Source organism: Triticum urartu, chromosome 7A, assembly GCF_056163025.1.
Source record: "Triticum urartu cultivar PI428250 chromosome 7A, HENAU_Tu73, whole genome shotgun sequence".
Taxonomy (NCBI): Eukaryota; Viridiplantae; Streptophyta; class Magnoliopsida; order Poales; family Poaceae; genus Triticum; species Triticum urartu.
This window is the reverse complement of record NC_141879.1, coordinates 16,178,946-16,239,893: the sequence shown is the minus strand read 5'-3', so window position 1 is coordinate 16,239,893 and position 60,948 is coordinate 16,178,946. Positions and strand designations below refer to the sequence as shown.

The 60,948-nt window shown below is 44.2% G+C and overlaps 3 protein-coding genes and 2 pseudogenes across 5 annotated transcripts; 4 read left to right on the top strand and 1 right to left on the bottom strand.

Annotated features, from left to right (window-relative positions):
- Positions 1 to 6,604: 6,604 nt before the first annotated feature.
- On the top strand, positions 6,605 to 9,207 carry LOC147956986 (uncharacterized; annotated as a pseudogene).
- Positions 9,208 to 9,533: 326 nt separating this feature from the next.
- On the bottom strand, positions 9,534 to 16,324 carry LOC125521382 (scarecrow-like protein 21; annotated as a pseudogene). Its single transcript, XR_015612341.1, has 6 exons — positions 16,117 to 16,324; positions 15,660 to 15,847; positions 15,308 to 15,566; positions 14,466 to 14,589; positions 13,819 to 14,119; positions 9,534 to 10,922 (listed from the first exon to the last, which is right to left on the bottom strand). The product of XR_015612341.1 is annotated as a scarecrow-like protein 21 (transcript).
- On the top strand, positions 11,573 to 13,948 carry LOC147956985 (uncharacterized). Its single transcript, XM_087537971.1, has one exon. It carries the CDS (start codon positions 11,636 to 11,638, stop codon positions 12,188 to 12,190), a length of 555 nt encoding a protein of 184 aa, XP_087394097.1. The 5' UTR covers positions 11,573 to 11,635; the 3' UTR covers positions 12,191 to 13,948.
- A 33,883-nt stretch (positions 16,325 to 50,207) lies between the features above and the next one.
- On the top strand, positions 50,208 to 55,115 carry LOC125528971 (G-type lectin S-receptor-like serine/threonine-protein kinase At4g03230). Of its 2 annotated transcripts, XM_087537966.1 has the most exons (9): positions 50,208 to 50,346; positions 50,797 to 50,996; positions 51,106 to 51,361; positions 52,041 to 52,263; positions 52,372 to 52,495; positions 52,889 to 53,098; positions 53,181 to 54,100; positions 54,339 to 54,415; positions 54,575 to 54,713. In XM_087537966.1, exons 2-8 carry the CDS (start codon positions 50,829 to 50,831, stop codon positions 54,400 to 54,402), a joined length of 1,965 nt encoding a protein of 654 aa, XP_087394092.1. In that variant the 5' UTR covers positions 50,208 to 50,346; positions 50,797 to 50,828; the 3' UTR covers positions 54,403 to 54,415; positions 54,575 to 54,713. The 2 variants fall into 2 exon arrangements, with proteins under 2 accessions (XP_087394092.1, XP_087394091.1); XM_087537965.1 differs by lacking the exon at positions 54,339 to 54,415 and having other exon boundaries at positions 54,575 to 55,115.
- Positions 55,004 to 56,476, top strand: LOC147956984 (disease resistance protein RGA5-like). The gene has a single exon (XM_087531531.1). It carries the CDS (start codon positions 55,004 to 55,006, stop codon positions 56,474 to 56,476), a length of 1,473 nt encoding a protein of 490 aa, XP_087387657.1.
- Positions 56,477 to 60,948: the final 4,472 nt, after the last annotated feature.

Here is a 60,948-nt window from a genome sequence, read left to right as displayed (position 1 = left end):
AAAAAAGGAAAGATATCTGCTACCCAGCCTTCCCCTGCATGGCCTACCTATATATGTTAACCTCATGTGCCATCCCTCACCCCTCTCCTTACTCTCCCTTCCCCCATCACAGATATCAAAGGATCAAAATACCCATACTTGGACGACAAATTCCCGAGGAGTACCTTCAGTAAGCATGGGGCATCAAGAAGGCAAGTTCCTCTAGGTATGCAACTTTCTGGATCTTTCTCTTCTGTAAAAGGGTAACAGGTGTTAGATTAGGATCATGTTTGGTCAGGCATACCATCAAATTCCAAAAAAAACACACCAGTGGAGATAGTGCCATCTTATAAAAAGATCATAGCCAATACAATTGATTGTAGATCTAATCAAGCAGTCCTATTAGGTGGGCTACAACTGAATACAAACAGTTCTTTCAGATATTATAGGCTAACAGTCTATTCTGGACATCGCACGTGTGTCATACACCTAAATTTTTAAGTCATGACCATAGTTGACTGCCTAACTTTGTAATGTAATCTCATATATATATATATTCGAGCCAGAAAAACAAACAAATAACTTATTAAGTGTTTCAACATGCCAGAAAACAAACAAATAGAATAGGACTGCTTGAAGATATATATCATCAGAGTCATAATATTAAGTCATTACATGTAACAGAAATTGCAAGAGGACAAAATGCTTCGATGGAATAGTCTAAAATTATTCACAATGGATATGTAATACTCTAATACCAACTATATCCCAACCGAATGAATCTACATTCTCAAGATAGAGCAAGTAATACAATGAATATAACAACTATATCCGGAAAGTGTCAAAGCACAACATCTGGACAAGCAAGCAATAAAAGCAAAGTTGGGCAGGAAGATCTATTATTGTATGATGCAGTACGTAGAAGGTTGCATATTCAAATTAAAATAAACTACCACTGGTTTTGAACAGAAAAACTATACAGAAGTCAAGGGGAGTAATTGTATATGACATAAATAAAAGAATATATAAGGAATACAAATTCAGCCATAAGTTCCAGGTAAGCATGGTACTAAAGTACAGAAAACAAGATAATATGCTGCTCATAAAATTATATACAATTTACCTGCTTTCCAATTATTTGTGAACTGTTCTCTTTCACTTTAAGTACTTTTTGAACTCTTTTTTACAGCAGCTCTAGCATTTTCAATCTCCATGCGTGCATTAGTTCGTTCTTCGTCAACAATTCTAATAGCATCTTCAGAAGCCTGTGAACGACATAGAAAGAGTGATTTGTGAAAATCAAAAAATGGCAATATACCAAGATTAAGCATACTTGATATGGATAAATTATGTTTATAAAAAATACTAATGATTGTCAATCCAAGAGGAATTGAAACATGCTTTACGCACAAATCATTGCCAGCATGTTATTTTCTTAACCATGTTAAGAAAATCAGGCAGAACTCCTAAAAATTTGTTGTTCAACAAACCATTGGCAGGCCCCTGAAAATTTGTTGTGCATTTGCAAGAAAAGAAAACCATTTCAAATTTGTAGTACTGTTTGATAGTCTGTTTCATAACTCCCAACAAAGGCAAAACTTCACCTTGCCTTGCTTAATCATGGCAGATAATTAACATTTAAAAACGACGGAACTAAGTTTTCCTCCAAAGCCCTAGCAAACATCTAGCAAGCATCTACACAAACATATGGAAACTAAAATGCTCAATATTCAGTGGAACATCTGCACAAACCCTACAAAATAGAGCTAAGGATGCAGAGAAGCTGCCACAGATTAAGGATTAATTTGCTTACCATCAGATAAGTGGGATCCGTGCGAGCTAGCTGTTGCTAAGAGGGAGTTGCTGCCGAGGGGTGCAACAGCATGAGGCGGGCACAGAGCGATGTCCTGTGGCCGGCAGGCTGGAGCGGTGGGGATGTGGACGGGTGGCCAGACGCGCCGTTGGTTGAGGTGGCTGTGTCCCCGCGGCGCGTTGGTCGGCGCACAATGTGCTGAGTGCTTGTGCATGTCATCGCTCCTCGCCGAGGGCGTCGGCGTCGGCAAGCAGTAGTCGTCTCGGGTCAGAGGTAGCAAGAGCATGTAGAACACTACTTTAGTGATCTAAACTCTCTTTTATTACCTTACGGAGGGAGTAAGTAATAATACTGTGCCTCCTATACTCTTGTATTACAAACAATTGATAAAGGAACTACGTAAAGACGGGAAAATAAATAAATCAAAGAAGCCTTTTCATGTTCACGTATCATCAAGATAGACAAATTAACTGTTGCCTAGAAAAACAAACTGAAAGAGAGATCTAGGCTTGCAACTGACTAAACAAACTGAAAGAGAGATCCAGGCTTGCGACTGACGAGAGGTTATTTTGTACGAGTATAGAGAATTACAACAAGAGCACACATTCCGTTGAAGCTAAATCCATGTTCTTCCTATAAATAAGCTATAAATGGATGCTTTCTTCGAACTAAGCTAAAGAGATGTTTCAGCAAACCAAGACTAGAGGATTCAAGCTTGCAGGCACAAATAATAGGCTAAATTGATGTTTCAGCACAACAAGACTAGAAGATTCAAGCTTGCAGGCACAAATTACAGCTATACGTAAAAGCTATACTGTAAAAAATGGAGCTAGCATAACACACAATTACGTAAGTGTTACATAGAATTTTCCGGCCATCCTGTTCTTTTACTATGAAACTTAAAAGGTTGGGAATGTATAGAAAGAATGGAGAAAAGTTTATCCTACAATACAATGGCATGGTGTGAACATTATTGACAATGCAACCTTGCAGGACACAAGTTTGAACCCAAAGCACATAACTGCAGCCTACATGTATAAATCAAGATTCATTACTCACAGATTCATTTTATAAGAACAATGTGAGTTGTAATATCAAGGACGATTCTATCAGAAGAACTCATTATTAGGAAGGCATTAGGCTCTACATTTCTTAGTTTTGCTTGACAAACAGTTTTACTCTACCAAAGTAAACAATGATAGTTATATGAACATAACTAGGCAGGGCAGGGCAGGGAGGAATGCTCTTGAACTCACCAAAACGAACATGGGCAGCATTCTCCCTTGGATAACACTGAGAATTATCCGCAAACCCAGCATTGCGCTTGGCATAGTCACTGATCCGAGCAGGAGACAAGATTTCCACATCGTCATCGTCGTCCTCTGATGTCGCTGGTTTCTCCATATCGATCATACGGTGGTAACCAGACCTCCCCTGTACACCACCATCATCGGGTTTTCTCCTGACTGAGCCCTCAGCACCAAATTTTCCTGCAACCCCGTTGCCACACCAAATGGCCTGCTTGCCTCGTAGCTCATGAGAAGAAGCACCCAGCAGATCCGGATCAATCTGTGGCAGCAAAGCAGAGAGACTTGTTGATTTAGATTGTAGCAATAGGAATTTGGGGAAAGTTTAGATGACTCCTGTTTGGCCTGAATAGCGTAGCTCACCATGTCAGATTGGGAGGAAGTAGCCATGGGCATGGAATGGGTGGGATAGAGGACATCATGGGATTGCTCCCAGAAGGGCACATCAGGCCTGAGATTCCTCTGCGCCCAATACAGCCTATGCAGTTCCTCGACCTACAAACACCAAATCAGATGCAACCACATGAGCAAGGGAAATATTTCACAGCACAAACAAATTAGCTTTACGTCTACCGAATCTGGCGAAGAAATTGCGAAAACAGTTGACTTTTATTCGTGGCTATATATTATTTTTAATCGTGATTTACACGGGCTGGCTTGTGAGGAAAGAAGAGATTTTTGCGGGGAGCAAGTAGGTAAGCAGGGGAAGGCACCTGGTGGCAGTAGGCGTGTTCTTGGCGGAGCATTGCGTGGCCGAGGCGGTGGTCCTGGGGCGCGGGCTCTGGCGACGGCGGCGCGCAGTTGAGATCCAAATCCATGACAGCGTATATGATCTGCCCCCTCCCTGGATTGGACTGTACCCAACAACAAGCAACCGATCAAGCAACAGAGAATCTAATTGAGATCAAACGAACAAATCGACCGGCGGGAGGAAAGGCAACCAAATATACTAAATAAACAATGGATTAAAACAAGAAAATATAGGCCAAGATTTTACTTACCTAGGCGAGGCAAAACATTTGGCTTCCGATGCAGGGGAGGAAGCTAGCTAGCTACTGGTCTCCTCCTCCTTTCTGCATGCTTTTCTTGTGATGTTTTCCCCTCCCCCAGCAATCGTTGCCCTCGCCGTCCATGTGAGGTTTGCTCATGGCGCGGCGGCACAAAGAGAACAGTTAAGGAATTCAGTGGCTAAGAAGACGAGGAGGGGCGGATCTGAGCAGCCCGCGTTGAATGGATTTGCCAGGCATGGGTAGTGGCTTACCGGAGTTATGTCATTGCAGGTAGTGACGCGTCGTTGCGGATCCAGCTGCGACATCGCGGGAGAGTAGCGCCGCCGCGGATCTGACCGGAGCGGGACCGCATCCATCACCCGCAGGTGCTCCAGGAAGCGTGCCCCGTCCGTCCCGCTCGGTCGCGCAGCCCACAGCAGGCAGCCCCAAGGTCAGTGGATGCAGGAGACCGATGTGGTGGCCGGCGGAGGGGAGAGTTGGGCTTCCTGCTCGTCGACGCGGGCGGCGATGCGGCGGGGGGAGGGGAAAGGGCAAGAGGGTTTGTGCGAGTGAGAGACGATAGGAGATGAGAGAGTGAGCGAGACGAGAGGATAGGTAGAATGCGGCGGGGGGAGGGGAACGGGCGACGCCGCGTCGCTTTAGTTCTACTGCCGCCCTAGCGGCCTGCATGCCAGGTGGGCCGTGCTGGCGGGCCGCGCAACAGGCCCGTCGTGGTGGGCCTGGCTTTCTTTTTTCTTTTCCTTTTTCTCTTTATTTTTTTGGGTTTCTGTTAATATTTTATTTCCTATACTTTTTTATTCTTTAGTTACATTGTTTTGTTTATATTATAAAATACAGCGTTCGTTGCATGTCACAAAAGTGTTCAATAGTATTAATGAAATGTTCATGGGTTTTTTCAACAGTTCATCATCCATAACAAAATCGTTCAACATTTATTATAAAATGTAAAATGAATATATAATCAATGTGTTTTTTAAATTTGTAACGGTATATTACAACAAATTCAAATATGTATTCAAAAATTGTTCAAATTATATTACAAAAATATATAATCATTGTGTTTATTTCTTTATTTTCTTGTCCTTTTATCTTTCTTTTATTTTTTTGTTTATATTTTTTTCCTATACTCTTTTATTCTTTATTTATAATGTTTTATTTCTATTATAATATACAGAGTTCAATGCATGTCACAAAAGTGTTCAACGGTATTAAGGAAATGTTCATGTTTTTTTGAAAAGTTCATCGTCCAATACAAAATTGTTCAATATTTAGTATAAAATGTGAAGTGAATATATAATCACTGTGTTTTTTAAATTTGTTAAGTGTATATTACAAAAAAATGAAATATATATTAAAAAATTGTTCAACTTATATTACACAAATATTGAACAATTTTTGTTTTTTGTTTATTTTCTTTTCAATTTTCTCTGTTTTTTTTCTGTTTATAATTTTTTTCCAATACTTTTCTATTCTTTATTTATATTGTTTCGTTTTTATTATAATATAGAGAGTTCATTGCATGACACAACAGTGTTCAATGGTATTAAAGAAATGTTCATGGTTTTTTACAATAGTTCATCATCCATTACAAAAAATTTCAACATTTATTATAAAATGTTAAGTGAATATATAAAAAAAATTGAACATTTATGATAAATTGTTCAACTGTGTTTTTGAAATTGGTTAAGTGTATATTACAATAATTTGAAAACTGTATTAAAAAATTGTTCAACTTACACTACAATATTTATCATCACTATGCATTTTTTGAGTTTTTTCAAAATAAGTTTGATACTTAATATGTCGCTCCGCAATATTTTTTTTGCGGGTTACAAGAGTTCCTTAGATGTTTTTTAAGATTTATTACATGTTGTTAGTTTGTAGCCAGTTTTCTACACGGCTGGAGCTCGTTACATCCAAATGGGCCGTCCCAGTCGCCCCCTGCCATGCTTAAAGGCTCCCGTGTTTTGCTTACCGCATGTTAACCTGGCCGGGCTGTGATTATTCTTATTACATATACTAAGAGGAACAAAAAAAATAGAAAAAACACATATACTTGGTTAATGCTGGTTAGTTAGCATGTTTTTGTTTGTTTCTCAAATTTCAATAGCATATGTAATTAATTTAAAATCATTTAAGCAATTTCAGATGACCACTTACTTATATATGAACATTATAATTTGTTGTTTCCTTCAATTGCTGTATTGGTAAAATGATCTGAACTGCATATTTTCTAATATAATCATAAGCATTTTTTATCACAGCTAAAATAGTTGTGTTAATTTCACATTATATGATGCATAAATAAATCCTATTTATATTTCTGCATAGATATAAAGTGATGGGTTCTGACATACGCACTGATGTAACGATGACAGTCCGCACTGATACACCATGAGAAGAGGTGCATATAGCTAACCTTACTCTGTATGTATATTATAGATGATAATATGAATGGTCTATTTATATTCTTGTTTAATCAGAATATAGGAGAAATGGATATGGACTTCGGAGATGCACGAAAAGAATCCATGGAGGTTTCGGATGCAATGTCGCTGGAAGGGGCCGGACATTCACAACATAATAACGTCGAAGAGGTTATATCTCATAACAAACCAAAAAAGGATGCTAAATTGCATGTTATCCCACAAGGTATATGTTTATATTATTATCTATCTTATTTTTGTGATCTGGCCTTTTGTATTCAACTAATTTGGTTATTTTTTTGTGTTACTAAGTTGTCTCACTTTTTATGAATTTGACAGACTATGTTTGTACCCCTAGAGATATTACAGTCATCGAATCAATAAAGTCTGCCTCCAAGAATACCCAGTTCGTGGACATTGGAGATGCCTTGTTAGCAACCGACGATTTGAAATGCCTTATAAAAAATGATATGTTCTTACATGACGGTGTAAGACCAATTGCACAAACTTTGTAATCAATAATATGATCAATATATAATATCATAAAATATTAATATATTATAAATGTTGTTTACAGGTGATAAATGCTTACATATATTGCATGCTTGATCACGACCATCTACAAGACAGAGCGGGTGAAAAGGTACACATTATTAGCACGTTTGTATCTGGCCAGATAAAAGAAGACGGTGAAAGAGACATCGAGCCATCAAAATATTGTCGCATCGTGCGTCATGTTAATACTTATATACAGCAAGATATGGTTAGTTTTTGTCTTATGGAATGTTTTTTAGTTCATATGTCTGATTATATATTAATAATTATATCTAATTTTGATTGTGATTTGTATGATATTTACACCAGTTATTCATTCCGATTAACATGCCGGGCTACCCTTGGTATCTAGCAGTTGCCAATGCCAAAAAACGAGAGATCCAAGTATTGGACTCACTTGGTGAGAATGTCAAACGCAATGACCTTGCTACTACGGTAACTATATATTTTTTACTCATCTTAACATTTGTTTTGTTTGACTTCATCCCTAACATTTCTCATATGATAGTTACGGGGGCTCGAGAAATGGCAGAAACTTGCAGAGCAGAGTCCGGAGTTTATCAGAGGTGATAAGTGGCCCGATCTCAATGTTACAAAATGGACGGTTGAAGAGCAAGTTCAGGAGGCAATACAAACTGATGGGTAAGCAATTGTTAAAATGGTTTGTTTATTTGATTCATCTCTGTGATATTCTAAAGCATTATTTTATAATATTATAGCGTATCATGTGGATTGTTTATGCTAAATTATATGGAATATTGGACATCACATGGACTATCAGACTAGTTCACCCAGGTATTTCATTTTTATACATTATCTCGTTATTTTATATGAAAATATTATATATATTTTTTGTATAAATTTTTTGTAGGAGGATATGAAATATTTTCGTCAAAAATTAGCAGTCATTTAGCTCGATTCAGAGCTTAATAAGCTAAAAGGATGTCCCATATACCATCAACCTGTCAGCGAAGAAACTTTAGGTAATTCTGATATCGAGATCCTGGATAATCCTTCTGACGTAGTCGAAGAAAAACCTCCTGCCCCAATCACTATCATTCCCACGGACCAACGTCAAATAATTGCTGACCTCTGCAAGTACATCATGTCGATCGATGATGCCGGGTGTTTGGAGTAAGTATCATGTATCAATATTTAATATGCGGATGTATATTATTGTTCTTCTTACCATCCAAATTACAGGAAGGTATGGGTCCCGACCTGCACACCCGATCCAATGAGCTTAAGTCTTAAGAAACTTCAGTGCATACTTAAGATGGAGCAGCCTATGGACAATGGTTGCTTCAACACTGCCGTGCGTATGCTGGCATGTGATGAGGGAGTATTGTTCACAGACCCTCCTATACACTACATGGATCTACGATTTTGTGTAAGTTATCGTAACTCTTCATTCTATGTGACATTAGTATCAACATGTTTAAACAATATTTCTTCTTTTACTTATCCATGATGCTAGAGTCAACACGAGGTCAGAAGTTTTGTGAGAAGGAAACTATCCAGACGTTGGCAACATTATTTGATAGCTGGCCTGGGATGGAGATCGACATCTCATCTTGCAATAAGGTAAATAAAATATTTTGTCCATCGTTATCATGGTTTATTGTTGTTTCTAATAACTCCACTTGTAGATTTATCTTGTACGTCATCGACAAAGAGGCACGTCGTCTATATATTATGGATCCTATTCAAACATCACAATCGTCAGAGGATAACAACTTGAGGCATTCACTGAAATTAAAAAGTTTTGCAAGGGATTTCAAAGAAGCACTCGGAATAAAGATTCCCGATTGGAATTATGATATATCTAAATGGCAACGTTTATTTCCGTTCGGTGTTCCAACGAGTGTGGATGGGTAATGAATTCATAACAAGAATATTTACTTTTGTTATCACTATATTTTTTATATTATTAATTCAAATTTTTGCAGGAATGTGTCTGGCTATTTTATTTTCCATTTTATGCTCTGGTGGAATGGTAAAGAATTGGTGAAGCCGATTTGCGCGGTGAGTATTGTGCGTTACATGTGTTAAGACCTTCGGCGTGAAATTGTCATACTAACTACATGTCTTGTTTCTGCAGGATGGGTATGAATTGAGGAAGCATTTTTTATTATACTTGCTAAAACATCGTGGGAATGAAGCTAGAGGAAACTTTCCTGATATTGTGAAAGAATTTCTTAAACGCATTATGTAGATATTAATAGTTTTGTAATAGATGTTCAGTTGGAACATCACTCAGCTTGTTACATGGACATGTCGTTAATTTTTCTTTTATGTTATCCAATTACATTGCAATAATGGACTTCAGTTATTAAGTAATTGTGTTTGTGTTATATTCTTTGTACGTGTGGAATTTAACATGTAACTTTTGTAAACTATTTCAAGAGCCCGTGGCAACGCACGGGCATTCTACTAGTACTAGTAGTAATCTACCAACCAAGCATAATAAAATTCTTAAATTGTCTATAAATACAGCCTGGAAGGAAATGTGAATTAGTTAGTACTCCCTCCGTCTCATAATATAAGAACGTTTTTGACACTACATTAGTGTCAAAAACGTTCTTATATTATGGAACGGAGGAAGTACCATCGTGTGGCCACGAACGTCATCCATCATAGTGCATATATAAGCATGCTGGTCAATTGAGATCAATGCCACGCGGACGTAACCACCAGTGGCTTGTCCTTCCATCCGAGGTAGAGCACACCGTCCCTCTCTTGGAACCGGTAGTAGGGACTGTATCTCCGCAGCAGCTCCCTGATGACGTCATTTACAAGCGAGCTGAGCGGAGCGGGTGTGAAGCCAGCCTTGATGAGGTGCACCTTCCACTGGCTGAAAAGCTCATGTCGTTCCACCCTTTCCGTGCCCTCGCGGGCAATGAGGTTCACCATCTCTTTCCCCAGGCAGTGCTGCTCTATGCCCATCCTATCCTTGTCACCCCTCTGGAGCCATAAGTCAACGGACTCGAAGACAGCGGTGTAGTAGTCAAGCGTCTCCGTGTACCTCTCTGCGAAAGTGGTGGCGTCGTTGGTGTTTAGCTCCTGCTCCACAAGGGTGACCACCCTGGGTGACAAGCTTCTGACCATCCTCAGGATCCTATCTCGCTCGCTCAAAGATGACTCATCATCATCAGAGATGTTGTGCAACCACAGGGTGAAGTTCACTGCGACAGCTTCACCAGGGATGACACCTAGGTGGCCCGCTTCCAATTGGCTGGTAGAGATGGCAACCACATGGAATTCAAAGGGGAGGTCGCATGTGCGGGCAATATGCGACAGCCTACTTCCAACTATCTCTAGGTTGCTGCTGGCTCGTGAATCATCTATGCATGTGATCCTCACACCTGGTGCACCACCAGGACGTGTCGCAAGTGCCTCCAGGAGACCAGGACGCTAACCCACTGAGCCCCATCTGAGATACAGAAGTCGATGATATGAATCCTGTCTTCTTTCTTCACAGCCTCTGCAATCGCGCCATTCGCCGACATGTAACCAAACTTGAAGTAGGGGCAGCACTCGTACAAGGAATTCCTGGATGAGATTAAGTCAATGGTGTGGTTTGTAGCAGCAGGTTCAAAACCGCACTCCAAGGCTTGGAAGACTGAGTACCATGAGGAGAAAATCCTGACAATAAGCGCTTCCAACATGTAGGCTCCCAACCTCTCGAGTGGGTCACCGGACACTGAAACCATTTCCCTTAACTCTGCGACTGTCATCTTAGTGATACTTGAACAAAAGATGTTGGTGTCCTTGTCGTCGTCGATGGCTTTAGCACAAGCAATTAGTAGCTCCTTTATCGTAAAGTTCTCCTCTGCACACAAAACACACACACAAGCAATTAGTACATATCAATTCGGCAGAGGCACGCGCACATCAGTGAATACATTAACTACAGATGAAACAATATTCGTTGTTAATTACCAAGCATTGTTTTGAATATCTATGATGCATCAAGAAGATTTTAATCAGTTTGCTTCACTTTTGCTACCCGCTCACAGCAAATAGGGTAGAAATTTTTGTTGGCCAGAATAAGCCGCGGCGACGGGTCGGACGCGTTGGGTCCGCAGCATAGGTGTGTGTGTGGTGCATGGGTGCGCGCGTGTGCGTGCAGGTGGTGCACCGTAGTTGTAGGAGGCCGTTGGCGAGCCGTGGCGGTGTGATCGGGTCAGACCAGTGCAGGCTCGGCGCAACCCAGACACGTGCGTGCGCGTCGTGGGCGCGGCCAGAGCGGGCCAGGTCGTGTCATGGCTGGGTGGGGGCCGTGCGGGTCGTGCCCAGCGCCGGCCCAGGGTAGAAAAACACCTGTGGGGCTCATTGTAACATTGGGGTGTCGAGTTCGTGCTCGGGAAAAGCTGTTCGCCCAGCGGACATTCGTGCGCCGGTGAAATCTCCCTGTGTACTGCGTCTTCTTCCTCCTTCCTCCTTCTTCCTCCTCGGTTCGTGCCACAGAGAGAGAGAGAGAGAGAGAGTGAGAGCTAGAGAGGGTCAGGGCGAGCTAGGGTTTAAGGGAGCTACTCGACCGCGATGGCGATCATGCCGCACGGTGCACGTGGGGGCTCGGTGTCGATGGTGATGCCGATGATCACACCGGACAACTACACGGCGTGGGCGATCAAGGCACAGGCCATCCTCGACGCTCACACACTCTGGGAGGCGGTGACGCCGGCGGGCGACGCGGCGGTGAACGGAAAGAAGTGCAAGACGGCGCGTGCGATGATCCTCGGTGGGCTGCCGGAGGATGTGCTGCTGCAGGTGGCGACGAAGCTCACCGGTAGGGAGGTATGGGACTCCCTGAAGGTGCATTTCGTCGGCGCTGATCGGGTGCGGGCGGCCCGGCTTGGAACGCTGCACGGCAACTTTGACCGGTTGCGCATGGCGGACGGCGAGGTTCTGGATGCCTACGCCGGGAGGTCTGCGGGGATGACGGCGCGGTACACGAGCTTGGGAGCGATGCTGGACGACGCGGCGCTCATGAAGAAGCTCCTGGACACCGTCCCCGACCGCCTGTACCCTGCCGTCGCCGGGATCGAGCAGTTTTGCGACGTCGAGGAGATGGCCTTCGATGAGGCGCTCGGGTAGCTGCGTGCGTTCGACGAGCGGACGAGGCGTCGCGGACAAGACGGCAGCGAGCAGCTGCTTATGACGGCGGTGTAGTGGGCAGCGCGGGAGCGGCGACACGGTGACGCACGGGAAGACGACAACGGCAAGAGCGTGGCGTCGGGCAGCGGCGGGAACCGGCACGGCCGCTGCTACAGCTACGGCGAGCGCCGCCACTTCAAGTGTGAGTGTGCCAGGCTGCGGAGGGCGCCGGCTGCAGAGCGGGCACTGCTGGCAGACGTCGGCGTCGAGGACGACGGCTTCCTCTGAGCCGTGGCTTAAGGGGGTGAGTGTTGGCCAGAATAAGCCGCGGCGACGGGTCGGACGCGTCGGGCGCGTCGGGTCCGCGGCATAGGTGTGTGTGTGGTGCATGGGTGTGCGTGTGTGTGCAGGTGGTGCACCGTAGTTGTAGGAGGCCTTTGGCGAGCCGGGGCGGTGTGATCGGGTTAGACCAGTGCGGGCTCAGCGCAACCCAGATGTGTGCGTGCGCGTCGTGGGCGCGGCTAGAGCGGGCCAGGTCGTGGCCTGGCTGGGTGGGAGGCGTGCGGGTCGTGCCCAGCGCCAGCCCAAGGTACAAGAGTACGTGCGGGGCTCCTTGTAACGGTGGTGTGTCGAGTTCGTGCTCGGGAAAAGTTGTTCGCGCAGCGGGCGTTCGTGCGCTCCCTGTGTAATGCGTATTCTTCCTCCTTCCTCCTTCCTCCTTCTTCCTCCTCGGTTCGTGCCACAGAGAGAGAGAGTGGGAGCTAGAGAGGGTCAGGGCGAGCTAGGGTTTAAGGGTAGACACCAACAATTTTAGCATCTAGCTAACCTAGCTTGACGACGAATGAGGAGCAAATTAATAAACAGTTTCGATGAATCAAGTAACTGAACTAATTAGCATAGTAGGCAGGAATGGATAGAAGTTGAATAGCCAACGAACCTGCTGACAACCTGCGCTAGAGATCATGCACGGCGCTAGGATACAAATTTGGAGGTGTTAGCTGATAGCTACTTGTGTATCCAAGTTAATTGTTGTTGGGTTATCTTCCTCATGTGGTCTGCGAGGATATGCTTTGAAGCCTTGCGGTAATACAAACACGTGCAATAGCCAACCACGCATTGGTGTTATGATCTATGGTTATGTTAGAGCTCACATATGAGAGAATGGAGGATTCTCATTTATCCAGCACTTGGCCATCGGTGGAGGATCCTCCACCTCTGCAAGTTTATCAAGGTAGGAGCTTATCTCTTTAATATCATGTTTGAGAAGGTGCATCCGATCCATGATCCTCTTGGGCAAGCTAATGAATTCCTGAGCAGGAGTTAGCAGCATGTCGGGTTTCGTGACAAGCGTCCCATGGTGCCCAACGAAGCACTCTAACGAGCCATTTACTTAATCAAGCACACACAAGACAAACAGAGATATTAAGAGAATTCAAGGCAGTGGCGTAGCTAGGGGTTGACAAGGTGTTCCATGGGCCACCCTGGAATTTCTCCATAGCTAACATATAGTATAGTAAAATATAATTCCTTGAAAATAAATAAATTTATGTAAATATTACTATTACCGGACCACCCTGCCGCATTGGGCTAGCTATGCAAGGTAGGGAGATGTATCAAGCAACACTCACCAGACACAGTTGATATATCATATGTTGTGAATAAGCGAGATTCATCAAGGATGCTGTTGTTTCCAACTCGCTGTTGAACGGTAGATTGCCCTTCTGTTATAGCTACATCACTTCTAACAGACCAGCTTGTAATTTCTGGTACATCCGGTTTTTCAAATTCATGGATGATAAACCATGTAGGAGACCTGTTCCCTGGGTCATGGTTCATGCATTTAATCCCTATCTCAGCACATACTTTTACTTGTTCGAGTGATGTCTCGTTCTTTGATGCCCCAAACTTGTTCGTCCAACTTCCAACTACCTGCCAATTTCACAACCGTAGCGAGTCACGAAAAAGAACGGCATCCATTTTAGAATAGGAAAACAAAAACACAGAGCCATATTAACTTAGTACTTGATCAATTTTAGTGTTATTAATCTTTCAATGGATTATGACATAAGAAATCAGAACCAACTTTATTTTACAGTTTTTTGGTGGAAAATCGGAACAAAGACAACATTCAAATCTTGTCATTTGCAAAATCTACTGTTAGTTAGATACTCTAATTGAATATGCCTTGCATGTTTGTTCAACAACATTCAGGTCTCTGCTAAACACATGTCTAAAATATTTTTCTTTGAAACTTACTCATATATAATAGAATTACCTTCTTAACATTGCAGCATTCCTTATGTCCCATAAGGATCTCCATGATTATAGCACCCAAACTATATATGTCTGTCATGAAGGTGACTTCCCCGTTATTTAAGAATTCCGGTGCCATATATCCCCTGCATAAAAATTGGTGTAGTTTTTCGATTAGTGAATAAAGTGTGTGCCAAAGATTTGTAGGTTGCGAAGATGTAGGCTTGCCAACATATTGGAGATGCTCGAAATTTTCTTTTGGTCAATTGATTAAGCTCTACACACACAGAAATGTCACTTATGTTTTCGTGACATATTTGTTAGTGAAATCTTCCCTTTTACGGCAAAGAGGACAAGAAATCCAAAATATGTCCAGATAGAAGAGTGCATATTTTGAGTGGTACAAAAGTATAGATCAAAACTACCATTTCGTTCCATCGCAGAAAAAAAAACTACCATTTAGCTTCCAAAAATAACTAACAAAACTCATAAGAGCGGCAAACAAATTTTCAGAAATGATAAAATCCGAATGTCAGATTTTTGACAATGGCAAATTGAATGTTTTTTATGACAATTTTAGTTGATGCGAGGATGGCAGGTTTAGTTGGCACACATGACAATTTTCCGGCAAAAAACTAACTAAGGACGGATTTGCCATGCTTACCAACTAAGCTTGGCACGGTCATGTCAAAAAATATAAATTGCCACAAAAAAAATGTTTGAATTGCCATGGTCAAATCCCGAACTTTTGGAACTTATCGGCATCCTAAATTACTACAGATTAAAGTTGGTAGAAATGTGCTACTAAGCCTAACTATACAGTAGAAATGTAAGGAGAGGGCTATAAGGATTATCTGATTCTACCAGAGAGGTAGCCAGCTAGGCACCCTTTGCGCAGGTACTCGAAGCAGAGCAGCCTCTGCCGTTCTTCTGCACATACAAGCTTTCCGTCGTATGGCATTATCACGAGCTGTGTCTCAGAGCAGTATCCGAGGAATCGCGACGTGTTTTTGTGCTTGACTCCGATGAGACAGGCGACCTCACTCTCGAAATTCTTGTCCAGGATCTCGAACCTCTCAAAGAGCTTCTTCACGGCAATGGAGCGACCACTTGGAAGCACTCCCTGCAGCTCACATGAATCATGTCAGGTATCAATTGTTTTTAATTTTGATTGTGCTGTCTCGTTAATTCAGAACGGAGGGTCCGCGTGTGTCACCTTGTAGACTGCTCCAAAACCACCCCTGCCAATTTCTTGAGCTTCGGAGAAATTCCCTGTGATGGACCTGAGAAGTGAGAAAGGTAGATCGATTGGATCCACACTCTCGTCGAGCAATGCCTTGTCCAGGGCAGCAAGTTTCTCACTGTGTTGGTTACGGTCTGCCATCTCGGTGTTGGACACAACTCCTGATCAGCGGAAGTTAATAGGCGTTACTTCTAAACAATCATGTACTAATGTTGTTAATTAGCCATGCGCGAAAAAAACTTTATCTATAGGTGGTGTGAAAGAGAGAGGCCTTTTCTCCACTAGCATTTAGCAGCAAACATCGCACGGAAATGGTATCGAAATTCTTTTGATAACCCTGCCCCTAATTATATCTATGGTACAGTAGGAATCTAGCACTAAATAACAAAGGATTAGTCTACAATTCTACATCACAATCTTCATGTCTTACCTTTGTCTCTTTCGCTGCTAGAGAAGCGGCGCCAGGGTCGCCGCTCGATGAAGAGGATGGCTGGAGATACAGGATCACCTCACGACCTAGAGGGGGCGGTGCCCTTGCCGGAGAAGAACTTGGCAAAAGGATGAGGGTGGGGAGGCGGAGGGGGAGGGGAGAAAGGCTGTGCGGAGAATGGAGGAAGACGAGCTTTGGCAATAGTAATCACAGGTCCACTCCACTGTTCGACCTTGTGAGTACTCCCTCTGTCTCATAATATAAGAACGTTTTTGGCACTACACTAGTGTCAAAAACGTTCTTATATTATGAGACGGAGGGAGTATATTCGTTCATGGTCCGTGTGGGGTAAGGGTAGCAGGTAGATGTCTCTAGTTTAATAATGCGGGTGGAATTGCTTTGTAGATGCGTACCATACGTAGAACCTATTATAATGCATGTTGATAGCTAAAAGCTGAACTTGGTATGTATTTTAATCAGGTGCCGGTAGCCACCAGGCGGATGTTCAAACCAAGGTGGCAGCAGAGGTAGAACTTGTGGTGAACTTGTAGTAACACGGGTGAAAAATTCCTACTCATTCAGTCTCATAATATAAGACATTATTACATAAAAATCTATTTCTGCACCCGAGCTCATCTGCACTCGCGCCGACGAAAAAAATCAAAACAAATTTCAAAAAATTCCAAATAAAATTTGTGTGGTAGACAACTTGATGCATGAGGACCGCTCCAAATTTCATGTCATTTGAACATATGAGCAGCTCTCAGCAAAAAAGATAAATTGGGGGTCTGTAAAAATGTTGACTGTTCATGTACTATTTTGGCCCGATTTGTCTTTTTTGCTGAGAGCTGCTCATATGTCCAAATGACTTGAAATTTGGACCGGGCCTCACGCATCAAATTGTCTACCACACAAATTTTATTTGAAATTTTTTGAACTTTTTACGAATTGTTTTCTAACCGGGTGCAAATGAGCCTGGGCACCAAAACGTCCTACTCGTATCATCCAATATATTCACATGTTAGATATAGTAACATCTTATATTAATTATGAGACCGAGGGAGTACTAATTATGAAACAAGTGTGTTGGTTTTAACAGTTTCCTCGTTTGCAATATCTTATGACCTTTTCTTTTTAGCATACTAAACATCTCGATTGATGATAGCTACTACTCCAGATTCGGTGAATAGCATAAAACCACAACATTCTTGTCTATGGTTTTAAATCACCACCACTTTTAAATACCGTAAAAAAATCAACCGATATCGGTGTACTTTTTTGCAATAAACACTAGTGACGCAATTAGCACATTTTAATGATGATCCTGACCAACTGGGCTCGCCTGTAAGGCTGGTCGTAATGGTAGTATCATAGCTAGTATCATGCATGCCAACTAGGCAATTTTGATGATGTGTCATAGCATTAAATAAAAGAAAAGAGGGTGTAGTATCATATCATGATACCGTATCATATTAAATGATATGCTACTTTGTGTCATGCATGGCAATAAATAGAGTACTACATGATACTAATATATGATACTATGCATTAGGGAGGTAGTATCATACACTAGTATCATATGCATGATACTAGTATATGATACTCCCCATTACAACCAGCCTAATATGTTGAGTGGCATAAACTTCTCAAAACAAATGGTGTTGGCCATTAAATTAAATGGAGGGCCCACCCCTCAAGGTCCCATCCGACCCATGTGGCCTTCTTCCCCGGGACGGGGCTTGCCTGCTCCCTCGGTGTGCTCCCATCCATGCTCCCGTCTGCCATTTTTTAATCCAACGGTCAGGTAATTCTCCTCCTCGAGTGGATGAAGGCAGTAGCGCCTATCGAGCCGCCGGCCTGATCTCCTCCCACCACCACCCCTTTCTCTCCCGGCCGGTCCTCCGTTGCCGTTGAACACCGGGAAGCCTTGCCGCCGCCGCCCTCGGAGGGATCATTGTCCGCTCCCCCCCCCCCCCCCCCCCCCCCCCCCCGAGCAGTGGTGTTGCACGGGGTGCTTTGGTATAGGTCACACGATCCAGTTAAGCTCAGTGCAGCCTCCATCAACGTCATAACATGCACGGCGGTCGTAGTCAGATCGGACATCGACCGCCGGTACCGCCGGTGCCGCTACCTATGTCAGCCACGCTACTACGTCGTCGCGGTTGTCAACGCGCACTCCGTCCTCGTGCACTTCAGGTTTGGCCCTGTTCACTTCACCAAGGACGCCGCTCGGTTTACAGTCGAGCGGTGAACTGCGTCGAACGTGGTTCAGGCTGCCGCCATCCATGGCGCAGTGCAACTTTCATTAGCGTCCTAGCACGCGGCGTTCCAGGTATCTCCGGCATCGACGCGCGGAACAGTGACGTCGCTAGCTGTGCTAGCCATGACGCTCTGGCTGTGCACAATAGTCTTCCTGACACAGCTAGAGTCATCTCGGCGTCAATCCGAGAAGTGGAAGTGCCGGCCACACCGCCGTGCACGTCAAGGTTGCCAATGCCTCGCAGGAAGAAGGAACGGAAATACGGAATTTTGTTGTGTTTTCTTTTGACCAGAAAAAACTTTGAACGAAAATAAGGAGCAGAATTGTAGCGGCCGTTGGATATAAAATGGGCAGCCGAGAGCACCGATGGGAGCAGGCAAGCCCCATCGTCTTTCCCGGAGCCCTCCCTCCCCACAGGCCCCACCTCTCCTCCACCTCCTCCCCGACTCCAACAAAGCGCCGCCATGCCCCAGCCAGGCATTGCCGCCCTTCACCCTACCGGTCGGCCCACCCCCACCCCACAGTCACACAACCTTTCTCCTCAACCCAATGCAGCACAACACCTCAAACCTCCAGTGTCGTCGTCGGCTGCGACCATAGCAACCACCGGCGAGCCTCCGGGAAACCTAGGGAGTGGGTTGGGGCGTCTATGCTTGTGTGCGGAGATGGGCGTGAGCAAGGCCGCCCCCAGGGGAGCAAGCATAGGACATGTGGGGTGCTTTGCAGTGACCAATAAACACTACCGGACTCGCGGTCTATGCCTACGGCCACGGGCCGTCGGCATAGGCCCCTAAGCCGTCGGCATAGATCTATGCCTACGGTTGCCGTCGGCATAGGCCCGTCGGCGTAGATGTCGTCAGCGTAGTCTTGCCAGACCGTCGGCATAGGGGCCCATGCCGACGGCCTGACGTCAGCCGTCGGCATAGTATAGCCGTCGGCAGTGTTTTTCGTCTGACGGCAACGGACGGCGCCGTCAAAAGCGCTGACGAATCACGCAATGCCATGTCGCAGAGCTATGCCGACGGCAACGCCGTCGGCATACCTCTGCCACGTGGCAACCCCTGGTACTCCTGGTGGCAGGGCTATGCCTACACCAAAGCCGTAGGCATAGATGAATCTATGCCGACGGCTTTGCCGTAGGCATATCTATGCCACATGTCATCTCCTGGTTCCTCCTGGCAGCAGGGCTATGCCTACGGCAAAGCCGTCGGCATAGATTTTCAGCTATGCCTACGGCTTTGCTGTAGGCATAAAAAGTCTATATTCATAATAAATAAGACAAGTGATGTTGCAAAAACTGAATAAAAGAAACTATATTCATAATAAATGAAGCATTGCAATTATTTGGCCTGAATAATAAACAATAGACTTTATTAATATGAATGTCAACTACAAGCATTCAGGAACTACACTTAGAGGAAAAGGAAATAAAAGAAGAAAGGAAAAGTCCTAAACTAAACCTATACTAAACTATCTACTTCATCTTCTGCTTCTTTCTTCTAGTTCATCAACCTGCAAAACAAGAAACAACAAATAGGAAAAACTTGATTAAGGTTAAAATGTAGCATTCCCCTTATGGAAATGCCTTTGCTGTAGGAGCTAGCACTTAGGAGTTTGGAAACATTAGTCAAACCCCAATCAGATTAAGTTGATAAAAGAAACATTAGAAGAGAGCCAACACTGCATAAATGGAGCCAATGGAACAGTAACCAGCAAGGCCAAAAGGAATAGGTTCAATTGGCAGTAAAGAATAACCCAATAGAGAAGTAAAGCCAGCAAAGTATAGATCAAAGCTAAACCCAAAGATCAACTCAAATTAGCATAACTCCATGATTAGGGGATCCCTCGATTAAGCTTGGGTTAGTCTTCAGATGAAATCCAACTAATCCACTACTAACCAACTAACGCAGAGGTAGGGTTTGAAGTAGGGATTGTCCTCAGGCAACCCAGTAGTGCTAGGACTATTGCATCATTGGATCAAGTAGTGCAGCATCTGCTGTTAAGTAATGGTGAGAGCCTCAGGACACCATCATTGGCATGGCAAGATTAAGGAGCACCTGTTCTTATCAGTGAGAGTATGAGAGAGAGAAAGAAAGTGAAGAGACCAGTGTAGCATCTGTTCAAATCAGATTTAAGAGAGGGAATTGGCAAGAAAGATACAGTCCATAACCTGCAAGAATAAATAGGCCATTGATAGCACATTTACTAAACATCTGCCGTAAGCAGAAGTGCAGAACACATACACACACTTACACATGGGTACTATTCTGTATATAGGTACACAAGCACAACACATGGACCTGGTATAGATAGGAGTATAAGCATGCATCAAAATCATCTGAAACATCTGAAATAGCTAAAGCAAAGAAAGAGTTAACACTACATGCAACCATGAGGACTATATCCTGTACAATATACAACTAAACCACCAGTAGATGATGTACTAAACCATACAAGAAATACCAATACATGGTATTTAGATAAAGACTAGTATATATCAAACACACATACCAGCTTGAAAGAGAAACTATAATTTTATACCACTACAGGAGCAAATCATGAACAACACAGAGTAATTGCAGTAAAGAGATGAATCAGTATATATGTTGATCAATAAGAAAGTTACAGCTATATACAAATGAAGGACTATAGCCTTTATAAGATAACAAAGAAACAGTAGCACTTGTACATATGAATAAATAGAACCAGCAGCCAACTAATAAAGAAACTAGCATGTGCTATAGGACAGGGACAATAACATCTATAAGACCAAGATAATTGCAGTGATAGACCAACAGTAGCATAGAATTTCTTGTAATGAGTCCATAGACATGAACTAGAACTAGAATATGAACATGTAAAGCAGCAGGAGCATAAGTAGACCAAAGTCCACATTGCCAAATCCATAAAGATAGCACAGTAATCAATTGAGCTAATAATAGGTGAGCCAACCTTCACCAAGCACTAACAGGACACACGGAGCAGCATCAAATCGACCATGACATGCCCGAAGAGAGTAGTACGAGCAGGGGAGCAGAGGGATTGAGGAGCTTACCATAAGCAATGCCACCACCATGGTTGCGGCGTGGCCAAATCACCGCCGTCGCACGGTGGCAGGCGATAAGGTAGTCGAGGATGACGGATCTGGGGCAGTAGCACCACAGGCAAAACCCAGGAGGCGCTGGTGCACAAGGAGGCACGGGAGGTGGCACAGGCGACTAGATCCACGAGCAAGAGCACGCCGACGACAAACCTCTCCCCACCACCGAAACCCTAGAGAGGGAGAACCGATGGGGGCGACCACGGGCAGCAGGGAGAAGCGAATCGAATGAGTGGAGGAGGTAGAGCGGCTCAACGGGGAGCCCTGGGTAGCTAGCTCAGCGACAGAGCTCGCCGGAGTAGGCTGGAATCGGCCGGCGACCGAGGCGGCGATGTGAGGCGACAAAAGAGAGAAGGGGATCGAGAGATAGGGGCTCGGGATCGAGAGAGAGGGGCTGGATCGAGAGAGAGGGGCTCGGGAGCTCGCCGGTGCCTGACCCGCCGCCCGCTGGCCTCGCCGTCGCCGGAGGTGAGGTGGTGGCCGAAACCCTAGCTAGCACGGGGGACGATGGAGGGCGGGAGCGCCAATTCTGGACGGAGGGGAAGGAGGCGTGGAGCTTGGGGAGCTCGGGGGAGTGCTTCCCGTCACCGGAGCTCACCGGAATAGGCCGGCGTGGGTGGTGGCGGCGGCGAGGGAGAGGGGTTCGTGGGGGAGAGAGGAGCGAGGTCGCGAGACAGAGAGGGAGGAGGCGTTCGGTGGAGTTGGGTGGGCTCTATCTCGTGGGCTCTTTTTTTGTCCTTTTCTCTAGATGGATGGATGGATGGCTGGATGGATGTGGGGTGGAGAGCTAGATGGATGGATATGCGCCACGTCATCGATCCGTGGCACAAACGTTTCCACCAATAGGAATCAAGCTCATGCAATTGTGTTCTCCCTTTTGTTTTCTTCTAAAATTTTTTACTCTCTTGGACCGCTGAAGGAGGGCAAGTGCTAACCGCGTCCACGCCGGTGAAGGGTCTGGCGTCCTCTGGCCTCGCCGCCATCGGAGCAGCGCTAGAGGTGGAGGCCATCGAAACCCTAGCCACGAGGTAGGGTTGTGGGTGGACGGAAGGAGCGGATCCTGACGCATGGATGGACGCGGCAGGATGAGGTCCGGCGGACCCGGCTGCCGGCGAACTGCGAGGGGAGAGGAGGATCACAGCGGCATGCCGGATCCAGCCACTTGTAAACTGCACCATCTTCGAGTTAGTATCTGGCTATCGAGAGGGAACGTGTCCAGTTTATGAAGGAAGTGTGTTGCCCGTTGCTCCGTTGACCTCGAAACTTCTCGTGCTCTCAAAGGGGGGCATTTCATGACACGTTCCCGGGCATGGCATGTTTTGGGACCGCCTGGAATATTTGAGACATTTACTGCATCTGTAGGGCTTCAATGTGGAAAAATGCAGATCTGCACGGCGGCCACCTGAAATGATGTCAATAAGTGGTTTGTAAATCATATATGATGTCTTTGCAGTATGCGTAGGCCTAGTGCAACGAAAGGAGGAGGAGCCATACCACTGGGGGGCGAATGTACCTCGGCGGCATGTCGGATCTAGCCGTAAAAATCCACGGAAAATCATACGATGCCGGAAATCCTCGGGACCTGGCACGGTGTCGTCATATGGCCCTTGTAAGGTGTGGTAAAAATTTGAGCGTGTTTCGCAGAAGTCTGACCGGCGGCCACTTGTAAACCGCACCATCTTTGGATTAGTATCTTGCTATAGAGAGATAATGTTTCGGTTTGTGAAGGAACTGCGTTGCCCGTTGCTCCGTTGACCTCGAAAATTTTCATGGTCTCAAAGGGGGCCATTTCATGAAACGTGCCAGGACATGGCATTTTTCGGGCACGCCTGGAATATTTGAGACATTTACTGCATCCATAGGGTTTCAATGCGGGAAATCACATATCTGCACAGCGGCCACCTGAAATGATGTCCAAAAGTGGTTTGTAAAATCATATATGATGTCTTTGCAGTATGCGTCGGCCTAGTGCAACCAAAGGAGGAGCAACCCCACCACGGGGAGGGGCGAATGTACCTCGACGAGATGTCAGATCTAGCTGTAAAAATCCACGAAAAATCATACGATGTCGGAAATCCTCGGGACCTGGCACGGTGTCGTCATATGGCCCTTGTAAGGTGTGGTAAAATTTGAGCGTGTTTCGCAGAAGTCTGACCGGCGGCCACTTGTAAACTGCACCATCTTCGAGTTAGTATCTTGCTATAGAGAGAGAATGTTTCGGTTTGTGAAGGAACTGTGCTGCCTGTTGCTCCGTTGACCTCAAAAATTCTCATGCTCTCAAAGGGGGCCATTTTATGACACGTGCCAGGACATGGCATTTTTCGGGCCCGCCTGGATTATTTGAGAAATTTACTGCATCCGTAGGGTTTCAATGCGGGGAATTGCAGATCTGCACGACGGCCACCTGAAATGATGTCCAGAAGTGGTTTGTAAAATCATATATGATGTCTTTGCAGCATGCATAGGCCTAGTGCAACCAAAGAAGGAGGAGCCCCACAACTGGGGGACGAATGTACCTTGGTGGCATGCCAGATCAAGCCGTAAAAATCTGTGGAAAATCATACGATGCCGGAAATCCCCGGGACCGGGCACAGTGTCTTCATATGCCCCTTGTAGGGTGTGGTAAAAGTTTGAGCGCGTTCCGCAAAAGCCTGACCGGAGGCCGCTTGTAAACTGCAGCATCTTCGAGTTAGTATCTAGCTATCGAGAAGAACGTGTCTAGTTTCTGAATGAAATGCGTTGCCCGTTCCTCCATTGGCTATTTCAACCCTCCATCGCACTTGTATACATATATTAAGACACAATGCAAGTTTGGGTACCATTGATACCCCCAAGGCCCCCGACCGACCTAATCCTAGCCCGGTTGACCCGAAGATCTAGGCCTTTGACTTTCACCGAACGGCCATTGACCAACGTACTTTTCCACCTGGTTGTGATAGGTCAGCCCATAGGAACATTTCAAAACAAGGTCTGGGCCCAACACACCAGCGGACCCCCCCTCTTGTCGACCCGATGCGGCCATTCCCCCCCCCCCCTGCAAGTGTCGGTGGCAGCGCCTTCCGTGAAGGGGGTCACATTCCGGAGCCGCGTGTCGTTTGTGTGCACCTGACAGCACACTTCCAGACATGTAAGAGGACCTGGCGCAAGATTTGATGGCATAGCTAGCCCCCAAAGGCCCCCGACCACACTCGTAGACATGCGAAGAACAATCCATGGTGGGGGATTTTTTCACATACTCCTGCATCTTACAAAAATATAAGAAATTGCCACACATATTATATCATATGTGTCTGCACTGTGTAAAAATCTCATGAATTGATTACGCTTCAAGTGTTCAGGAATATTCATGCAACGCCAAAACCGCAGAAGGATTACTTCGATTGCATCGCCGTTCATGAGGGCAAACCTCACACCGGAGCCGCGTATTGCCTCTTTATACATGGCACCACATCTTTCAACATGTATGAGGACTCGGCGCGATGCTCTGGTGGCATTGTCCCCCCCCCCCCCCCCCCAAGGCCCCCGGTCAGCCGAACCCTGGACAAGTTGACCCGGAAATCTACGCCTTTGACTTTCACCGGACGATCTTTGACCAATGGACGTTTTCACCTGGTTGTGATAGGTCGGCCCATAGGAACACTTGAGAACAAGGTCTGGGACAAATCCACCATAAGATTCCCTTCGTGTCAACCCGACATGGCCGTTTCCTCCCTCCAAGTGACAACGGCATCGGCGTCCATGAAGGGTCACACTCCTGAGCCAGTTGCCTTTGCACCCGCCACCACAATCCTTGAAACAGTCTGATGAAGCAAACATGATTTAAGTTTGTTCAAATTTTAAACATAGTATAGCACATAATCCTTTCAAGATTCTGATAAAAAACCATATGAATTTCGTCAAAATCAATCCAAGTATCAATTACTTATGATTTTAATAAAGCAGAAGGACCTATATGCAAAAGTACAGGAGGCCACATTTCTAACATACTCAAAAACAAAAACAAACTGGATATTCATAATCTATGGAAAATTCTACCCTAAATCGATGTATAATTTGTGTATGTTTAAGTTTAGATAAGTTAGATTTAAATTAAACAAAATTTAACTTAAAAATAAAAATAATTTAAAATAAAAACAAATAATATCTATGCCTACGGCCATGCCGTAGGCATAGTTCTCGGCCAGGGGCTGCCAGGAGGTGCCACGTGGCGGGGCTATGCCTACGGCAAGGTCGTAGGCATAGATGGAAAACTATGCCTACGGCTTTGCCGTCGGCATAGATCTGTCACGTGGCAGCTCCTAGTAAAAAAATATAGATAATATCTATGCTGACGGCCGCCGTCAGGGCCGTCGGCATAGATTTGACGGCGTCAGCCCGCCGTTTGTCCCTGGGCCACCAGGGCCACATCTATGCCGACAGCCTAACTATGCCTACGGCCACCGTAGGCATAGATCGATATATGCCGACGGCCTAACTATGCCTACGGCTGCCGTAGGCATAGATGGAGGTATGCCGACGGCTTCTCTATGCCGACGGTTTTTCCCAGGCCGTCTGCATAGCTCGAGTTATGCCGACGGCCCCGACAAAAAGCCGTCGGCATAGATAAGGCCGTAGGCATATAGGGTTATTCCGGTAGTGAAAGTGCACCTAGGCCCGGTGGCCGGTGTTGCTGGGCGGAAGGGCGGTAGAGGAAGAGTGCTAAGTAGGGGAGTGGCGTTGAAGAACTGCCGGCTCATCTTGAGCTCGGAGGCAAGACCTTGTGAGCCAGCGGACCACGAAGTCATCGTCCCCATCATCAAAGCTTGAAACAAAAGTGAGCGAGAAAGCTGCTGGCGAGCGGGAGGCAGCGCGGCTTTTCCTGAGAATGTGCATGGCTGGACTATAATGATCAAGTGGGTGGGGGCGGAGGGGGAGTAATTCATATAAGAGATCTGCTAGATGCCACTTAATCCCCTAAACAAAGATGTTTTCCCTCAAAAATAACTTGTAAGGGATATGGTGGAGATGCCCTAACTAGTAACTACACCAAATGAACTTCGCAATTTCCCAACAAAACAAGATGCATCTTCTGTTGTGCAGATGGCAACGACATATCTTCCATATAGTCGGAGTCGTCGCTCAGAGTGTAGGGATGGCGATGACGGCTTTAGGGGAGGAGTGATGACGATGACGCGTGCATGCTGTCTCGAGAGACCCTCTTTGGAGTGGTGTGCGTTGGGTTTCTCATATGTGCCACTCAGTGGTTATGATTGTTTTGTCCGGTTCTCCATAATTAACTGGGCAATCTGGTTTTCACTCGGTTTTCCCTAATTAACTAAGCAACTCTTTTCTTCTCAATGAATGCAGGATAATTGCCATTTTGAAAAAAAAAGTTTAACGGTTAGTTGGCCGTTTGTGTCAAGCACTGTCCTACTAGTACCAAGATGTAGCTAGGTAACTAAATAACAAAGGAAATTTTGCAGCAAAGTGATGGAAAAAAATGCAAGCATGAAGCCCCCACAATGAATCAGAGCACGGATCCTAACTGAATAGGCACAATTAAGCAGAGAGCTTGGAGATGGATTTACCACTCCAGTTATATCACGCACAGTAATTACTCTAGCTAAGCTTGAAACAAGAACACACGGATAATTTATGAGGCCACTAGCTGGAAAAAATTAAACAGGGTTAAGCAGAGAGGTGCTAGAAGAGAAGGATGGCAGTTACCTGGCTGGAGATCCGCCTAGTAGTGAATCAACGAGTTCCACATGTTGCCTATCTAAGCTAGCCTTCTGAAGCAGTAAGTATAAGGGAGGGGAAGGAGAGGGGAGGTGATGTGAGATGTAGATCTGCATCCAAATATGAATAGTTTAGTTTACACGTTAGGCGTAGGAATGTGGGTATTTGAATACTAAATGCTAATCTCATCTTACATGTTATCATCTCCTGCGTGGGTCGGTCGATAGTACCGTGGTTGGTGGAGTGGTTGTTGGTATCAGTCGACTTGCATGTGGCATCCGGACTGGAGTGGACTGGAGTGGGCGGTCGTCTTAAGATGAGTGAGGCCCTCCCTTGTTAAACTACTCCTGCCTGCCTGCCTATGATTAATTTGCGCATTCAGTTGATTGTTCACTAATTATACTATCTCTCCACTAATGCTCCATGTTCGGTTAGAGTGAACAAAAGGGTACATCGATCGACGAGTTTCTTAACTGGGACTCACTTGATTTGCAAGTCGATCTTACTTAATAATGTTTGTCGCACGTTCATACCTGCACGCTCCCTTAGTTAATTATTAGTAGAACCACAATCCATGTGGAGGATAAAGGTATATTGCAGGGATGGGTAAGTATGCATTTATATATCTAAAAACTTAGGACAACAAGAAAGGACCTGGTTTGATGGGACAGCTTCAGCATCTGAAGCAATTTTGGGCATCGGACAGTGACCACGACCACCTCACGATGGTCCATCAAGCGGTGTGTTGCCTTCTGTTGCTATGCATGGACGGACTGATTTACTTGTCGTCCAAAAATCGTCTGCTTGCTATCGTGCACATAGCAGTGCTCTTTTCTGTTTGTCCAGCTTCTTTTGGTGACGAATATACTCCAAATCGTCAAGGATGTCTTCCATGTCATATAAAGCAGATTTTAGATTCCTCACTACCCCATCGAAGAATAGCCTATGATTAATGGCCTCCGCGGCTTCCACATTAAGCGTCGGCCGAGGAAGAACGTCGGTCAACAGGCGATGAATCGTCTCTTCTTTGTCGAATTTGCAGTAGGACAAGACTTTGTCCAGAAACTTGGAGATAATAGGCGACATGATCCATCCTGCGACGGATATGCCCCATGCAAATCCTTGCACTGACATTGAGGTTTTCCAGAGGTAGAAGAAGAAGAAGACATAGAATAATTAGGCCATGCCACCCAATCCAACCCACTTGCTGTTGTTCAGAGTTGGCCAGTACTTGGAGATAGCTATCATCACAGGTTCAATAATTAGCTTAAACCATAATCTAATAGACGTTGGAACTCACCAACCTCGCGGAATGAAGTCAGTCAAATAAAGCAAAGGAAGCAACTTGAGATGTATAAAAAGAGCCGATGGAGAGACATGTTTGGACTAACACACTTGTTTGTTTCAGAACAGTAAAACTGGTGGTCAGCATGTGTAATAATTTTTACGTGGCTTTAATTTTGTTCGTAGCAGGAAATTTCCAATCATGTTCCTACAAGTTCCCACAGATCAAACAAAACAGAAACTGCTACCTGCTACCACCACTAGTAGAAAACGGAGCTTTAAAACGGTTTGTAAGGGCCTTTAGTGCCGGTTATGAAACCGGCACTAAAGTGTGGGCACTAAAGGCCCCCCCCCCCCCTTTAGTACCGGTTCGGCACGAACCGGCGCTAAAGTGCCACCACGTGGCGTGAGCTCGCGCCCTGGTATGGGGACCTTTAGTACCGGTTGGCGCCCTGGTGTTACCAACCGGTACTAAAGGTTTTTTTTGAAATTTTTTTTGAAAATTTTGGAATTTTTTTTGATCTTTTTTCGATTTTTAATTTTTTTGAATTATTTGATGATTTAGTCTCTAATCACCTCTCTTAACTGCTCAAGTGTGGATCACTCATTCTAAATCATCTAACTTCCTGACCGGTCACCCATCCCTCTCACTACTCCAGCCCGAGCACGCTTAACTTTCGGGTTCTATTCTCCTTCATTTCCGAGTCTGCACTTGTTCTTTTCCTAACAATAGTAAGATGTCAATCCTATTAACCCTCAGGAGTTTAGCTTGAGCATGAAGTCACACATTTCACCGTTTGAGTTTGAAACTATTATTCTAAAAAACAGTAATTATTTAGTAACGCTATTATTTTTTGAATAAGTTTGACCATAGTTTGACCACAGTTTGACCAGATTTGACCAAAATTCAAAAAATTGAAATAATTATTTAGTAACACTAATATTCTTGAATAATTATGTAGTAACATTAATACTTCTTGAATAAGTAGTTTGACCAGATTTAACCAAAAAATTTAAAAAAACTAAAATTTGACCATATCTTTTTTTCCTTTTGGAATTTGAGGATTCTAAAAAATTCCAAACAGGCCGTAGGCGGTCTCCATCGGATGCGGATTTTCGTGCTGAATTTTTTGATATATTATACGTTTTTTCCCGACATCGTATGCAAAAATTATAGCCGTTTTACATTTTCCCTACATTTTTTGCAAAACATGTCCAAATTTAAGTTTTCAAATTTTCCTAACTAGTAGATGTAGTAATATAACTACCTCTCGAAGGATTTTATTTTTTTGAAGTTTTTATCATTTTCTTTTGATTTTTTCAAAACTGAAATGGCGATACGCGCGGGGGGGGGGGGGTAGAGTTTGAAAATTGCCCCCTTTAGTGTGGGTTCGTGGCACGAACCCACACAAAGGCTTGTCCCCTTTGGTGTGGGTTCGTGGCACGAACCGGTACTATAGGTTAGACCTTTAGTACCGGTTTGTGTCACAAACCGTCACTAAAGGGGCTCGTGGGGCCCTGGACTGACGCCAGCCTGCCACCACCCTTTTAGTACCGGTTCGTGGCACGAACCGGTACTAAAGGTTCATTACGAACCGGTACTATTGATCGCCGCCACGAACCGGTACTATTGATCATATTAGTGCCGGTTTTTTTACAAACCGGCACTAATGTTGTTCACGTTTGACCCTTTTTCTACTAGTGCACCTTGTTTAGTTGCCATGGATGACCCGTATTCCTTGCTGAGCTATATAATTATGCACATAAAAAAATACTACCTCAGTTCCTAAATATCAGACATCTAAAAAAATCTCCATCGAGGATAATCCTAAGCCTAAAGAAATGAACGTTTCGAGACATAACAGCTTGGTGCTAGTTTGTAGATTACTGGCCTGCAGGGACCTATGTGGCACTGGCCGGAAATGGCGAAGCTTCTGACAGGGCCTGAAGCTTTTCAATTTTCAGTTCCTCCCAGCGCCTGCTTCAAGCGAGCAGTGCCTGCTTCCTGCAGCTAGCATGCCAATACGCACTCATAGTGGAATTGAACCGTAGTGTGCAGACTTGGCATTGAGCACCGCCGCTCGCAACAATCTGACTGAGCCTGGTATGCACGCAAGGGGTGTCAAGCATTGTATTCTACGGTGTTTGTATAAACCGTATGTAGATATATGGCGTGCGTGTTATTGTAACCGAAGGGTTAGGATAGGTAGGGCTGTTGAGATTGCTTAGCTAAGTTTCTTGTAGATCAATCCACAGCCCTAACCACCTAACCTCCTTGTAATCTTTGCCTGTATATAACACGTACGCGTCCGTGCTTAATTGCATACGCTTTAGCCTCAAGTTTCACATGGTATACAGAGTCAATCCCTTCCAACGCATCTAGGTCATGTCGTCCTCCTCCTTCCCCGTCGCCATGGCCTCCCCCTCCCTCGCATCCCTTGGTCATACAATCACCAAGAAACTGACCAGGGAAAACTTCCTGGTATGGAAGGCGCAAGTCCTGCCGCACATCAAAGCGGCAGGCATGATGGGCTACCTTGATGGATCGTGCAAGGAGCCGGACGCCGTTCTTCTCACGGAGAGGGACATCGCCGACGGGAAGAAGGAAACTGTCACCACGCCAAACCCCGAGCACGCTGTCTGGGAAACGTAGGATCAACAGGTGCTTACGTTCTTGATTGCATCTCTTTCTCGTGATGTTCTTATGCAAATCTCGAACCATACCACTTCTGCTCGCATCTGGCAAGCTTTGGTGCAAAGCTTTTCATCGCAATCTAGGGCACGTACTCTCCAGTTTCGGTCTGCCCTAGGTAACACACGCAAGGGGGACATGTCGGCAGCAGCCTACTTCACCAAGATGAAGGGCATTGCTGATGAACTCGCAGCCGCCGGGAAGCCTCTTGGAGAAGACGATCTCGTCGACCAAATTCTTCAGGGCCTCGGACTACAACGGCTTCGTCTCGGCTATCTCCACGCGCACCGCCACGGACCAACAGATCGGGCTCACTGAGCTCTTCTCGTTGTTCCTGGCGGCTGAAGGCCGCATCGCCGCTCAGCAGGCGGCGTTCTCCCGACCACTCCGCCAACCTTGCGTCGCGTGGCGGCGGCCGTGGCCGCAACTACAGCCGTGGAGGCGGCAATAGTGGCGGCGGCGGTGGACGTGGCGGCTACAACAACTCCGGGCCACCACGCTACAACGACAACTCCGGCGGTGGCTCCTCTGGTGGTGCGCCGCGCAAACATGGTGGTGACCGGGGTGACCGCGAACGCTGTCAGATCTGCAAGGAGGAAGGCCATGGGGCGTGGCACTGCAGAAAGCGCTACGACAAGAGCTACAACAACAACGTCCGCAACATCACTGGTGGTGGTGGTGGCGGCAGCAATGGCGGCGGCGGCGGCCAACCTCGCGCTGCCAATGCAGCCCACTCCTATGGCGTGGATACCAATTGGTATCTTGACACCGGCGCTACAGTTCACATCACCGGCGAGTTAGAGAAACTGCACGTCTGTGATCGCTACACCGGCAACGAACAAATTCACACTGCGAGCGGTCAAGATATAGATGTTGCACATATTGGCCATTCAGTTTTGTCCACTCCCTCTGGCTCCTTTAATTTAAACAACATCCTTCATGTCCCTAGTGCCGAACATAGTCTTCTTTCTGCTTATCAGCTTATGAAAGATAATGATGTGTTTATTGAGCTTCACCCTAAAACTTTTCTTGTCAAGGATCAGACTACCCGGAGAACCATTCTTCAAAACAAGAGTAAATGGCGTTTCTTTCCTATTACTGGTCGGTAAGGTGCTCCTCAACATCAAGTGCTTGCATCAACTACACCATCCACATCTCGGTGGCACAAGCATTAGGGAATCCCTCCCTTCCGGTAGTTCAGAAAACTCTTCGATATTTTCATCTTCCTGTGTCAAATAAACAAGACCATCTTTTGGTTTGCGATGCATGTCAGATGGCCGAGAGCCATCAGCTACCTTATTCCCGTTCCAATAGTGAGTCCAAAGCTCCTTTAGAGCTTATTTATTCAGATGTTTGGGGTCATGGACCCGTCTCTGTAGGCAGACAAAAGTACTACGTCAGTTTTATTGATGATTTCAAGTTTAGTTGGATCTATTTGCTCAAAAATAAATCTGATGTGTTTGAGAAATTTCACCTCTTTCAAGCTCATGTTGAACGTCTTTTCAATCGTAAAATTCTCGCTATGCAAACAGACTGGGGAGGTGAATACCAAAAGCTCAACCCTTTTTTTGAGCGCATTGGCATTACTCACCATGTCCCTTGCCCTCATGCCCATCAACAAAATGGAGCTACAGAAAGAAAACACAGAAACATCGTGGAAGTTGGTCTCTCCCTTTTGGCCCATGCGTTCATGCCACTCAAGTTTTGGGACGAAGCGTTCCTCACAGCTGTCTACCTTATCAATCGTGTTCCTAGTCGTGTTATTAAAAATCAAACTCCTCTAGAACGTCTCTTTGGAACTAAACCAGACTACACTTTCCTTCGCATTTTTGGGTGCGCTGTGTGGCCCAACTTACGCCCTTTCAACAAGCACAAGCTTGAGTTTCGCTCTAAGCAATGTGCTTTTTTGGGTTATAGTAGTCTTCACAAGGGGTACAAATGTCTTGATATCTCTTCCGGGTGTGTCTATATCTCTCGCGACGTTGTTTTCGACGAACAAGTCTTTCCCTTTGCTAAACTTCATTCAAATGCCGGTGCACAACTCCGCAAGGAACTTATTCTTTTACCTTCTCATCTTCATCCACCTAATTTTCTCCAAGGAGTGGATGCAGCTGCAGGCCCTATGTCTATATCTAATACTCTTGATGATCATTCTGTTGAAAGTGTGCAGGAAACAGGCCAAGAAATTAGTGAAGAAATGGGTGAAAATGATCTTGATTTTATGCAGCCAAGATCACATGTTGCAGAGGATCCGGACGCAGCCCCCGGAACGGATTCGGGCGGGAGTATCTCCTCGGGATCGCTCCTTGACGCAGCAGCAGCAGCGCAATCTGCCCCGGGATCCGCGTCGCCAGACGCGTCAGGCGGGCGGCCAGGCGGGCCACCCCCTCGTGCTCCTGGTCGGGTTGCTCCTGCGGCTCCACACGACCCACGTGGCGGCTCGGGTGTGGCGCGTGCGGGCTTGGACGCCTCTCCGCCGCTGCAATCTCCAGCATCCAGCCCGGATCTGCCAACTGGCAGTTCACCACGGGTGGAAGCGCTGCATCTCGCTGACCCGTCCCAGGTATCTGCCTCGGGATCGGTTGTGGTCGGCTCGGGATCTTCTATGGCTGCCACTGACTCTGCCAACTCTGCTTCACAAAACCGGCTGCAAATTCAATCTGATCAACCTCACTGGTAGAAAAAGGGCCTATAGTCCCGGTTCGTAAGGGCCTTTAGTCCCGGTTCCTGAACCGGGACTAAAGTGTCGGTACTAATGCCCCGACCCTTTAGTCCCGGTTCAATCCAGAACCGGGACTGATGGGCCTCCACGTGGGCAGTGCGCAGAGCCCAGTCAGGAGACCCTTTGGTCCCGGTTGGTGGCACCAACCGGGACCAATAGGCATCCACGCGTCAGCATTTCTGTGGCTGGGGTTTTTGTTTTTTTTTGAAAGGGGGGGGGGGTTGGGGGTTTTGGGGGGTTAATTTAGGTGTTTCATATATTGTGTTAGCTAGCTATAATTAATAGAGAGAAGTGTCCTCTCTTATGTCCGTGCTTGGTAGACGCTACATACTATACATACGTATAGAGAGGACTAGACACGCTGGCTAGCTAGTAAGCAAACGAAGGAAACAGAAGATCGTGATGAACATATATGCATACAGAGAGAAGTGATATCGACCACCTCTCTTTCTCCGAGAGATTGGTCGAACAACAAGTTCTCGTATATCTATCTGACACTACCGGCTACATATATACAGTAATTATCTCTTACAATTATAATCATACGGACTCAGGGTCAACATAGAATTCTCCGTCTTCAGGGATCACGTGGTCAAGAAAGAATGCCGCCAATTCCTCTTGAATTCCTCGCATGCGAGCTGGTGCTAGGAGTTCATCCTGCTTCCGAAACATCTAATTTAAAGAAGGGGGTCAATACATATATATATATATATATATATATATATATATATATATATGAATGAATGAAACTCAACACAAATGATGGTAATAAAATAAAATTGTGAATGTTGTTATTTACGTACTTCATATTGTTCGTCAGTGTAGCCCCGCTCACAGGTCGTGTGGCGGATGGACTCGCAAACATAGTATCCACAGAAATCATTCCCTTGTTCCTGCCACAACCACTTTACAAGAAATAGAGGTTAATCAAACTGATAAGCAAGAATGCCAAATGGTATTGATGAAACTAGCGCTTGAATGACTAGTAGATGCGCTTAAAATGCTACTATAGCTAGTACTTACTTTCGGGTGTCTAAATTGCAGCTCCTTCGGCAGTCCTGGAGCTTTTCTGGTGAATTTTCTCCAAACCCTGCCGGACAAAGAAAATAATTACTTGATATATCAGGAAATGAACAAAGTTGCTGATATGGTGGATAATGATCGATTTAACTTACTTCTCGAGTATTTGAGTCATGTCTGCATAGTCCTTGGGATCTTTTTGTCTTGAGTCTAAGACGGTTACTAGTCCCTGCTCAAGCTTAATATGTAGGAGAATATAGTGGAAACTGCACACGCATGCATAACTCATCAATTACATTACTATAACCTTGACTAATATATAAGGGAAACCGAATACGCACAAGACAGTAACACTCACTTGAAGTTGTAAGGAAAGAGTATTATATCTTTGTTTTGATTTATTATCAACGATTGTAGCATGCTGGCCTCGGTTTCTGCGGCTTTTTGTCTTGAGTCTAAGACGGTTACTAGTCCCTGCTCAAGCTTAATATGTAGGAGAATATAGTGGAAACTGCACACGCATGCATAACTCATCAATTACATTACTATAACCTTGATTTAACCTGAGTTGCATCTATGAGATATGTGTTAATGAACCCAATATCACCGACTTGTCTTTTCTTCAATTCGACGATCTTCAATCTGCATAATATAGTGAGGATGATTATAAATACATGCAATGAAAGAGCTAAGCTATATAGAGAAACTTAATGACAGAAGTAGTACTACTTACAGACAGTAGCAGGCGACCGTTGTTTTATCGAGGGCCAATTGATTGAAAAACTGATAGAACTCCTCAAATGGAATAGGCAACAGATCAATTCCAAGGAGGTCATGCTCCTTTTTAACTTTCAAATACAAAGTAATCCTCCCCCCAGAGTCTCTGCAGATTTTCAAGTACCAATCATGCAATCTTCGCATCATCGTTGATAGAGATCTTTCATCTTTGACGAGAGGCTTCCCGTACTCGTATCTTTGTATCTGCATCTCCATGGGTTCATAATGTACTTCGTCGGGCAGGTAATCTGCAAGATTGCTATAACCGGGCACCATCCTCGGATCATTAGCGACGTTGTGGCTAGGCACCTTGAGCGGGGGGCACGATTGCTTCGCTTGTTCGCCAAGCTGGGCAATTTGTTTCCCAGCTCGTCGTTCTTTCAGCCTTTGATCACTGACAGTACTTCCCGACCACTCCGCTTCGGCAAATTCCTTTCCAATAATGCGGTCATAGTTTCCTTTCGGCGGATCAGACTTCGGTGGTTTTGTCAGGGCAGCCAGAGTGCGCTTCACTTTCACCCGATCTACCTTCTCCTCCGGAGGTGGATGTTTCTTTGCTTTCACCCCTTCAAAGAATTTCCTCACTTCTTCTCGCGCGATCTCGGCGTTCTCCTCCTGGGTCCTCTCGTATGGTAACTTCTCTGGAGTCTTCAGAGAAGAACCGAATCTGTATGTCCGACCGCCTCTGGTTGTACTGCTAGACGCCGACCGAGCAGACGGAGCGGTTGTCTTCTTTACTTGCTTAAGAGGCAGAGGAGAAGGACTACGACGCGCCGGAGCAGCTGGAGCGGCAGCAGGTCTCTTCCGCCCTTGCTGACGAGGCGGAGAAGGAGGAGGCTGGCTGCTCGGGCGCGTCGGCGCAGGCGGAGAAGGAGGCGGAGTGCCGCCACGCGCCGGAGAAGGAGCCGGCCGAGGGCCCTGATCGTCACTCGTCGGAGGAGGAGGCGGTGGAGGAGGCGGAGTGCCCTGACTCGCCGGAGGAGGAGGAGGAGGCGGAGGCGTCCAGCTCGGAAGGTTGATGAGCTCCTTCTGCCATAGGCATGGAGTCTTCAAAGCAGACCCCAGCCGAGTCTCCCCTTCACCGGTAGGGTGGTCAAGCTGGAGGTCATCAAATCCCTCCGTTATCTCATCCACCATCACCCTAGCATATCCTTCTGGAATCGGCCGGCAGTGAAAAGTTGCGCCGGGTTCAGTAGGATAAATAGAGCCAACAGCCGCCTTGACCTTCAAATTCATCCATTGCGTCATAAGGTGGCAATTTTGAGACTCCGTGATAGCATCCACGGGATAGCTGGCAGGAGCCGTCAAGGCATGCTCCGGCTGAAGCAGCTCGGTGGAAGCCACGCTGCTTCTGCGCTGAGATGGCGGGGTAGCTTCGGGGGAGGCTTCGGCAGTACGTTTGCTGCGATTTACTTCTCGTTCCTCTATCGCGTCTACCCTTGCTTGCAGCGCCTGCATTTGGGTCTGCTGCACTTTTTGTCCTCCTCTCATGGGATTTGTAACCGCCTGCGTCCGGAAACCCAACCTTCCACGGAACGGAGCCTGGCGTGCCTCGTGTCCGTCCAGGGTGCTCAGGATTCCCGAGGGCCATTGTGAGCTCGTCGTTCTCTCTGTCTGGAAAGAAATTCCCTTCCTGCGCTGCTTCGATATACTGCTTAAGCTTACTGACTGGTATGTCCATTTGATCGTTCGTCCAAATGCACTTCCCTGTTTCAGGGTCCAAGGTTCCGCCAGCCCCGAAGAACCAAGTCTGGCAACGGTCTGGCTAGTTATTTGTCTCTGGTTCGATCCCTTTATGAACCAGATCATTCTCAGTCTTGGACCATTTAGGCCGGGCTACGAGGTGGCCACCTGACCCCGTGCGATGGTGAAGCTTCTTCTTCGCAGCATTTTGCTTGTTTGTCGCCGACATCTTCCTACTCTTTTCCGATGTCATGTGGGCCACAAATGTGGGCCAGTGATCTCTGATCTTCTCATATCTGCCCTTGAATTCTGGTGTCTCATTATTTTCGACAAACTTATTATTCAGCTCTTTCTTCCACCTCCTGAATAGTTCTGCCATCCTCTTCAGAGCAAAAGACTTGATTAATTTCTCTTTAATTGGGTTCTCTGGATTATCCTCTGGCGGTAGGGTGAAATTTGACTTTAGCTCAGTCCAAAGATCATTTTTCTGCATATCATTGACATAAGACACCTCAGGGTCTTCTGTAGCCAGCTTAAACCATTGCTGGATGCTTATCGGGATCTTGTACCTAACCAGAACCCCGCACTGAGCAACAAATGCGCTCTTTGTCCGGAGGGGTTCAATAGGTTGGCCGTCGGGCGCGATTGCTGTGATCTCAAGCTTTTCATCCGAGCTCAACTTTTTCTTCGGGCCTCGTCTCTTTACCGAAGTTGTGCTCGATCCGGAGGGCTAGAAAAAAGAACAAAGACTTAATTAATATGTGTACATACCAAAACAATGAATGCATCAATCAGCTAGTCAGCATAGGCTTAACTAATATATATACCTGGCCGGACTCGGTTCGGTCACCGGAGCCGTCATCACGGTCTCCTTGTTGCACCGGCATTGGGTCACCGGAGCCGTCCTCATGTTCTTCTTCTTGCACCGGCATTAGGTCACCGTAGCCAGCTTGTTCACCCTCTCCTTCCAGACCATCGGTTTCGTTGAGAAAGTACGAGACGACATCACTTCCTTCTGCGATTATCTCCCTCAACAACGCTTCTTTTGTTGCTTCGTCTAGGGCGGTGTCCATAGTTTCTACAAATATTTACAACATGGCAATTATTATTCAAACATGACAGATGGATATATTAGTGCCAAACGTAGAACTAGCTACCTAATCATAGTAAGCTATCGGGAGGGGGTATATATCGACAATGACGACACTACATCTATGTCCCTCGACGACCTTCGTTCCCGATAAAAAAAGAGGAAGAAGAAGAAAAAAAAGAGGAGAAGAAAGAATAGAGGAGATCTTCTTTCTTCTCCTCTTTTTTTTTCTTCTTCCTCTTCTTTTTTTATCCTCTTCTTCCTCTCATGTTCGAGAGGATCGCCGAGGGGTCGGGAGGTTGCCTAGTGTCAAAGGATTCAACAAAACCATGTCTTCATCATTAGGCGAAAGTAACATGTGCATGATGGTACGAAGCTCTTCAAAGTTGTTCTAGAACGGAGTCCTAGATAGGATAATTCGCTTTTTGGTACAAAGTTCAGAAAGAGCCTTCCGAATATCGCTATTTGGAAGGCCTTTGCTGAATTCGTACCAAAAGGCGGATTATTCTATCCGGGACTCCATTCCAGAAAATTTTTGCAGAACTTCGTACCAACATGCCCTGGTTACTTCCGGCTAATGATGAAGGCATGGATTTCTTCAATACTTTGACACTAGGAGAAGAAGAAAGGAATAGCTAGAGGAGAAGATCGAAGAAAAAAAAGAAGAAAAAAAAGAGGAGAAGAAGAAAGGAATAGTGGAGAAGAAGAGAAAATAGAATATATTCTATTTTCTCTTCTTCTCCACTATTCCTTTCTTCTTCTCCTCTTCTTTTTCTTCTTTTTTCTTCTTCTTATTTATTTCTCCTCTTCTTTTCGGTAGAGGAAACCCTAAATAGCAAGTATCGTGGGTGTGAGATACATGTGGCCGTCGGTGTCGGACACTACATCCACGTCCCACAAGTGACGTGGGCGTCGAAGCCCGCGCCACTTGTGGGATGTGGATGTAGTGTCCGACACCGACGGTACATGTATCTCACACCGACGATACTTTCTATTTAGGGTTTCTCCTCTACAGCTCGGCGACCCTCGACGACCCTCGTTCCCGATAAAATAAAGAGGAAGAAGAAGAAGAAAAAAGAAGAAAAGAAAGAATAGAGGAGAAGACTTCCTCTTCTTCCTCTCCTCTTCTTCTCCCTCTTCTTCCCCTTCTTCCTCGCCTCTCTCATGAATGTCCGACGTTCTCGACCCCCCCCCCCATGTGTCGAAGAAAAAAAAGAAGAAAAATAAGAGGAGAAGAAGAAAGGAATAGAGGAGAAAAGAGAAAATAGAATATATATTCTAATTTTCTCTTCTTCTCCTCTATTCCTTTCTTCTTCTCCTCTTCCTTTTCTTCCTCTCCTCGTCTTCTCCTTCTTCTTCTCCTTCTTTCTCTACTTATTTTCCTTTTCCTTATTTTACTTTTTCCTCTCCACTAACATAAAATGCACTAACCTAAAATGCAACAAACATAAAATGCACTAAAGAGGCTCAACTAACCTAAAATCAGTGATAAAATGCACTAACCTAAAATCGATATCTACTAACAACTTAAAAAAATTAATACATATATGAAAAAATGCATATATGAAAAAAAACATCATCATATATATCATCAACAGAAAAAAAACATCATCATATCATCAACAGAAAAAAACATCATCATATCATCAACAGGAAAAAAACATCATCAACATCATCATATCATCAAACTAAAGGGCCGGCGCCGGCGCGGGGCGGCGACGGGCTCGGGGCGGCGACGGGCTCGGGGCGGCGACGGGGCGGGGCGACGGCGGCGGGCTCGGGGCGGCGGCGGGGCGGGGCGACGACGGGCTCGGGGCGACGGCGCGGGGCGACGACGTACGGGCTCGAGGCGGCGACGGGGCGGGGCGGGGCGACGGCGGGGCGGGGCGACGGCGCCGGGCGCGGGGCGGGGCGACGGCGCCGGGCGCGGGGCGACGACGGGCTCGGGGCGGCGACGACGACGACGAACGGCCTGGGGGCGTCGGGGCGAATGGGAGCAGTTGGCCAAAATTTCGCAAGTGTTGGCTTATATAGCCAGAGCAATGGTCCCGGTTCGTGGCACGAACCGTGACCAATGCCCCCTTTGGTCCCGGTTCGTGCCACGAACCGGGACCAAAGGCCAATTTTCGGCAGCCCAAAGGGCGGGAAGCGAAGGCCATTGGTCCCGGTTGGTGGCACCAACCGGGACTAAAGGGGGGCAATGGTCACGGTTGGTGCCACGAACCGTGACCAATGCCCCCTTTAGTCCCGGTTGGTGCCACCAACCGGGACCAATGGCCTTGTGCTGCATCGCTAGCTGAAGTTTAGTCCCACATCGCTAGCTCAAGGGCGCCGGCACTTGTTTATAAGCGCTGCTGTGCCTCCCCATTCGAGCTCCTCTCTAATGCAGGCTTTCGGGCCTAAACTTGCTACTGCCTGTGGGCCTATTGGGCCTCTGCGGGCCTGAATCCTGGCCCATGTAGGGTTTCTAGTCGTATTCAGGCCGTGGAGGTCCAGTAGGTGGCATTTTTTTTGGTTTTTTCTTTTTTATTTCTACATTTTTTGGTTTTTTATTTTTTTATTTCTACTTAAAACTAAATACTTACAGTTTTTTAGTGATTTCTTTTTGCTTTTAGGTCACAAAAATTATAAACTTTCTGTTAGTGCCATTAGTTTTAAATTTTGAATAGTTTAAATTTGAATTTTTAAAAATTTGTGTGAATCACTAGTTTATGAATAACTTTACTATAAAAATAGAATTTTTTTTCTATTTATTTTTTATTTATACTTACAACTAAATACTTATAGTTTTTTAGTGATTTCTTTTTTATTTTAGGTCACAAAAATTATAAACTTTCTGTTAGTGCCATTAGTTTTAAAATTTTGAATAATTTAAATTGGAATTTTATAAAATTTGTGTGAATCACTAGTTTATGAATAACTTTACTATAAAAATAGAAATTTTTTTCTTCTTTGCTATTTATTTTTTATTTATACTTACAATTAAATACTTATAGTTTGATTTTAGGTCACAAAAATTATATTCTTTTTGCTATTGAAGAATATTATGGTTTTATTTTAGTTGATCATAACATAATATTTTAATTGATTGTTTTTATTTTCATAAAAGTTTTGTAGTTCATTCTGTTTGCTATTAATTCATTCTTTGAGCTAAATGACTCTGAAATTGGAAAGCATTTCAAAATGAACTCTGAAAAGGTTGAAAGTTGGCATGGTATCATCATTTCACCCACATAGCATGTTCCAAAAAGTAGAGAGGGTTACGACAAAAACTTGATGCACTTCGTGTACAAAATGGACAATCACTTTTGAAGTATCAAAGTTTCGAACCATAAAACATGAAAGCATTTCAAATGAACTCTGAAAAAGTTGAAAGTTGGGATGGTATCATAATTTCACCCACATAGCATTTGCTTATTGCGGGAGAAAGTCTTCACTTTTTCTTCGCTTGTGTCATTTGCTTATTGCGCCGTAACCATGGATAATCTTCATTGTTTATCAGGATGCTTGGGTCAGCCTTGACATTGAAGGGAGGAATTTCATGAAACTTTTCATAATCTTCAGACATGTCTGTCTTGCCGTCCACTCCCAGGATGTCCCTTTTTCCTGAAAGAACTATGTGGCGCTTTGGCTCATCGTATGATGTATTCGCTTCCTTATCTTTTCTTTTTCTCGGTTTGGTAGACATGTCCTTCACATAGATAACATGTGCCACATCATTGGCTAGGACGAACAGTTCGTCAGTGTACCCAAGATTTTTCAGATCCACTGTTGTCATTCCGTGCTGTGGGTCTACCTGTACCCCGCCGCCTAACAGATTGACCCATTTGCACTTAAACAAAGGGATCTTAAAATCAGGTCCGTAGTCAAGTTCCCATATGTCCACTATGTAACCATAATATGTGTCCTTTCCGCTCTCGGTTGCTGCATCAAAGCGGACACCGCTGTTTTGGTTGGTGCTCTTTTGATCTTGGGCGATCGTGTAAAATGTATTCCCATTTATCTCGTATCCTTTGTAAGTCAATACAGTCAAAGATGGTCCCCTGGACAACAAGTACAACTCATCACAAACAGTGTTGTCACCTCTGAGACGTGTTTCCAACCAACTGCTGAAAGTCCTGATGTGTTCACATGTAATCCAGTCGTCGCATTGCTCCGGGTGTTTGGAGCGCAGACTGTTCTTGTGTTCATCGACATACGGGGTCACCAAGGTAGAGTTCTGTAGAACTGTGTAGTGTGCTTGAGACCAAGAATATCCGTCCCTGCATATTATTGAGTCTCTTCCAAGAGTGCCTTTTCCAGTCAGTCTCCCCTCATACCGCGATTTAGGGAGACCTGTCTTGTTAAGGCCAGGAATGAAGTCAACACAAAACCCGATAACATCCTCTGTTTGATGGCCCATGGAGATGCTTCCTTCTGGCCTAGCGCGGTTACAGACATATTTCTTTAGGACTCCCATGAACCTCTCAAAGGGGAACATATTGTGTAGAAATACGGGCCCCAGGATGACAATCTCGTCGACTAGATGAACTAGGACGTGCGTCATGATATTGAAGAAGGATGGTGGGAACACCAGCTCGAAACTAACAAGACATTGCGCCACATCACTCCTTAGCATTGGTACGATTTCTGGATCGATCACCTTCTGAGAGATTGCATTGAGGAATGCACATAGCTTCACAATGGCTAATCGGACGTTTTCCGGTAGAAGCCCCCTCAATGCAACCGGAAGCAGTTGCGTCATAATCACGTGGCAGTCATGAGACTTTAGGTTCTGAAACTTTTTCTCTGGCATATTTATTATTCCCTTTATATTCGACGAGAAGCCAGTCGTGACCTTCATACTAAGCAGGCATTCAAAGAAGATTTCTTTCTCTTCTTTCGTAAGAGCGTAGCTGGCAGGACCTTTATACTGCTTCGGAGGCATGCCGTCTTTTTCGTGCAAACGTTGCAGGTCCTCCCGTGCGTCAGGTGTATCTTTTGTCTTCCCGTGCAGGTTCACGCAAAGGTTCTTCGTCACGTGCATCACGTCGATTGAGGAGCGGACCTCTAGGTCTTTCCAGTAGGGTAGGTCCCAAAATATAGATTTCTTCTTCCACATGGGTGCGTGTCCCTCAGCATCATTCGGAACAGCTAGTCCACCGGGACCCTTTCCAAAGATTACGTAGTGTAAATCATTGACCATAGCAAGCACGTGATCACCGGTGCGCATGGCGGGCTTCTTCCGGTGATCTGCCTCGCCTTTGAAATGCTTGCCTTTCTTCTTCAATATTTTCAGTAGCTTCTCAAATCCTTTGTCAGCCACCGCATTCTCTGCCTTCCACTGCAGCAATTCCAGTACGGTACCGAGCTTTGTGTTGCCATCTTCGCAATTGGGGTATAACCCTTTTTTGTGATCCTCTAACATGCGATCGAACTTCAGCTTCTCCTTTTGACTAATGCATTGCGTCCTTGCATCGACAATGACCTGGAGGAGATCATCATCATCGGGCACATCGTCTGGTTCCTCTTGATCTTCAGCAGCTTCACCCGTGGCAGCATCATTGGGCACATCATCTGGTTCCTCTTGATCTTCACCAGCTCCCCCCGTTGCAGCATCACCGTATTCAGGGGGCACATAGTTGTCATCGTACTCTTCTTCTTCGCCATCTTCCATCATAACCCCTATTTCTCCGTGCCTCGTCCAAACATTATAGTGTGGCATGAAACCCTTGTAAAGCAGGTGGGAGTGAAGGATTTTCCGGTTAGAGTAAGACCTCGTATTCCCACATTCAGTGCATGGAGAACACATAAAACCATTCTGCTTGTTTGCCTCAGCCGCATCGAGAAACTCATGCACGCCCTTAATGTACTCGCGGGTGTGTCTGTCACCGTACATCCATTGCCGGTTCATCTGCGTGCATTATATATAATTAAGTGTCCAAATTAATAGAAGTTCATCATCACATTAAAACCAAAGTGCATACATAGTTCTCATCTAATAACATATAGCTCTCCAGAGCATCTAATTAATTAAACCATACATTGAAACTATGTAAAACATTTCAATGCGAAAACAAATGCGATCATAATCGCAACCAAGGTAACAATTGATCCAACGGCATAATGATACCAAGCCTCGGTATGAATGGCATATTGTCTAATCTTTCTAATCTTCAAGCGCATTGCATCCATCTTGATCTTGTGATCATCGACGACATCCGCAACATGCAACTCCAATATCATCTTCTCCTCCTTAATTTTTTTTATTTTTTCCTTCAACAAATTGTTTTCTTCTTCAACTAAATTTAACCTCTCGACAATAGGGTCGGTTGGCATTTCCGATTCACATACATCCTAGATAAATAAAATCTATGTCACGTTGGTCGGCATAATTTTCATAAACAATAAATGAACCAATAGTTATAAAGATAATATACATACCAAATTCGAATCATAGACAGGACGAGGGCCGACGGGGGCGGATACCAAAACCATCGCACTATATAAGATGCAATAAAAAATGTAAGAAAATGATACAAGTATCTATCTAAACATACAAGTAAGAATATTTTTCCTTTCAGAAAGAAGATAAGAACAAGAGGCTCACCACGATGGTGTCGGTGATGAGATCGACGCGGGTGATCGACGGCGGTGAAGACGGGGACGGGGCGTGACAGACCGCTAAATCTAGACAAATCTCGAGGAAAATGGAGCTTGGAGGTCGAGCTTCGAGAGGAGAAAGCTTAAGTAGTGTGGCTCGGGCATTCCATCGAACACCTCATGTGCATAGGAGGTGAGCTAGAGCACCACAAAGCCCTCTCCCCCTCGGCTAGAAAAAACAGAGCACTGTGCTCTGCTCTTGCGTGAGGGGGTATATATAGGCACCTCATTGGTCCCGGTTGGTGGCATGAACCGGGACTAAAGGGGAGCCTTTGGTCCCGGTTCAAGCCACCAACCGGGACCAATGGTGGTGGGCCAGGAGCGAGGCCCATTGGTCCCGGTTCGTCCCACCAACCGGGACCAAAAGGTCCAGACGAACCGGGACCAATGGCCCACGTGGCCCGGCCGGCCCCCTGGGCTCACGAACCGGGACCAATGCCCACATTGGTCCCGGTTCTAGACTGAACCGGGACTAATGGACTGAGCCGGCCTGGACCATAGCCCTGTTTTCTATTAGTGCCTGCTCTGCCTCCTCTTGTCTGCTTGCAAACCAGGTCACAAAGTGGTATTACTAAACCTAAAGTTTATAAGGATGGGTGTGTCCGTTGGGGCTCTTTTTGTGCTGCATGTGAACCAAAGAATGTACGTGAAGCACTTGGTGATCCGAAGTGGAAAAAGGCCATGGATGAGGAATACTTGGCACTCCTGGACAACAAAACCTGGCGTTTGGTTCCACCAGTCAGGGGTAGCAATGCCATGGACTGCAAATGGGTGTATAAAATCAAGAGGAGGTCTGATGGCACCATTGACAGGTACAAGGCTCGTTTGGTTGCCAAAGGTTTCAAACAAAGGTATGTACTTGACTATGAGAACACTTTCAGTCCTGTAGTAAAGGCTGCCACCATTAGGTTAATTCTCTCAGTTGAAGTCTCTAGAAACTGGTGCATTTGACAACTAGATGTAAAGAATGCATTTTTGCATGGTGTTCTCGAAGAGGAAGTTTTTATGAGGCAACCCCCTGGGTATGAAAGTTCAAGCTCACCACATCATGTTTGCAAGCTTGAAAAAGCTCTATATGGTTTGAAATAGGCACCCCGAGCTTGCTACTCTTAGTTGTATTCCAAGTTACAGTCTCTTGGGTTTGTTGCATCAAAAGGAGATACCCCGTTGTTCTTCTATCGTCGGCATGGCATGATCATCTTCATGCTTATTTATGTTGATGATATTGTTGTTACAAGCTCCTCTCCTACGCAGTTGAGTCTCTTCTTAAGGACCTCCGTATGGATTTTGCACTCAAAGATTTAGGGCCTCTTCGTTTTTTTCTTGGCATTGAGGTGAAGCCGGTTGCAAGTGGTATTTTGTTGTCACAAGAGAAGTATGTCCAAGAAATTCTTCAGCGCATTGGGATGAAAGGTTGCAAACCTTCATCTACACCTCTGGCTCTCTCTGAGAAACTGTCACTTCATGATGGAGAACTACTTGCACCAGATGACTCCACTCAGTACAGGAGTGTGGTGGGAGCGCTATAGTATCTTACCTTGAATCAGCTAGATATTTTTTATGCAGTTAATAAGGTCTGTCAGTTCTTGCATGCTCTCACTTCTGTCCATTGGACTGCAGTCAAAAGGATCCTCAGATATCTTCAAGGGACGCCGGGACTTGGACTCAAACTTTGCAAATCTGACTCCATGCTTGTAAGTGCTTTTTCTGATGCTGATTGGGCAGGCCGTCCTGATGACAGACGATCCACAAGAGGTTTTGTAGTCTTTCTTGGAAGTAATTTAGTGTCCTGAAGTGCTTGCAAGCAAGCTGCTGTTTCCAGGTCCAGCACGGAGGCTGAGTATAAAGCCTTAGCTAATGCAACTGCTAAAGTTATTTGGGTGCAGAATATGTTGACAGAGTTGGGTCTTCATCATCCTTGAGCTGCATCACTTTGGTGTGATAATCTTGGTGCCACGTATTTGACAGCTAATCCTGTTTTTCATACTCGAACAAAGCATATAGAGATCGACTATCACTTTGTTCGTGAACGGGTAGAAAATAAACTACTCAATGTTCGGTTTGTTCCTACAGGCGACCAGGTTGCAGATGGGTTTACTAAACCCCTATCTTTGAGGCATCTAGAAGCTTTTCGACACAATCTCAACTTAGATAAGTTGTGATTGAGGGGTAGTGTCAAGCATTGTATTCTACGGTGTTTGTATAAACCGTATATAGATATATGGCATGCGTGTTATTGTAACCGAAGGGTTAGGATAGGTAGGGCTGTTGAGATTGCTTAGCTAAGTTTCTTGTATATCAATCCACAGCCCTAACCACCTAACCTCCTATATAACACGTACGCGTCCCTGCTACGCTTTAGCCTCAAGTTTCACAAGGGGGGCTGCCCCCTCTCTGAATCTCTAGCCTGTTGGAAATTCCAGTGCAAGGTTAGCCACTCAACTAGAGATAAAAAGCACTCACTAAAAAAATCCCTAAATCACAGAGCACACGAACCAGTCGTCCAAGGATGATGAAGACCTCCAGGAGCTTCGGGAGTAGGCGTTGACGGAGGAGATTCCGACAGAGGAGACATTTCCTGAGAGATCTGCTGCCGACGGTGCATGGAGCAGCCTGCGCAAGCGGCCATGCTTGTGGATATTGCGCGTGCGAACTTATTAGGACGAGGGGGCGGGAGCCAGTGGAGATGCGCTGCTGCCGCAGGTACTGCCCCTGCCGGAGATGGGGGGCAGACGGCGGTGGTCGCTGGACTATTTTTTTTGTTGCCTTTCAGGAATTCGCTGGACTTTTTATTTATTTTTTTGAGGGGAGGAATTCGCTGGACTAGTAGCAGTCTGCCATTTTGGCTAAAAAAGGCCTCACGTTCTACTTCTCCAGCGCTCGTCTTAAGTGGACCTCTCCAATTTTGCATCCACACTAACGTTTTAAGCCCTTCAGAGCCCGACTAAATAAGTGGGCTCTCATTGTAAAGGGCGTGTGCGTTGTAATGAGAGAAAAAAAATCATAATCTCCAATGGCCATCACCATATTTTCCAGCATCACTGAGATATACTATCACTCTCAATCTCGTGAAATCATGAACAATTTTTGAAATCATGAACATTTTTTAACTCGTGCACATATTTGAAATCATAAACATTTTTCAACTTCGTGAACAATTTTACATATTTTTGAACATTTTTCAAAATCCAGAACATTTTATTTTAATTCATGAATATTTTATACTATTTGCAAACATTTTTTAAATTTGTGCATATTTTTAAAAATATTTATTTTGAATCTTTGAACATTTCTAGAATCGACGAATATCTTTTTAGAAGTTGGTGGAACAATTTTTGAAATTCACGAAGATTTTTTTGATTTAACGAATTTTTTTAATTTAACAAACATTTTTTTAATTCATGACCATTTTATACAATTTTCAAACATTTTTTAAACAATTGTTTTGATTCGGAAAACATTTCTAGAATCGTCGAATATTTTTTAGAAATTGGTGGAACAATTTTTGAAATTCACGAAGATTTTTTGGATTTAACGAACATTTTTTGAAATGCGTGATCATTTCTTCGATCAGCGAACATTTTATGAATGAATACACTATTTTGTAAGTCACGGACAGTTTTCAAATATTTAGGATATTTTTCCATTCATGATATTTTTTGAATTGGCGAAATTTTGTTCAATTTCGTTAACCTTTTTGAATGCAAGAACTTTTAAAAAATCAAGAACATTTTATTAATTCCCAAACATTTGTTTTCAAAATTTTGAACATTTTAGAATAAGCAATCATTTTTATTGTAATGTCATGGACGTTTTATGAACCAAAAGACATTTTATGATTTATTAAACAGTTTAACTCGAATTTTCATTTTTAAAATTTTAATAACAATGAAGGCGACGAGGAGGACTATGACGAGGCCGAGGACGGTGAATTGGTTCCTCTCGCCGGGAACGTCCGAGACAGTGAAGGGGACGAGGACGACGACTTGACCTCGATCAGGATCGACTAGATGTGGTTCTGGTCGTGGACGTGATCGGTTGAAAGCACAATATTTTACCCTGAATCATTATGCCCTTCTCAGATTAAACAAATTAAATTTAAAAAAATTTAATCCCCCAACAGATCGGAGTGCTAATAAAAATCAGAGGGGTAAGTACTGGGTAGTACTCCGAGTACCCCCGAGTACTACGCCAATCATCGTAAAAGAGCTAAAAAACTGAAGGTGCGACTGAAGCCACCGAAGCCTCTAAACCTTCTAAGCCACACCTTCTATAGGTAGCCACCTGTTTATCTTTGTTTATAGTTTGTACCAAAATTGCATTTGATAAAAATAGTAGAGATGTCGATAGCTAAACATTTCATGCAGTTTTTTCTCAAATGTGTAGGGCTTTATTATGCTTGAATGGTTGGCTTGACATGTTTAGGTAGTCTAAATCAAGCTGGGATTTTTATAATGTTCCTCTTTTCCTAGTTGTCTATCAAAATTTGGTTGGCACAGGTTGGCATATACATTTGATGCGGGAACTCAGACGAGTGTCTAACAGTCTAAGGGCTGCCAAGTCCTGCGCTCTGTTGAGCCCGAGACCCCCGAGTAGACACTTGTTAAGCGTCTTGTTGGTTTGTTACCTTCTTGGCGATCTATCACCTAAGGTTGTAACTTCTTTTTGGAACGTTTTAGATTTCCTATTCACCTCCCTCTTGTCAATCATACTTGATCTTTTCATCAGTTACCTATAAGATTATGGAATCGATGGTTCGCCGACCGCTAGAACATATATTTTTTAAAATACAACTTTGATAGCTTCAGGCTTACAACTTCTTTATATTAAGGAAAATTAACTATCCAGAAAAGCCATGAGCATGATCCAGTCTACCAAAATACAAGGGATCAAGAAAAACAGAACAGCTTGGCTAGGACAAGATACTACTTAGGGATTAGTAAGTACACATTTATTTAGATAGCTGAAAATCGAGGGTAGCAAGAAAGAGACCTGGTTTTGGATCAGTCGCTGTAGTGGAATTGGTCCTCTGAATTCCTATCCAAAGCAGCGGGGTTCATTGAATATATCAACTCGTTACGACTGGAATCATTCGAGTGGTCTAAAAAAGCAGCCTTCTTCCCCTCCAACATCTACAAAGCAGATTCGTGTGGTGTCTCCACCTCCACCCTTCCCACTCCCACCCTTCTCTGCAATTTCTTCTCCGGCGAGCTCCGGACCCGACCTTCCCTGGCATAAAAAGGTAAGACACGAAGATGGTGATGCAGCTTATTCTTAGTTGGTGCTAGATTCGTATTTTACCATCGATCTAATGAGGGGATATCGCGGTGTTTTTTTTCCCGGTGCTTGCTGCTAATGGAGAACGTAATCTTCGGTGGAAAATTTTGTGGGGAAAAAATGCGAGATATAATGGTTCTAATTAGTACTCCCCCGTAACTTAATAAGACGTTATTTTTGACACCGTCATAGTGTCAAAAAAACCATTTTATATTATGTTACATAGGTAGTACTAATTAAGTTACCGCTAATTAGGCTCTAGTACACTGGTGGAGCTTGCTTGGTCTGGGGTTTGACTCCAAAGAACTATCATTTCTTTTTTTTTTCTTCGAAGTTTCACGGAATTACCCTGTTTATGTGTACTGTTAGTGAATAACATAAACTTTTACTCGTCTCATCATTATCATATACAAAGTGGATCGGGGAGGGAGTGGTGTCAACACCGAGATGACAGACGGTGACAAACACAGTGAGGAACTTGCAGCCCTGGAGAAGGCGTTGCTCGATGAAACCGTGGGTCCAATTGATATACCTTTCTCGCTTCTCAAGTCCATCACAGGGAATTTCTCGGAAGCTCAAGAAATCGGCAGGGGCGGGTTTGGGGTTGTTTACAAGGTATGCAACCAGACCCTCTACTCTGAAATAAATTAACCAGCTGATACAATTGAAGTCAAAACCAGTTGATAATGAAAATTTAGCTGACATTGATTCGTATGAGCTGCAGGGAGTGCTTCCGAGTGGTCGCACAGTTGCTGTGAAGAAGCTCTTTGAGAGGTACGAGATCCTGGACAAGAATTTTGAGAGCGAGGTCGCATGTCTCGTGGGGATCAAGCACAAAAACATGGTACGATTTCTTGGGTACTGCTCTGAGACGCAACATGTAGTGAAGCCATACGACGGAAAACTTGTATGGGCAGATGTGCGGCAGAGGCTACTCTGTTTCGTGTACCTGCCAGGGTGCCTTGCTGACTATCTCTCAGGTACAATCAGATCAGCGTTATAGATTTCCTCTCATTTCTATACAGTAGTGCATGTCTACCAACATTAATCCAGAGTAGTACTTATTACTGGACACTCGTCTGAGCTTTGTTAATTCTGTTTAGCCATATTTTGTTTTCTCGTCTTCTTTGCCTCGAAGAGAAGAGTGCACTAACAAATATGTCATTGGGAACATAAGTGTTATCTTCTGTTGTAAAAGAGCAGTTGATCAAGCTTAACTGAGTGTCCAAAAGAAAACTTTGAGCATCTCAATTCTCCAAACCAATATGTTGGCAAGCCTATATCTTCTCACGTGGATTTTAAAATCAAGTGGCGGTTACTTTGTTGCCAATTGTCACCCCCACATTTTAGCAATGAGATAGGTATTCCAAGAACTTTCTTTGAACATGCTAGTATATTGGCATTGTGAATCGTGCAATCAATAAGGATCCAAGTTTGGGTCCTGCTAGGCCCACAAAATGTGATAAATTAATTCAAAATACACTAACAACATCAAAATTCCCTCACGAAGGATTTGAACACTGGAAGGCTGGAAGCGGGTTCTCGCCGGCGCCACTGCGTCCCTAGCAATCAATCAACTACGTCCTTTTTCTTTTCATTGGACTGTTTATCCCACCACATGTAGTACTAACTTCTTTTTGCACTATATACTCTCCACAGATGCATCTTGTCAACCTCAGTGGACCAGACGTTATCAAATAATCAAGGGGATCTGTGAGGGTGTATATTATCTTCACCAACTGCGTATTATTCACATGGACCTCAAACCTCAGAATGTATTACTGGATGATCACATGGTGTCCAGAATTGCTGATTTCGGTCTATCACGACGCTTAAGTGGAAGCCAGAGTCGGGCTATTACTGAGAACAAGCTTGGGACATTGTATGCTTGCAATTCTCTTTGAGAACTTGATGGTTTATAAATCATCTACCAAGTTTGTTGCATACGCTTCATTCACTAATCATACAAAGTACATATTTTTTTATGCAGGGGATATATGGCACCAGAGTTCATACATAACGGAGAAATCACCTTCAAAACAGACATATATAGTTTGGGTGTTATAATTATGGAGATAATTATGGGACATAAGGGATGCTCGGATGTAAACGAGGTAATTATACTATATATGGGGTTCCATGAAAAACATTGTATACATCAGAAACCACAATTTTGTTAAACAAGAATGCAAGAAATATTCGATTAGTGTACCTAATTAACAGTAGAATTTGCAAATGGAAAGATTTGGATGCTGTCTTTGTAGTGATCTTTCACAGAAAAAAGACATAAAATAAAGATAGTCCTGATTTATGAATTCATTATGTGAACTGAAAGATTAGTAACACTAAAATTGATCAAGTGAGATATTCGAAACTGTTTGTGGTAGGTATCCTTGCATTTGGTTTTCGGTCCTATCCTAAAACGATATTGCTTCTTGTTTTTGTTTTTCTATTCGAAAATGTATGCCATTCTTTTTTGTAACTCAATACGGTTATGGAATTGGCAGGTACTTGAAAGTTGGAAAACCAAGTTTGGAACATCAAAGAGCCAGACAACAATGGAACAAGTGAAAGTATGTGCTGAGATTGGGATAAAATGCACGGAGTATGACCCAGGCAGCAGACCTGCTACATTGTTTATCATACGTGGAATACTCGGTGAAGCAAAAATTTCAAATTGGCCGGCTACAAGTGGTGTTACCTCAACAAAAACACACGTACAATCACTCAATAGTAAATATGATCAACCAATTATTGTTTAGGTGATTTCTCCTAACTTTTCAGTTCGTTTTCTTCCAGATAAGCTTTGTCCTCAAGCTGGGGGATGGGCTGAAATTGACGGATGATTCTGCTGCACCACCCCAACTACAACCATCGTCGCTGGAAGTGGAGCACGAGGATGGCAAAATGAACCAAGAGTGGAAGGGAAAGGAATCAACCGTTAGTGTGTTGATTGGGGCGATGAGCATTCTCAGTGGCAAGCTTACCATGGTCATGGGTGACAAATACAATAAGCAGAAAGAAGTGAAGAAGGAGGCATCCTTTCTCGAGAAGGATTTGAGCACCATAAATGCTACCCTTAAGCAGCTAGAGCTCATGGATGAGCTCCCTCCAGGAGTAAACAATTGGACGGACAATCTCACAAATATTTTCTATGACATGGAAAATTGCATTGATGACTTCATGCACCAATTTGGAGGTGAGGATGTTGAGGCGGGCTTCATTGAGAAGGTTGTTGAACTTCACAAGAGGTTATGTGAGCTTAATGGGATCGCAAACCAGATAGAAGAGCTTAGGACTCTTGTAGTAGAAGCAAATGCTCGACATGACAGTGACAAGATTGAAGATTGCAAGCCCGGCTATGGCTATGTGGTTGTTCACCCTCGGCTACCAGTGGTCTTCCAGGAGGCAACCAACCTTGTGGGCATTGATGGACCAAGAGAGGAGGTTGTCAATTGGTTGATGGATACTCAAAAGAAACTCAAAGTTGTGTCTATTGTAGGTTTTGGAGGTCTTGGTAAAACTACACTTGCCAAGAAGGTGTTTGACAAGATCAGGGGGCAATTCAATTGTGTGGCGTTCATTTCGGTTTCACAGAGGCCTGACATGAGAGTGCTTTTCAGTTGCTTACAACTGAAACTCGGGATTGAGGAGCCTTCCCATGATCATGGGTTTGTCGACGTCATTGAACAGCTAACGAAGTATCTCGCGAATAAAAGGTACTAACTTACTTCCAATAGTGACTTGTATTGCTCATTCGTCTTAAATTTGAAGTAGCAATTATTTGGTTAGTGTATATTCCGGTTCTAAGTATCTGTCCATGCATGTGGGAAGTTTGGTTTTGTACGTTTATGATAGAGATTCAAAACTATAAATAAAACATTAGAGCAGAACACATATTTCAAAATTTTGATTGAAAAGTTGTACATTGTTTAATTTGGTGTAATAAATTGCTAGGATTTTTGTTGGAAGTGGACTCATAGGGGGGGAGGGGGAGATACTAAACCAAACACAATCCTGATGGAAGAAGAGTGGTACGTGGCTCCATATGATAGGCATAAGTTGGCTAAATGGCAATGAATGTTCTTTGGCTAGGCACTCGACATTATTAGTTTGTTTTAAATGTTGATGCTTATGTATTCAAACTATAGTCATATTATGCTATGATATAACCCGTGCAAATATTTCAACAGGTACCTTATTGTAGTTGATGACTTGTGGGATCAATCAGCATGGAAAACTATCAGTTGTGCTTTTCCTGAAAATCAAAACGAGAGTAGAATCATAGTAACCACGCAATTGGAGGATGTGGCTAGTATGGTCTGTCACAATGACCTTGAGTGCATTTACACAATGAAGACCCTCAACGAAGAAAACGCAAAAAAGTTATTCTCAAATAGAGTATTTGGGTCCGAAGTTGTTTGTCCTCCCCATCTCAAAGATGTCGCGGCTGAAATTCTGAAGAAGTGTGGGGGGTTTCCGCTTGCAATTGTCACTATAGCTAGCCTATTAGCTACTCAAGTGAGATCAAGAAAACACTGGGAGAGCATAAGGAATCTTTGGGTGCATCTTCCACAAATCTTGCATTGAACGAGATGAAGCATATATTAAACCTTAGCTACATGCATCTTCCTCTTCATCTCCAGGCATGTTTTTTGTACCTTGGTATGTATCCTGAGAACCACATTATACCACGGGATGATCTAGTTAAACAATGGATACTTGAAGGCTTCCTCAGCAGTTTGCATGGGCTAGATTTGATGGGTGTTGGCAGGAGTTACTTCAATGAGCTCATTGATAGAAACATGATTCAGCCATCGAAAAATCAGTATGGAGAGGTGCTGTCTTGCACTGTACACGACATGATGCTTGATTTGATCCTAAGAAAGTGCATTGAAGATAATTTTATAAGTGTGGCATATAGTTCTGAGGACATAGGAACACTGTTGCATGATTGCAAGTACAAGGTTAACCGATTATCCTTGAGATCCATGGCTATTAGTGGAGCAATATATGATACGGATATTGCTGCTAGTATGTCACAAGTTCGGTCATTTATACTGTTCGAGAACCCGATATCCCCTCTTTCATGGTTCAAGTATCTGAGGATGGTCATCATCTTTGATAGTGGGAACAAGATAGTTGACCTCACAGCTATCAGCCAATTGTTCCAGCTTACATATTTGATGGTTAAAGTTCGTGGGCAAATAGAGCTCCCTAATGAACTTGGTGAGCTTGTTTATTTGGAGACACTGGACATAGCAAATTGCAAACTGATAAAGAGCATCCCCTCTGATATAGTTCATTTGCCCCGCCTGTCCTATCTGGCTCTTCCAGATTTTACAGACCTGCCTGAAGGTATCGAGAATATGAAATCAATGCGCACTCTGCATGGGTTTGACTTGAAGAAGAGCTCACTAAAGTGTGTTATGGGTCTCGGCGAGCTGGCCAATCTACGGGAACTAAGTATGAAAACACATCATTATTTCAGGACGTCAAAACTTGATTCTTTGGCATGCTCCATTGGAAAGCTCCGTAACCTCGAACATCTATGCATCTCTGGCTATCATTTTGAGGATAAGAAAAACCAGCAGCTGGGCTCATTATCCAATCCATTTCAGCATATCGAGCGACTTGGCTTGCGATTTTGGGAATTATGCAGAGTTCCGGAATGGATGAGTGGTCTCCATTGTTTGCGCTTCCTCGAGCTAGTGGTTGATAAGACGTCAACTGAGGAGGTTCATCTTCTTGGAGAGCTTCCCTGCCTTGCCCACCTCGACTTCGGAGTGAGTGAATTCCCTGATGAAAGAGCTATATTGGGTGCGGGACTATTCCCAGTTCTAGAGTTCTTTTATTTTCATTCTCGGAAAGACACTACAGCTTACCTGGGATTCGAGCCAGGGGCTATGCCCAACTTACGAACACTCTGGCTCGATGCGTACGGTTGGTGCGGCACTATTCCAGTCGGCATGGAGCACTTGTTACACCTCCAGCACATCGAAGTGTATGGGACCTCCAGTTTTATGAAGTCCGCGTTCAAGGAGGCCTTACTGGTGCACCCAAACCGCCCCTGTGTTAATGGGAAGGGCATTTGAGTTTGTCAGATTGCCTGGCCAGCGTCTCGTATCAACAATCCTTTGGCTCAACGGAGCCTTTAGGGCTCCTATGGTTCAAAGAATTCCATAGGATTTTTTGGAGGATTGGTTATAGGTTTGGATTCCATAGAATTTTTTCCTATGGAATTTTTTGTAATACATTTCATACAAATTTAACATCTACTCCAACCTTTTTTTAATAGTTTCTTTGGTTTTCCCGTGGCATCAAACACTCCTTGCTAATCATATACTAATATTCAAGTAGATATGTTCACTCCAGTCCTATACTTTTTCCATTCCTGTATTTTTAGAATGCTACGAATCAAAGACCCTTAATTAATGTTGTGCGGGCTCTGGATTTTATTTTGCATGTAATCTTATTTACCTGGCTGAATATTATTCCCACATGCATCATATATAGTAGTATATTGTCTATCAGCCGAGTTGGTTGCTGTCTGGAGTTGTGAAGTTTCGTTCTTTCATGAGCCTGGTTAGTCAGGTGATTGAGGCGTTGTATGTATCTTTCTGCAGAACAGGTTTATTTTTTATAGCTAATGGTAGTTATGGATCAGGATTTTCTCATAATGTGCTTATCGGTATTGGCTTTACTCCTGATTGACGATTGATGAATGGGCACTCCAGATCTTCCCAGAGGGGCAGAAAAAGAAAGAAAAAAAGGCAATCCTACGGGTGGCTACTTTATGTGTCATGTTCTGATTATCTTGTGATTGGCGGTTCAGGATTGTAAGGATTCCGGCTGCTTTTGGTCTAGTACCATGGCTAATTCATAAAAATGTTCATGTTAGCTCGAGTACAGTCATGTGTACAAGACGACCATATATTCATCATGAAATTTTCAAGACCAACAATAGAATAGAATAGGCAATGAAACCATGCAGATGAACGGAGTTTCATTAACTAACAAAATTTAGACAAAAATCCCTAAATCACCGGCGGCCAAGCAGCAATCGTCGCAGAGGATGATCAAAGAACCCCAGGGTCTTGCCGGGGCTGGCGCGCTCCGAGTGGACGGCATGCAGAGGCTCCAGTTTCAGCGGCTTAGGAGTTTGATGTGGGGACTGTGCGAGATGCGGAAACGTCTTAGCCTCGGTGCGAGGGGACGTGTTGCATGTTATAGGCAGGGGCGCAAGATCCCTGATAGCGCATACAAGATGGTTGAGATATTACAGGAGACTTGGAGGACAAGAGATAAGAAGATAGAGTAGGTTACAAGAGATATTTGAACTACCTAACTTATCTATCTCTATCCCTAGGTGCGGCACAAGGCTCCTCCAATGCACAATGTAATGTGACATATAATGTGTTTAACAGGGACGACCTCGATTCCAACGGAGGAGACATTTTCTGGAAACAAGTGAATATTTTTTCCAAATGACACATACATTTTTAAAATCGAAATAACATTTTTTAACCAACAGGAACATCTATTTAAATGTCAGGAACATTTCTTTGAATCGCCGGATTTTTTTGTTAATATGACACGTACATTTTTTCTTGGTACGGAACATTTTTTTACATTAAGTAAACATATTATTTTTTTGCATTTTATATAAGTTCTTTTGAAAATGTCCCAAATATACTTTTGAAATCTTGAACTTTTTTTAAAGTAACATGCATTTTTCTGTACGTATGGAACATTTGCTTTGAATTACGGAAACATTTTTGTACATTGTATGCACATTTGTGAAAATGGCACATGCGTTTTTTGATACTTGACATTATTATATACATGTTTAACATTTTTCCTACGCATGATTAACGTTTTCCTATGCACGTTTAACATTTTTGAAATACATGTTTCACACTGTTAAATTAATGTAACGTTTTTAAAATATATAATTTTTTAAAAATAAGAAAATAATAAAAAACGAAAACAACAATATAAATTTTTTTGAGACAAACAACAACAATATAAATAAAAAGGAAAAAACATGGACGACCTCAGTATGACGTCAGCCCAGTCGGTGGCTTGGTCGGCCCAGCAGGAGCTCCCTGCATGCGATGCTCCAATAGGCGGGTTAATATATATATACGTTGAAAAGCAAGGGGATAAATTGAACAAAATGAAGAGCAATCCAGAATCCTATTTTGTATACCATAAGAAAAAGGGTATTGCTACGGGCAGCACATAGCCACCGCGGCATCGATGGGGCATATTAAGCACTAAATCTTTTTTACAGCCAAAACTTATCTTTTTGCTTTGAAATTTCACAAGCACACTGTTGACTAGGACATTTATATGTTATTATTTTAAGAATGTTTGGACATTACTGTTTCCATCTTTGTATTATTTTGGGCGCATGCTTTCTTTATCTTTATAGAAAAAAAAGATATCATATTGTCCATTAGCACGATCCATTTTACCAAAATACACGGGGAAAACAATACAACATGACTACGATAAAACAATAAAGACCGTGCAAAGTAGTATACATTTAGAGAGCAGAAATTGATAGTGTCGGCGTTTTGGGAACCAGGGTACCCAAACCTGCCTGCCTGCGGCCCACGACGTGGCTCCATCGACGGTCTGGTACGGCCCATCTTCAACACCTTCAAGACAAGACCTTCGCGAGGCTGGCTCCTGAGGAGCGGAGATTCCTATGCAAGCACCCATCTCATGAGGGCTAAGCGACGCAAGCCATGACGACCAAGGCCAGGCGGGTGCCAACGGGCGCAGACCAGCAGGTTTCCTCTTTGGTGCTAAGGAGGCAAGCGTAGGCACAGAGTCCCGAGGAATCACCCAAAGGTTTCCATTCCCGTGCAACGAGACCAAGACCGCCAGGACGGATTATGTCCGTGATCTGAGGATTATCTTCATTGTTGCACGGAAGAATTATGCCCTTAATGCACCGCTAGGTGACAGAACTATTGCAGGAGCAGATACAGACATTATGAACGTTTGACAAGCTCGGTATGATGACTATTTGATAGTTTAGTGCATGATACTTTACGGCTTAGAACCAGGACTTCAAAAATGTTTTGAACGCCACGGAGCATATAAGATGTTCTAAGAGTTGAAATTAGTATTTCAGACTCATGCCCGTGTCGAGAGGTATGAGACCTCTGACTAGTACTTTGCCTACAAGATGAAGGAGAATAGCTCAGCTAGTGAGCATATGCTCAGAATGTCTGCATACTACAATTGCTTGAATTAAGTGGGAGTTAATCTTACAGATAAGATAGCAATTGACAGAGTTCTCTAGTCACTATCACCAAGTTACTGGAACTTTGTGATGAACTATAATATGCAAGGGATGACGAAAACGATTCCCCAAGCTATTCGCGATGCTGAAATCGGCGAAGGTAGAAATCAAGAAAAGCATCAAGTTTTGATGGTTGACAAGATCACTAATTTCAAGTAAAAGGGCAAGGAAAAGATAGGGAACTTCAAGAAGAATGACAAGCAAGTTGTCACTCCCATGAAGAAGCCCAAAGCTAGACTCAAGCCTGAAACTGAGTGCTTCTACTGCAAAGGAAATGATCACTGGAAGCGGAACTACCCCAAATACTTGGCAGATAATAAGGATGGCAAAGTGAACAAAAGTATATATATATATATATATGATATACATGTTATTGATGTGTACTTTACTAGTGTTCATAGTAGCCCCTGGGTATTTGATACTGGTTCAGTTGCTATGATTAGTAACTTGAAACATGAGTTATAAAATGAACAGAGACTAGTTGAGGGCAAGGTGACGATGTGTGTTGAAAGTGATTCCAAGGTTGATAAGATCATCATCGCACACTCCATTTACCTTCGGGATTAGTGTTGAACTTAAAATAAATTTGTGATATCCATTGAACATTTTAAATAATACATGATGACCATTTCTTAATATATGATGAGCATTTTTGAAAAATATAAATATATGTGTTGAACAATTGTCAAATACGCATTTAACATTTAGCAAAATACGTTGAACATTTTTTATTATACGATAAACATTTCTATATGCAAAGGTGAACAATTTCATAATATACAACGAACATTTTTCTTAATACAATGAACATTTTTGTAATACCTGTAAACATTATATATAATATGCAAATAAAGAGAAGAAAACAGAAACAAAAAAATAAAAAAGAACTAAAAAAAGAACCAAAACAGAACAATAAAAAACGGAACAAAAGTGAAAACCAGACAAAACAGTGAAAACTGGAAGCATAAAACCCCAAAAAGAAAAACAAAACCGCAGTAGCATCGAACAAACAAACAGCGAAGGAAAACGGCACAGGAATCCGTACATGGGCTGGCCCAAGTGGGGACTCGCTTCAGCAAAGCCGCAGCTCCTGGACGCACAAGCACATCATATAGGATTTGCCTACACAAGTACCCATGGTGCTTCTTTGGGAGCAACTAATGAACGAGCCCTAGAGTCCACCCAAGGTCACTTGGGATGCGCTGAGAGTGGCGACCCCTCTCGATTCCCTTTTTCCACACGTTTTCG

Coding starts and splice junctions, on each gene's coding strand:
- LOC147956985 (XM_087537971.1), top strand. CDS start 11,636: ATGGCGATCATGCCGCACGGTGCACGTGGGGGCTCGGTGTCGATGGTG.
- LOC125528971 (XM_087537965.1), top strand. CDS start 50,829: ATGACAGACGGTGACAAACACAGTGAGGAACTTGCAGCCCTGGAGAAG. Junction 51,362..52,040: donor CCTTGCTGACTATCTCTCAG/GTACAATCAGAT, acceptor TACTCTCCACAG/ATGCATCTTGTCAACCTCAG. Junction 52,496..52,888: donor GATGCTCGGATGTAAACGAG/GTAATTATACTA, acceptor TGGAATTGGCAG/GTACTTGAAAGTTGGAAAAC.
- LOC147956984 (XM_087531531.1), top strand. CDS start 55,004: ATGCATCTTCCTCTTCATCTCCAGGCATGTTTTTTGTACCTTGGTATG.